General features: G+C 43.1%; 2 protein-coding genes across 3 annotated transcripts in view; one reads left to right on the top strand and one right to left on the bottom strand.

Moving 5' to 3' along the window:
* Positions 1-7,904, bottom strand: part of LOC112249141 (synaptotagmin-4) — a 13,521-nt gene extending 5,617 nt beyond the window's left edge. Inside the window, exon 1 of the mRNA XM_024418810.2 lies at positions 7,707-7,904. Within this exon, the coding sequence (XP_024274578.2) occupies positions 7,707-7,728 (22 nt within the window). The 5' untranslated portion in view covers positions 7,729-7,904. The remainder of the gene's footprint in view (positions 1-7,706) is intronic.
* Positions 7,905-18,257: 10,353 nt separating this feature from the next.
* LOC112249140 (semaphorin-7A) lies at positions 18,258-52,790 on the top strand. 2 transcript variants are annotated; one of them, XM_024418808.2, is made up of 15 exons: positions 18,258-18,389; positions 19,301-19,525; positions 41,373-41,515; positions 42,795-42,842; positions 42,949-43,050; positions 43,143-43,236; positions 43,326-43,433; positions 43,547-43,689; positions 44,096-44,274; positions 44,437-44,545; positions 44,683-44,854; positions 45,774-45,889; positions 50,692-50,837; positions 51,450-51,526; positions 51,657-52,790. In XM_024418808.2, exons 1-15 carry the CDS (start codon positions 18,278-18,280, stop codon positions 52,013-52,015), a joined length of 2,133 nt encoding a protein of 710 aa, XP_024274576.2. In that variant the 5' UTR covers positions 18,258-18,277; the 3' UTR covers positions 52,016-52,790. The 2 variants fall into 2 exon arrangements, with proteins under 2 accessions (XP_024274576.2, XP_024274577.2); XM_024418809.2 differs by lacking the exons at positions 18,258-18,389; positions 19,301-19,525 and adding an exon at positions 31,163-31,586 and having other exon boundaries at positions 51,657-52,788.
* Positions 52,791-53,146: the final 356 nt, after the last annotated feature.

The following is a 53,146-nucleotide window of genomic DNA, read 5'->3' as shown; positions in this document are numbered from 1 at the left end:
CTTCAAGCTGGTGTTATTAGACATTACAGGGTCAGGGATGATGTTGTTTAGCCAGTAGACATACATCTCTAAAGTGAAGACTCTTATAAAGAACTGATACAGCTAATTCCTATGCTAATATGACTACAAGGAAATATGTTGGTCTCTATGAATTCTAAAACAGAGACCAACAGATTTCCTGTCTCTTTGCATTACATGGGCTGCTAAACCACTACATATCAAAAAGAGACAGAAAATGCCCAAATAAAATCAATACTATTTAATACATTATTTTATATAGCAACATGTATGTATATGTATATAAACTACACTAGATCATTTCCACTAGTCATTTGTAGCTTACACAATCGAACTGATTTGAAATGGTTTTGTTAAACCATGATTTAAAATGGTCTTGTTCATTCTTAAATGAAATCCATTAAAAGGTTTACCACATCGTTACTGTCCTGTCCATCGTTACTGTCCTGTAACATCTCTCTGGTAAGAAGACGGGCGGGGCGTATGCCTTATGGCCAACGTGACATGGTGTGATGAAGGAAACATACAGGAACTCAAATCCTTCTGTTCACCTGATTTAGAATTCCTCACAATCAAATGTAGACCGCATTATCTACCAAGAGAATTCTCTTCGATTATAATCACAGCCGTATATATCCCCCCAAGCAGACACATCGATGGCTCTGAACGAACTTTATTTAACTCTCTGCAAACTGGAAACGATTTATCCGGAGGCTGCATTCATTGTAGCTGGGGATTTTAACAAGGCTAATCTGAAAACAAGACTCCTAAATTTTATCAGCATATTGATTGCGCAACCAGGGGTGGAAAGACCCTGGATCATTGTTACTCTAACTTCCGCGACGCATATAAGGCCCTGCCCCGCCCCCCTTTCGGAAAAGCTGACCACGACTCAATTTTGTTGATCCCTGCCTACAGACAGAAACTAAAACAAGAAGCTCCCACGCTGAGGTCTGTCCAACGCTGGTCCGACCAAGCTGACTCCACACTCCAAGACTGCTTCCATCACGTGGACTGGGAGATGTTTCGTATTGCGTCAGACAACAACATTGACGAATACGCTGATACGGTGTGCGAGTTCATTAGAACGTGCGTTGAAGATGTCGTTCCCATAGCAACGATTAAAACATTCCCTAACCAGAAACCGTGGATTGATGGCAGCATTCGTGTGAAACTGAAGGCACGAACCACTGCTTTTAATCAGGGCAAGGTGTCTGGTAACATGACTGAATACAAACAGTGCAGCTATTCCCTCCGCAAGGCTATCAAACAAGCTAAGCGCCAGTACAGAGACAAAGTAGAATCTCAATTCAACGGCTCAGACACAAGAGGTATGTGGCAGGGTCTACAGTCAATCACGGACTACAGGAAGAAACCCAGCCCAGTCACGGACCAGGATGTCTTGCTCCCAGGCAGACTAAATAACTTTTTGCCCGCTTTGAGGACAATACAGTGCCACTGACACGGCCTGCAACGGAATCATGCGGTCTCTCCTTCACTGCAGCCGAAGTGAGTAAGACATTTAAACGTGTTAACCCTCGCAAGGCTGCAGGCCCAGATGGCATCCCCAGCCGCGCCCTCAGAGCATGCGCAGACCAGCTGGCCGGTGTGTTTACGGACATATTCAACCAATCCCTATACCAGTCTGCTGTTCCCACATGCTTCAAGAGGGCCACCATTGTTCCTGTTCCCAAGAAAGCTAAGGTAACTGAGCTAAACGACTACCGCCCGTAGCACTCACATCCGTCATCATGAAGTGCTTTGAGAGACTAGTCAAGGACCATATCACCTCCACCCTACCTGACACCCTTGACCCACTCCAATTTGCTTACCGCCCAAATAGGTCCACAGACGATGCAATCTCAACCACACTGCACACTGCCCTAACCCATCTGGACAAGAGGAATACCTATGTGAGAATGCTGTTCATCGACTACAGCTCGGCATTCAACACCATAGTACCCTCCAAGCTCGTCATCAAGCTCGAGACCCTGGGTCTCGACCCCGCCCTGTGCAACTGGGTACTGGACTTCCTGACGGGCCGCCCCCAGGTGGTGAGGGTAGGCAACAACATCTCCTCCCCGCTGATCCTCAACACTGGGGCCCCACAAGGGTGCGTTCTGAGCCCCCTCCTGTACTCCCTGTTCACCCACGACTGCGTGGCCATGCACGCCTCCAACTCAATCATCAAGTTTGCGGACGACACAACAGTGGTAGGCTTGATTACCAACAACGACGAGACGGCCTACAGGGAGGAGGTGAGGGCCCTCGGAGTGTGGTGTCAGGAAAATAACCTCACACTCAACGTCAACAAAACTAAGGAGATGATTGTGGACTTCAGGAAACAGCAGAGGGAACACCCCCATCCACATCGATGGAACAGTAGTGGAGAGGGTAGCAAGTTTTAAGTTCCTCGGCATACACATCACAGACAAACTGAATTGGTCCACTCACACAGACAGCATCGTGAGGAAGGCGCAGCAGCGCCTCTTCAACCTCAGGAGGCTGAAGAAATTCGGCTTGTCACCAAAAGCACTCACAAACTTCTACAGATGCACAATCGAGAGCATCCTGGCGGGCTGTATCACCGCCTGGTATGGCAACTGCACCGCCCTCAACCGTAAGGCTCTCCAGAGGGTAGTGAGGTCTGCACAACGCATCACCGGGGGCAAACTACCTGCCCTCCAGGACACCTACACCACCCGATGCTACAGGAAGGCCATAAAGATCATCAAGGACATCAACCACCCGAGCCACTGCCTGTTCACCCCGCTGTCATCCAGAAGGCGAGGTCAGTACAGGTGCATCAAAGCTGGGACCGAGAGACTGAAAACAGCTTCTATCTCAAGGCCATCAGACTGTTAAACAGCCACCACTAACATTGAGTGGCTACTGCCAACACACTGTCAATGACACTGTGTCACACCCTGGTCAAAGTATTTTGTGTTTATTTTTATGTATTTGGTCAGGCCAGGGTGTGGCATGGGGTTTTTGAAATTGTGGTGTGTTTGTCTTGGGGTTTTGGTGGTGGTATTGGGATTGTAGCTTAATGGGTTGTCTAGCAAGGTCTATGGCTGTCTGGAGTGGTTCTCAATCAGAGGCAGGTGCTTATCGTTGTCTCTGATTGGGAACCATATTTAGGCAGCCATATTCTTTGAGTTTGTCATGGGTGATTGTCCTTAGTGTCCTATGTGTACTCGTTGTTAGTTTGCACCAGATAGGCTGTTTCGGTTTCGTTTATTGTTTTTTTGTAAGTTCGTGTTTTCTTTGGTATATTAAACATGGATCGCAATCGACACGCTGCAGTTTGGTCCGACTCTCTTTCATCACCACTAGAAAACCGTTACAGAATCACCCACCACCAACGGACCAAGCGGCGTGTCAACAGGCAGGAGCAGCCGAAAAAGGAGATGCTCACCAAGGATTTCTGGTCATGGGAGGAGATCTTCGACGGGAGAGGACCCTGGGCTAAACCAGGGAGTGTAGCCGCCCAAAGGAGCAACAGGAGAAGAGGCAACAGAGGCAGCAGCAGCAGGAGCAGCAGCAGCTACAGTGGGAGAGGTTGCACCACCTGGAGTTATGGACATGGGAGGAGGAATTGGACGGTAAAGGACCCTGGAATGAGCCTGGAGATTATTGTCGCCCCAAAGCCGAGCTGGAGGCAGCAAAAGCAGAGAGGCGGCATTATGAGGAGCTAGCACGGCAGAGCGGATGGAAGCCCGAGAGTCAGCCCCAAAATTTCTTGGGGGGCTTACAGGGAGTATGGCTATGCCAGGTAGGAGACCTGCGCAAACTCCCTGTGCTTACCGGGGGCTGGAGAGACCGGGCAGGCACCGTGTTATGCTGTGGAGCGCACGGTGTCTCCAGTGCGGGTGCACAGCCCGGTTCGGTATATTCCAGCTCCGCGTATCGGCCGGGCTAGATTGAGCGTCGAGCCAAATGCCATGAAGCCGGCTCTACGCATCTGGTCCCCAGTGCGTCTCCTTGGGCCGGCTTACATGGTACCAGCCTTGCGCTCGGTGTCTCCGGTTCGCCTGCATAGCCCAGTGCAGGCTATTCCACCTCGCCGCACTGGCAGGGCAACCGGGAGCATTCAACCAGGTAAGGTTGGGCAGGCTCGGTGCTCAAGAGCCCCAGTGCGCCTGCACGGTCCGGTCTATCCAGTACCACCTCCACACCCCAGCCCTCCGGTAGCAGCTCCCCGCACCAGGCTTCCTGTGCGTGTCCTCGATCCAGTACCACCAGTTCCAGCACCACGCACCAGGCCTTCAGTGTGCCTCGCCTGTTCAGCGCAGCCAGCGCTTTTCTCCTCTCCTGCGCTGCTGGAGTCTCCCGCCTGTTTAGCGCAGCCAGAGCCTTCCTCCTCTACAGCGCTGCCGGAGCCTCCCGCCTGTTTAGCGCAGCCAGAGCCTTTCTCCTCTCCTGCGCTGCCGGAGTCTCCCGCCTGTTTAGCGCAGCCAGAGCCTTCCTCCGACACAGCGCTGCAGGAGTCTCCCGCCTGTTCAGCGCAGCCAGAGCTGCCAGTCTGCATGAAGCAGCCAGAGCTGTCAGTCTGCATGGAGCAGTCAGAGCTGTCAGTCTGCATGGAGCAGCCAGAGCTGTCAGTCTGCATGAAGCAGCCAGTCTACATGGAGCAGCCAGAGCTGTCAGTCTACATGAAGCAGCCCGAGCTGCCAGTCTGCATGAAGCAGCCAGTCTACATGGAGCAGCCAGAGCTGTCAGTCCGCATGGAGCAGCCAGAGCTGTCAGTCCGCATGGAGCAGCCAGAGCTGTCAGTCTGCATGGAGCAGCCAGAGCTGTCAGTCCGCATGGAGCAGCCAGAGCTGTCAGTCTACATGAAGCAGCCCGAGCTGCCAGTCTGCATGAAGCAGCCAGTCTACATAGAGCAGCCAGAGCTGCCAGTCTGCATGAAGCAGCCAGAGCTGTCAGTCTGCATGGAGCAGTCAGAGCTGTCAGTCTGCATGGAGGAGCCAGAGCTGTCAGTCTACAGGAAGCAGCCCGAGCTGCCAGTCTGCATGAAGCAGTCAGTCTACATGGAGCAGCCAGAGCTGTCAGTCCGCATGGAGCAGCCAGAGCTGTCAGTCTACATGAAGCAGCCCGAGCTGCCAGTCTGCATGAAGCAGCCAGTCTACATGGAGCAGCCAGAGCTGTCAGTCTGCATGAAGCAGCCAGAGCTGTCAGTCTGCATGGAGCAGCCAGTCTGCATGGAGCAGCCAGTCTGCACGGAGCTGTCAGTCTGCACGGAGCTGTCAGTCTGCACGGAGCTGTCAGTCTGTAAGGAGCTGCCAGTCTGCAAGGAGCTGCCAGTCAGCACGGAGCCGCCAGAGCGGTCAGTCTGTAAGAAGCCGCCAGAGCTGTCAGCCTATATGGAGCAGCTAGTGCCGCCAGTCTGCCCAGCGCCGCCAGTGCCCCCAGTCTGCCCAGCATCGCCAGTCTGCCCAGCATCGCCATCAGTCTGCCCAGCATCGCCAGTCTGCCCAGCATCGCCAGTCTGCCCAGCATCGCCAGTCTGCCCAGCATCGCCAGTCTGCCCAGCACCGCCAGTCTGCCCAGCGTCGTCAGTCTGCCCAGCGTCGTCAGTCTGCCCAGCACCGCCAGTCTGCCCAGCACCGCCAGTCTGCCCAGCGTCGCCAGTCTGCCCGGCGCCGCCAGTCTGCCCGGGCGCCGCCAGTCTGCCCGGCGCCGCCGGTCTGCCCAGCATCGCCAGTCTGCCAGACTCTTCCAGATCTGCCAGTCAGCCAGACTCTTCCAGATCTGCCAGTCAGCCAGACTCTTCCAGATCTGCCAGTCAACCAGACTCTTCCAGATCTGCCAGTCAACCAGACTCTTCCAGATCTGCCAGTCAACCAGACTCTTCCAGATCTGCCAGTCAACCAGACTCTTCCAGATCTGCCAGTCAACCAGACTCTTCCAGATCTGCCAGTCAGCCAGGATCTGCCAGTCAGCCAGGATCTGCTGAAACCACCAGCCAGCCAGGAGCTGGTAGAGATATCTACCTGCCTGAGCTTCCTCTCACTCCTGAGCTTCCTCTCACTCCTGAGCTTCCTCTCACTCCTGAGCTTCCTCTCACTCCTGAGCTTCCTCTCACTCCTGAGCTTCCTCTCACTCCTGAGCTTCCTCTCACTCCTGAGCTTTCTCTCACTCCTGAGCTTTCTCTCACTCCTGAGCTTTCTCTCACTCCCGAGCTTCCCCTCAGTCCCGAGCTGCCTCGGTCCCGAGCTGTCCTTCAGTCCCGATCTGTTCCTCAGTCCAGTGGGGTTCTGGGTGAGGACTACTAGGCCATGGTCGGCGGCGAGGGTGGACTATCCAGGGACGAAGGGAGAGGGGACTAAGACATTAAAGGAGTGGGGTCCACGTCCCGCGCCGGAGCCGCCACCATGGACAGACGCCCACCCGGACCCTCCCTATTGTTTTGAGGTGCGTTCGGGAGTCCGCACCTTAGGGGGTTCTGTCACGCCCTGGTCAAAGTATTTTGTGTTTATTTTTATGTATTTGGTCAGGCCAGGGTGTGGCATGGGGTTTTTGAAATTGTGGTGTGTTTGTCTTGGGGTTTTGGTGGTGGTATTGGGATTGTAGCTTAATGGGTTGTCTAGCAAGGTCTATGGCTGTCTGGAGTGGTTCTCAATCAGAGGCAGGTGCTTATCGTTGTCTCTGATTGGGAACCATATTTAGGCAGCCATATTCTTTGAGTTTGTCGTGGGTGATTGTCCTTAGTGTCCTATGTGTACTCGTTGTTAGTTTGCACCAGATAGGCTGTTTCGGTTTCGTTTATTGTTTTTTTGTAAGTTCGTGTTTTCTTTGGTATATTAAACATGGATCGCAATCGACACGCTGCAGTTTGGTCCGACTCTCTTTCATCACCACTAGAAAACCGTTACACACTGACTCTACTCCAGCCACTTTAATCATGGGAATTGATGGGAAATGATGTAAATATATCACTAGCCACTTTAAACAATGCTACCTTATATAATGTTACTTACCCTACATTGTTCATCTCATATGCATACGTTGATACTGTACTCTATATCATCGACTGCATCCTTATGTAATACATGTATCACTAGCCACTTTAACTATGCCACTTGGTTTACATACTTATCTCATATGTATATACTGTACTCGATATCATCTACTGTATCTTGCCTATGCTGCTCTGTACCATCACTCATTCATATATCCTTATGTACATATTCTTTATCCCCTTACACTGTGTATAAGACAGTAGTTTTTTTTGGAATTGTTAGTTAGATTACTTGCTCGTTATTACTGCATTGTCGGAACTAGAAGCACAAGCATTTCGCTACACTCGCATTAACATCTGCTAACCATGTGTATGTGACAAATAAAATTTGATTTGATTTGATTTGATTTGTATTAGACGTTATCTTCATGCTGTAGGTATTTCCTGCTGTTTGTAACCTGTTGGTCCTCGATGTCTTCATCAAATAATATTTACATTGCCACGTAGAAATGTGTACCCATTAGTATGCAAACTATGCACCACATTAACAGAAGTTTAATTTAAAATAATAAATTAAGATCTGGTTTTCATAAAGTATTAAGCTTGTCATTTTTTTACCTTGAGATGAAGACAAGCAAATTCACAATAAGACATAGCTCATACCAACTTAACTTTCATTTCAAAGTGCAACAGAACTGACCAAAATTATGATAACGTTTCTTACCTCCTAGAGCATATTGCGTCATTTTTCAGATGTTATTTTTATATTCCACCGACATCAATGTGAACGAAGGTTTGTGCGTGAGATCCATTCTCGCTTTATCCTGCACGCGCACTGGGAATTTCCTTTGCACAGTGGGTCTCTGCATTGACGTGACAGACCGGCCGTTTAAGCCAATCAGAGGGATCGGTGGAAGGATATGCTGAACTAAAAAGTAAAACATTGCTGCTAATTAGCATCGTATTTCTTATTGACAATATGACCTAATAAAAAAGTAGCTTGATACAAATGAAGTCAGATAAAGTTATTAATTCAGCAACATCTAACATTTTAAGACCTCAATTCAATAATCATGAAATAGTGTAACCTAATAAGAGAATACAAACACATACAAACATACACACACTCTGTGTATGACTCACAGTGAAAGACCAAAGGCTGCACCAAGAAATCTGTCTTTCCTCAGATCTCACTTACCGTTGACTAAATGGTACAGGCATTTTGCCCACATGGTACCCATTACTTAGAAATGGGCACCTCCCATTATCTGCAACTACCTCTTCCTTCCTCTGTCCTGTGTCAACCCACTCCCCATTTCCCTCTCACATTCGACATGGACACACACACACACACACACACACACACACAACCACACCCACACCCACACACACACACACACACACACACACACACACACACACACACACACACACACACACACACACACACACACACACACACACACACACACACACACACACACACACACACACACACATGCAGTATGATCCCATTTCTAATGTTTCTCCCCTTATATAGGGAAAGACAGTGAGGAATATCTATTTAGAGTATGCAGGCTCTTCGCTTTGGGCAGAAAATGCATCCTACTCCTCTTTGTGAAGAAGCTTCCCTGCCTCTTTGAGATGTGGATGAGTAATCATTGTAACTCTCTGTTTGTGTGTGCATGCTTGCGTGTGCTGTCAGTCCCTCTCAGATCTCTTTGTTTCTCCAAATAAGACACAGCAAATCCAATTAGTTATCACGTACAGTTGAAGTCGGAAGAATACATACACATAGGTTGGAGTTATTACAACTCGTTTTCAACCACTCCACATATTTCTTGTTAACAAACTATAGTTTTGGCAAGTCGGTTAGGACATCTACTTTGTGCATGACACACGCAAATTTTCCTACAATTGTTTACAGACAGATTATTTCACTTATAATTCACTGTATCACAATTCCAGTGGATCAGAAGTTTACATACAGTAAGTTGACTGTGCCTTTAAACAGCTTGGAAAATTCCAGGAAATGATGTCATGGCTTTAGAAGCTTCCGATAGGCTAATTGACATAATTTGAGTCAATTGGAGGTGTACCTGTGGATGTATTTCAATGCCTACTTAGTGCCTCTTTGTTTGATATCATGGGAAAATAAAAAGAAATCAGCCAAGACCTCAGAAAAATAATTGTAGACCTCCACAAGTCTGGTTCATCTTTGGGAGCAATTTCCTGAAGGTCTGAAGGTACCACGTTCATCTGTACAAACAATAGTACACAAGTATAAACACCATGGGACCATAAATAAATCATTCTTTCTACTTTTATTCAGACATTTCACATTCTTAAAATAATTGCGAAAAACTGAGCTTTAATGTATTTGGCTAAGGTGTATGTAAACCTCCGACTTCAACTGTATTTACATAAAGACACTCCATCATGTCATCTTCATATGCCATCACCACTGCCCAGCCTTCTAGACTGCAGTTGCCCAAGCAACTACTGTACAGTTGTTATAATTTCGTAAGAAGATGCCTTCCAACTACATCCACTTTCATGCTCTGTAAACCTTTATGAGGATGAATAGGTCAATATTTCCTTATCTCTAATGACCTCAGTGGAAAGAATGCACAAGCCTGCCTGCTGATGGCAGCACACATCATACGGTTTAAAGTTAGTTTGATTGTCTATGAAGCATGTGTGTTGTGCTATGGATTTAATCGCTTGAGTATGATCACGGCCGTATAGTAAAAACATTAAATCAGTATAGATCAACAGAACAGCATTGCCTTGCATAAAGTATTTTGTGAACATTTTGAAGTGTTTGCGTGGGAGCCAGATAATCTGTTCAGTGAGTACAGATGAATAGGCAGGCATAAATCTAATTATAACCATTTTAGCTCAGTTTAACAGTGTGAGTAAAATGTTTGTTCTTATTGCATAATCAGCAGAGCTACCAAACAAGCAGTCACTGTTGTGTGAAAGGTACATCATGCACATTAAAGCAATATCAACAATATTTCAGGTGTTATAAATATCCCGGAACCTAGTTAACACTCATACTACAAACTGGGGTCATTTTGATCCCAAATTCTTCAAAGTTTTCATGAGTTTGTCAATCAACTTGTTATTAATACATCTAAATCATTGTTTAGTGTTTCTGAATCAAAATATGCACCCCTCAAAAAATAAAATCCTTTGGGGTCATTTTGACACCAGCCAAAAACACAGAATTCTGCCTAATCTAATAGATAGTAACTTTATTTGAATCTACAGTTAACTGACAAAATAAAGGAAACACTGATATAAAGTTTCTTAATATGGCATTGGGCCACCATAAGCCACCAGAACAACTTCAATGCGCCTTGGCATAGATTCATGATTCCGGGACTCTATTGGAGTGATTCGACACGATTCTTCCACCAGCAATTCCATCATTTTGAGTTTTGCTGATGGTGGTGCAAAACGTTGTTCCAGCCTAGCTCAGTGCTTTCTGTGGTGGTGGGGCAGCCAGAGGAAAATACGGAGCGTAAGGGTTAGTAATATTCTCTAGTTGCGCTGTGATTGGCCCAGTGTTCTGTCATTGATTGGGACATTACGTCACCACAAATTCTATGGGGAGAGCTCGAAAATTAAAGCCCCTTGGGTGCTGCCATAGAGTTACATTAGAAGTGCCCACCCAAGAAGGCTCAAGGTCATTGGCCACAGATCAAATTACGTCAAATCACGTTATACCATAGATTTGATTTGACTGATCATGTCAACATCATACTTTCAAAATCTTAGCTAGCAAGCTAGTAGTCATCATCATGAATCAAGTCAACAATCTACTGACAAATCATTTTTAATTCTTGTCATATGAAGAGAAATTATAGATAAAACGAATAGGTGCTCATCGGCCATTGGACATAAACATTACACAGGTTGGAAATTGCAAATTCATCAATGAGTGGTGTGGAAGGAATCAGTGGGTAACTGCAGGCATTGCAAAGCAATCCCTAACCTGCTATTCAGTGGAGTGGGTGTGTGGACCAAGTTTTGGTTTAAGGGTCTTTTTTCCAAGCTTTAAAGAATAAACATTCAACATTGGCCATGCTGTCAATCCTGCATGACTTCTATCGGGTTCAAGACAACTGGAAACTCGGAACAGGGAAATCTCAGACTTCAGTGAGTTCAAGACAACTGGGAAAAACAAGCTCCAACTGGGAAAATATGTTTTGAAAGGTCCTCCAACTCGCAATTCCAAGTCGGGACCTCTATGTAACAGTTTTCGTCTGGTGAAGGAGAAGAGGACCAACGTGCAGCCTGATAAGTGTTCATATTAATAAACAAAATAAACTGAACACTGAAATGACAAAAATAATAAAGAGCGAGAACGAAAACGAAACAGTTCTGTAAGGAATACGCACAAAACAGAAAACAATCACCCACAACCAAAATGGGGAAAACAGGCTACCTAAGCATGATTCTCAATCAGAGACAACGATCAACAGCTGCCTCTGATTGAGAACCATACCTGGCCAAACACACAGAAATACAACATAGAAAAAAGAACATAGACTACCCACCCCAACTCACGCCCTGACCAAACTAACACAAAGACATAATAAAGGAACTAAGGTCAGAATGTGACATTTGGTGTAACGGCATTCCTCCTCCTCTTCTGAGGAGGAGGAGCGAGAAGGATCGGAGGACCAATGCGCAGCGTGGTAAGTGTCCATAATGTTTTTTTTAAAGACATAAACTGAACACTACAAAACACTAAACGTGAACATGAACGAAAACCGAAACAGTAGCGTGTGGCAACAAACATACACACGGAAAGCAAAACAAACACCCAAACACCCACAACTCAAAAGTGAAACCCTGATGATTTTCAATCAGAGACAACTAACGACACCTGCCTCTGATTGAGAACCATACTAGGCTGAACTCAAAACCCCAACATAAAAAAAACACACATAGACTGCCCACCCCAACTCACGCCCTGACCATACTAAATAAAGACAAAACAAAGGAAATAAAGGTCAGAACGTGACACTCGGGCCTCTTTCTAGAGCTCCGACCTGAAGATCATGATTCGACTTTGTTTTTTTTTCAGAGTTCCCAGGTGTCTTGAAAGCACCATAAATCCAGAGAATGCTAGACTTTGATGACGAAGTTTGATGACAAAATTTGCCCACGAAGGACCGCCGCACCACCTTCCTGTTCAAGTGAGCACAGCACAACAAGGTGAGACCAAAAATGTCTTGTATGCTGCTGTATAAATTGTGTAATATGCCAGGTAGATATGTATACTGTAGCTAAGAAACAAATACTAAGTGTATGTTGTGTAGTAAGCTGTTAGTAGCCCATGTGCCTCACGCTAATAACTTGGTCTATTTTCATGTCTTGCTTTCGCATACTGTTCTGACTTGGTGGTGCACATGTAGCCTATAACCTGTTTTAGAGAAATGTCATCATCGAATATTGTAAGAACTTTCATTGCCTGCTTATATTCCTCCTTTATTTATCCTACAGTTCTGACTTGGTGTACAGGGAAAATACAGTAAGAACGGCCCATGTTCTGAATTCTGTTGCTGTACATTTCAAAAGTGCTGAACAAATGGTTATATTGACTACATCCATCCTAGCTCGCTCATTAATATCTTGGTCGAAATTACAGATTGCCTCTTATCCGCTCATCGTCCACTTATGCCATAGTTTGTACATCTCAATTGTCAGTAGAAACCACATTTGTTTAAGCAAATATCAGCCATATTAGCTATGTTAGTTTTAAAGGCAATAAATGAGGCTGAATTAACTGTTTCACTGCCAGACAAGGCTCCTCTGATAGCCAGGTGTAGCAGTGGTAAGGAGAGTTGGGACTGCTGGTGATCCTCCACCAAATTTCACAGTGGGTGCGAGACCTGGAGAGGCCTACAAGCCACAGTGTCTCGCACACACTGTGAAACGTGGTGGAGGATCGGTGATGATCTGGGGGTCCTTCAGCAAGGCTGGAATCGGGCAGATTTGTTTTTGTGAAGGACTCATGAATCAAGCCAGGTACAAGGTTATCCTGGAAGAAAACTTGCTTCCTTCTGCTCTCACAATGTTCCCCAACTCTGAGGATTGGTTTTTCCAGCAGGACAATGCTTCATGCCACACATCCAGGTCAATCAAGGTGTGGATGGAGGACCACCAGATCAAGACCCTGTCATGGCAAGCCCAATCTCCAGACCTGAACCCCATTGAAAACCTCTGGAATGTGATCAAGAGGAATATGAATGGTCAAAAGCCATCAAACAAAGCTGAGCTGCTTGAATTTTTTGCGCCAGGAGTGGTATAAAGTCACCCAACATCAATATGAAAGACTGGTGGAGAGCATGACAAGAAGCATGAAAGCTGTGATTGAAAATCAGGGTTATTCCACCAAATATTAATTTCTGAACACCTCCTAAGTTAAAACATTAGTATTGTGTTGTTTAAAAATGAATATGAACTTATTTTCTTCACGTTATTCGAGGTCTGACAACACTGCATTTTTTTTGTTATTTTGACCCGTTGTCAATTTCTGCGAATAAATGCTCTAAATGACAATATTTGTATTTGGAAATTGGGGAGAAATGTTGTCAGTAGTTTATAGAATAAAATAAAATAAAAAATTTGCTCAAACACAAACCTATAAATAGTAAAACCAGAAGAAACTGATCATTTTGTAGTGGTCTCTTAATTTTTTCCAAAGCTGTATATACAGTATGAATAGTGACATAACGAATAAATACACAGTGAACAACAAACAACAATAACGCGTAAAAATAACATGGCTATATACAGGGAGCACCAGCACCGAATTGATGTGCAGGGGCACGAGGCAATTGAGATAGCTATGTACTGTACATATAGGATGTACAACGTGTGTGTGTGTGTGTGTGTGTGTGTGTGTGTGTGTGTGTGTGTGTGTGTGTGTGTGTGTGTGTGTGTGTGTGTGTGTGTGTGTGTGTGTGTGTGTGTGTGTGTGTGTGTGTGTGTGTGTGTGTGTGTGTTGGGGTGTCAGTGTAAGTACTGTATGTGTGAGTGAGTGTGTGTGTAGAGTCCAGTGGGTGTGCATAGAGTCAGTGCAAGAGAGTATGTTCAGAAAAGGGTCAATGCAGGTAGTCCAGGTAACTTGTTTAGCAGTCTTTTGGCTTGATTGTAGAGGCTGTTCAGGGTCTTGTTGGTTCCAAACTTAGTGCACTGGTAACGCTTGCTGTGCGGTAGCAAAGAGAACAGTCTATGGCTTGGGTGGCTGGAGTCTTTGACATTTTTTGGGGCCTTCCTCTCACACCGCCTGGTATAGAGGTCCTGGATGGCAGGGGGCTCGGCCCCAGTGATGTACTAGGCCATACTCACCACCTTCTGTAGCGCCTTGCGGTTGGGTGCCTTGCAGTTGCCGTACCAAGCGGTGATGCAGCCAGTCAAGATGCTCCCAATGGTGCAGCTGTATAACTTTTTGAGGTTCTGAGGGCCCATGCCAAATCTTTTCAGCCTCCTGAGGAGATTTGAGAGCATTACACCTTTAGTATATCAAAAAATACTTGATATACCTCAATCGGTATGCCTTCAAAGCCTGGGGCTTTTCCAGACTGAAAGGATTTAATAGCCTCAAAAAGTTCTTCGTCTGATATTTGGCCTTTGCACTGATCTTTCTGTACATGTGTTAATTTTCCATTTTTTATAATATTTGGAAAGAATCCCTTACCATAATCTTTATTCAGTGGGAAAGGATGAGACGGAAAAGAGAACATCTGCCTAAAATAATTAGCTTCCTCTTTTAAAATATCATTCGGAGAATCATAGATGACTCTTTCTTCAGTAACGAGTTTCTGCAAATTCGTTTTATTAGCGTTCCTATATTGGAGATTCAGGAAGAATTTGGGGCATTTTTCTCCATATTCCATCCAGTTTGCTTTATTTTTGTAATAGATTACATTTGATCGTTCTTCAATAAGTTCCTCAAGTTCTTTTTGTTTTTCCTCTAACTTATTTTGTGTCTCTGTAGTATCGTTTTAATTGCTATCTACCTGTACTATTAGTTCATGGATTTCCCTTGTTAGTCTTGTCTCTTTAGCCAGAAACTACTTTTTTATTATTGATGAATATTGAATTAAATGACCCCTGAAGGTACATTTAAAGGTATCCCAAACAATACGGGTATTTGCTGAACCCATATTATACTGGAAAAATTCAGTTATTAATTATTTTGTCTTAGTTAAAAATAAGTTGTCCTCCAGTAAACTTTGATTAAATTTCCAATATCCAAATCCACGTGGAAAATCTATAAGAGTTATGTGAATGCCAATTAGATGATGATCTGATCGCATTCTGTCTCCTATTACAACTTTTTTAACCTTTGATGCAAGAGAGAAAGAGACAAGAAAGTAGTCAAGATGACTAGCTTGATTAAATCTCTATGTATCTCTCACTAGGTCGGGGTTTTTTAGTCTCCAGATATCCACTATTTCTAATGTGTCCATAATATTTGTGATTTTCTTAAGGGCACGGTGATGATAGTTTGTAGAGTGATTATGTCACGCCCTGACGTAGAGAGCTTTATATGTCTCTATTTTGGTTTGGTCAGGGTGTGATTTGGGTGGGCATTCTATGTCCCTTTTTCTATGATTTGTATTTCTGTGTGTTTGGCCAGGTGTGGTTCTCAATCAGAGGCAGCTGTCTATCGTTGTCTCTGATTGAGAACCATACTTAGGTAGCCTTATTCCCACCTGTATTTGTGGTAGTTGTCCATTTATAGTTGCATGTGAGCACTACGGTGGCGTCATGGTTTCGGTTTGTCGGTTTGATCTTATAATAAGGAAGTATGTACACTCACCATGCTGCGCTTTAGTCCGCTGTTTCCACTTTAGACGATCGTGACATATTACCTTTACGGTCCTTTGAGGTACTTAATACTGTGTTAAAGTCTCCTACCAAAATGATTAGATCATTTGTTGCCTGTAAGTTCAATAAATTGGTATAAATGTTTACAAAGATTTGTGGATCATCCTGATTTGGACCGTATAGATTAATGAGCCAAATCTCTTTTTCGTCCACTTTCAAATTCAAAAGGATCCACCTTCCTTGTGAATCATTCCTGACTATTTGCGCATTCAGATTGACATTTTTGTTAATTAATATCATCACTCCCTTTGAGTTCCTTTGTCCATAACAGAAAATAATTTCACCATCCCATTCCTTTTTCCACGCAACTTCAACTAAGGATGTAGAGTGAGTTTCCTGTGAACAGTATACATTATATTCCCTTTCTTTTAGCCATCTAAAGACTGATCTTTTTTTATAATCTGCTAAACCGTTACAATTATAACTGGCTATACTTATTTCACCGCTTACCATAACTAGATACTATTCTCAGTCTAAATTGACCATAATTAGTGCTTGTAAAGTTACTGCCATCAGAGGTATTATGAAGGTCAAAACTAGAGCTTTCAAATGTCTGATATTTAGCAATATTTGTTTTATTCCCTTGCCTGTGAACCAATGCCACAGATGTTGGAAAATTGAGACAAGATATTATGTGTGTAGCAAATCTGAGTAGGTTGATGTGTATGATATTGGATGTGATTTTGTGAGAGTGTGTACGATGTCTGTTTAAGAGTAAGACTATAATGTGTGATGTCCAAATAAATACTAACTCTGACGATTTGCATGGTTGTGTGTCTATGTGTGTGTAACATGTAGTCTGTATAGCCTTAAAATCATGATAATTGTAATCCATATCGTATCACCATCATAGTTGCATCATAATTACCTTTAACATAATTGAAAAACACATCCCAGCATTTCCATAGTAATTGACGTTTCACATGATCATGAAGAGACCTTGCATTACTCTAGAGATGGCTTCACTACAGTACAAATGTATTCCATACAATGTTACTTTCCCCAATGCCCCTATTCTGATATCTTCCCCTTGCTTGTTGGAAACATATATAAACTTGTAGACAAATACATAAAAAAGATAGACAAACAAACTAATTAAATTATAAAACAGTTCTTGACAATAGAGAGAGGGAGAGAAGAGAAAAGAGAGAAAGAGAGTGAGAGAAGAGAGCGAGATGAGGTGTGTGTGTATGTATAAGTCCGTATGTTTAAGCAAGAATGCAATTGAGTACGTGTGTGTTCATATCCACTTCATAATGTTCAGATATTTTTTACAGTTCCCATAACTTCTTTTTTTTCATAACCTGAAGTCCCTGTGGAATTTAGTACAGCCACGTTGTTATGGAGCTGTCTCGGAATAGCTGTCCATCTATAAAGAGTTTGTCCACAACGAGAAAGGCACGCCTACCATCCTTCCTTTGTGTTCATTGTACCAGATACAGTCTCTTACGACGTTAGTTTATCTCCCTTGGAAATTGGACATTGAGACCGAATTTAGTCCCTTTAAAGCTCTCTTCCCCTCCTTTTGATCAGCTCCTTTTGTTGGTAGTGTTCAAATTTTGCGATGATCGGTTGGGGACCCTTGGTCTTGTCGCTCCGAGCTCCAAGTCTGTGTACTCGGTGGAAAGCCACCTTGTTTACAGTCTCTATAGGAAGTTTCAAGGCGGATTGCATGAATTCTCTGATCGCGCACTCTGGATTATTGGATGCGTCCTCAGGAATCCCATAAAAATAAAATATTTCCACGCATGCTATGATTAATCTGTTTTTCTTTTTTTTGTCGGGTTAAAGTTATTTTGTGAGGTGGTCGGATCTTTCCATGATGGACTATGTTGTTCCTCCATAGCGTAAAGCTGTTTGTACTCGTCGATTTCCCTCAGGATCTCCTTAGTATCCAGATGGGCTCTTTACTGCAAACAGTTGTTTTACAAAAAGATAACAATGAGTCTTTCACACGACGACAGGTGTCTGTAGTACAGCCAGCTAGCACTCGCAGAATCCACGCAAAAAAAGGAACACAAACTTGCAGTCCCAGCCGTAAAGGCTAACCGCGTCGTGGAATCCTTAGCAACAAATCTTTAGTTTGGATTAAAATCAATTTAATTTAATATATGTATATAAACAACAAACCGAATGTAGACAGTACAATGTCCTGTTGCGCGTTCTGATGACGTCAGAATTAGCAAAGTAACAAAGGTAATTAAGATGTCTTATCTGCATAATATGCTTATATGATTTAACTGTTGAAAGCTTGTCATTAGAATGCCTCCTTTCGGACTCTGTGGTTGGCAGCTGCACTTCCTCCCTTATATGGGCCTCAGTCACCTGGGGTCCAGAGACGGGAGAAGTCAGGCTTGTCTATCACATATCACTGTTGCTATGCAGAATATCAGCAAGGAGCAGAGACAGATGGCTGCTATCCACTGTAGCTCCATCTTAAATTTGGAGGAACTGCAGAGCAAGAATGTCGGGTTGCCAGCCACAATGATAGGTAAGGTAAGGATTTAATGTCAATTGGAAAATGTATGTACATATTATCTAAATTGTAAATCTCATCGTGCTCATTCCTTTATTAACTTGTGTAAATGAGGATAGCCTCTTTGTCTGCAAGAACCTTGATTTACAGATCTGCTATCTTAATTTGACCAGTTTCTCAGGAAAATAATCCGGCAGCAACAGGAAATGTGAATTATTATGTGGATTATAATTTTTCAGTGACATTTTTGTCGGGGTTGTTAGCAGTTGATGTTACTCTTCAATAACACAGACCCCAAAGCAAATCAGGAGGAGGAAAATAGGTTAATTCAAAGTGTACAAATTATTCTTGGAAGTAGATGGTAGATGTTCATGCTTCCCTGTCCTCCGTGATTCTCTCCTGTGGTTCTCTCCACATTACAAAGGAAACAGGATATAATTTATAACCCCCCACCCTAGCCCGTGGCTGACCAATTAGAAGTCATTGCAGTACAACTGGGCCAATGGCCAAATATCCTGCTCCAGACTCAGACCAATGAAAACATAGCATACGTAGCTATGAGTTCAGGACTAACATTCCTAACAGATTCTAAACAGATTTTGAACTGAAAACCAACTATATCCATTGATAATTCCCTATTACAGAAAAAAAACACTATTTCCATTGATCGTTATTACTCTATTGACTTCTCGTCCTTTGGGTTGTGTATTTATCTTCGACATATTCTTACAGGGTTGATACATTTTCAGTTAAGGTAAATTACGTCTGACATTTTTAAGTGAAATTACAAACTTTATAAGCCTTTTTCAACCAAGTTTGTATTTCTTGCTGTGCCAATTAAGATAATACATCAGTACATGGGATCAGTGTCTATATGAATGAGTATTATAGTAACCTACTATTATAACAATATAAATTATCAACAGTGAACCATCAGATGGGAGAGGGAGTCAGTACCTTCCAGGTTCTTGGTGAACAGGACCTGTATGAGCAGCCAGATGAAGAGGAGGACCACAACACCCTCGATCATCCCTTTGCAGCAGAAGAAGAGTACAGACTGCCATACAGGCTGGTTGAGGTCCTCTTCCTCCAGGTGATAAGGCATGGTGACACCTGTCAGGGAGCCAGCTCTGGAAGCTCTGTAACACTGTGTAAGTCTTCTGTAGGCCCCTTCCTCTTCTTCAGCAAGTTGAGCTCTGATCATTTCTGTCAGACACTTACAGTATAAGCTCCAGCCTCTCACTCCTGTAGTCACCCTTTTCCCCTTTTAGCTTGGAGGAGCTGGAGGGTATTCAAGGATTTTCTCATATAAGTTCCGAGCTAAAATTACAAAAATAATAATTAAAAGAGCAAAAAGTGATGCAGAGGTTGTGATACAGAATGATCCAATGATCCTCACATTATGCTCTGACAAGCGTCAACAAAAAATGACAAACTTGGTCTTCGCTTCAAAGTCCACAAAGCAGTTAGTTCGGCTGACCCATGCTGAGTTGCTCCATTCCACAGCTGAAACGATCACTCATTCAGTGAAGTGGCAGGTGCTCCGGGCCATTATGGTGATGTGGATATCCCGATGACTTCTCAACAATACCCTCGTTCTATTCTGTAATCTCTCCAGGACAGTAACCCCTTCTCCCTTGCAGAGAGGGGGAGGCTGGTGGGGTGGTGTAGGCACAATACTTTTGAGCCAAGTGTCAGTGAAGGGAGGTTTGTTCGTCCTGCAGTTTTTATCTCTGGCCAGATTTCTCTCATAACTGCAGTCGTGTCCCAGCTACCAACTCTCCCCACTCCATGCCAAATACACAAACACTGTCAGCACAATTCCCCATCCCTTTCTTTTGTGACCTGCAAGCTGTCACTTCCATTAGCAAGTTCTGGTCTGCAGACTGCAGAGATGCTCACTCTGTTGCAAACTGCCTGCACACACACTTTCTCACTGCCAGAGAAGCAGTGAACTCTTCACTGGCCCATGGCCAGCATTTAGATTGCATTCAGTGTTCACCTCAATTACTGTAATGGAATGCAATTTGTGTGTGTGTGTAAAAAAGACAGGGGGGTTGCATTTCAATGTCTTCTGTATTGTCCACATATAGGAATGTGATAACATGAGCCAGAATATCAAGTCTTTCATATCTTGTAGGACTACTTTATGCTGACTGGTGTTCCATTCCACTCCACATTATATCCAGATCCAAATGACACTATATTTAAAATGGAGGTACACTGAGTGATATATTCTAATGATTGTGTCCATAGTCAGTTTTAAAAAAAACATGTTTGCAGGTGGGGAAAACCCTCAAACCTATATCATGTTATCCATGTACAATAACGTCAAACAACTGAGAGATACAGGGTTATCACTAAGCTGGGAAAATGCTGCTATCTATTGATCATCAGTAAAAAACACTATTTTACCCCCCAAACAAAAACAAATAAAAACATGGACGTTTCCCTCTGAGGAAATACTGGTTCACTTACTCCTTTGACCCACTAAAAGGCTCATTGTTGTTTAAAGGGGAATGGAAACACTTTAGGAAGTAAAGCTAAGCAAAGAGATGTATTCAATCCACTAATACTAAACATGTGCATTTAACATAGAAACATCTCTATTTTTTCTTGAACAATATTTATTAGAGGTATGAGTAGCGGAGTAGCGCCATCTTAAATTGTCATAGTAACGACTGACACCAATGTGACATTGGTAGGAATGAGCAAATTGTGTGTTTTGGAGACTGAATAGACTAGTGGCAAGTCCGCATTGATGTTCATGTACCCCTACCCGAAGTATAACAAAGCACAACCATGTTTATCCATATCTCTAAGGTCTCCCATATATGAAATGGATGGTTGTGTAAAAACATTCTACTGCAAAAGTGGTTCAATTAAATAGATATTGTGACACAACCCCTTTAGTCAAACAGCATTTTTGATGTAATTGTTTTCAATGATAACTGTACAAAATAAAATGCTCATATTGACAATTTGAAGAGCATTTATCATTAGGTAGCCGGCTAGTGATGTCTATTTAACAGTCTGATGGCCTTGAGATAGAAGCTGTTTTTCATTCTCTCTATCCCAGCTTTTATGCAACTGTACTGACCTCGCCTTCTGGATGATAGCAGGGTGAACAGGCAGTGGCTCAGGTGATTGATGCATTTGATGATATTTTTGGCCTTCCTGTGACATCGGGTGCTGTAGGTGTCCTGGAGGGCAGGCAGTGTGCCCCCGGTGATGCGTTGGGCAGACTGCACCTCCCTCTGGAGAGCCCTGCGGTTGTGGGCTGTGCAGTTGCCATACCAGGCGGTGACCAGCCCGACAGCATGGTCTCAATTGTGCATCTGTAAAGATTTCTGAAAGTTTTAGGGGTCAAGCCAAATTTCTTCAGCTTCCTGATGTTGAAGAGGTGCTGTTGCGCCTTCTTCACAACACTGTCTGTGTGGGTGGACCATTTCAGTTATATGTACGCCAAAGAACTTGAAGCTTTTCACCTTCTCCACTGCGGTCTCGTCGATGTGGATAGGGGCGTGCTCCCGCTGATGTCTCCTGAAGTCCATGATCAGCTCCTTTGTTTTGTTGAGGGAGAGGTTATTTTCCTGGCAGGGCCCTCACCTCCTCCCTGTAGGCTATCTCGTCATTGTTGTTTATCATGCCTACTACTGTTATGTTGTCTGCAACTTGATGATTGAGTTGGAGGTGTGCGCGGCCATGCAGTCATGGGTGAACAGGGAGTACAGGAGGGGGCTGAGCACGCACCCTTGTGGGGCCCCAGTGTTGAGAATCAGTGTAGTGGAGATTGCTGTTTCCTACCTTCACCACCTGGGGGTGGCCCGTCAGGAAGTCTAGGACCCAGGGTGGGGTTCAGACCCAGGGCCCCGAGCTTAATGATGAATTGGAGGGTATTATGGTGTTAAAGGCTGAGCAATAGTCAAATAAACAGCATTCTTACATAGGTATTCCTCTTGTCCAGATGGGATAGCGCAGTGTGCAGTGTGGATCTATGCAAATCTCTCAGACACCCAGCACATCCACAAGGGACCCCAACCTTTGTCACAGTTGTTCATGAATTCATTGCAGCTGAGAAGAAGCGAAACAATAAATTGGTGAATTTAGTGGAAACATGCCCATTTGTAGCAATCATGGTAACAAGCATTTATTGTTACACATCTGTAAGTACCGAGCGCAATTACTATCAGGTACATGTTGTTATTACACTGTAACTAGTTGTTACACTTAACTACAATACTTGATACAGAGTAATTACACTGTATTAAGGACTGCTTCAAAGGTAGTGTTACCAAATGGATGGTTTTGACCGCTTGGAACTTTTGGAAATTAAGCTTCTCCTCCCGCCCGTGCCTTTTTCCTCCTAAAATGATTACTAACTTTATCCTCAATATGTAAACAATGAAATGATGATTGGGTAAACTAAACTCAACAAAAAAAAGAAATGTCCTCTCACTGTCAACTGCGTTTCAACAAACTTAACATGTGTAAATATTTGTATGAACTGAGACATAAACTGAACAAGTTCCACAGACATGGAATATAAATGGAATAACGTGTCCCTGAACAAAGGAGGGGTCAAAATCAAAAGTAACAGTCAGTATCTGGTGTGGCCACCAGCTGATTAAGTACTGCAGTGCATCTCCTCCTCATGGACTGCACCAGATGTGTCAGTTCTTGCTGTGAGATGTTATCCCACTCTTCCACCAAGGCACCTGCAATTTCCCTGACATTTCTGGGGGGAATGGCCCTAGCCCTCACTCTCCGATCCAACAGGTCCCAGACACGGACATCCCTGTCTTGTAGGAACTCACGAACAGAACGAGCAGTATGGCTGGTGGCATTGTCATGCTGGAGGGTCATGTCAGGATGAGCCTGCCGGAAGGGTACCACATGAGGGAGGAGGATGTCGTCCCTGTAATGCAAAGCATTGAGATTGCCTGCAATGACAACAAGCTCAGTCCGATGATGCTGTGACACAACACCCAGACCATGACGGACCCTCCACCTCCAAATCAATCCCACTCCAGAGTACAGACCTTGGTGTAAAGCTCATTCCTTCAACGATAAACGCAAATCCGACCATCACCCATGGTGAGACAAAACCGCGACTCGTCAGAGAAGAGCACTTTTTGCCAGTCCTGTCTGTTCCAGCGACGGTGGGTTTGTGCCCATAGGCGACGTTGTTGTCGGTGATGTCTGGTGAGGACCTGCCATATAACAGGCCTACAAGCCCTTAGTCCAGCCTCTCTCAGCCTATTGCGGACAGTCTGAGCACTGATGGAAGGATTGTGTGTTCCTGGTGTAACTCGGGCAGTTGTTGTTGTCATCCTGTACATGTCCTGCAGGTGGGATGTTCGGATGTACCGATCCTGTGCAGGTGTTGTTACACATGGTCTGCCACTGCAACGACGATCAGCTGTACGTTCTGTCTCCCTGTAGCGCTGTCTTAGGCGTCTCGCAGTACGGACATTGCAATTTATTGCCCTGGCCATATCTGTGGTCCTCATGCCTCATGCAGCATGCCTAAGGCTTGTTCACGCAGATAAACAGGGACCCTGGGCATCTTTCTTTCAGTGTTTTTCAGAGTCAGTAGAAAGGCCTCTTTAGTGTCCTAAGTTTCCATAACTCTGACCTTATTTGCCTAAGCTGTTAGTGTCTTAACGACCGTTCCACAGGTGCATGTTCATTAATTGTTTATGGTTCATTGAACAAGCATGGGAAACAGTGTTTAAACCCTTTACAATGAAGATCTGTGAAGTTATTTGGACTTTTTACGAATTATCTTTGAAAGACAGGGTCCTGAAAAAGGGTTTATATCGACTCCTAAAATGTATGTATTAAAATACACTGCTCAAAAAAATAAAGGGAACACTAAAATAACACATCCTAGATCTGAATGAATGAAATATTCTCAATAAATACTTTTTTCTTTACATAGTTGAATGTGACAACAAAATCACACAAAAAATATCAATGGAAATCAAATGTATCAACCCATGGAGGTCTGGATTTGGAGTCACACTCAAAATTAAAGTGGAAAACCACACTACAGGCTGATCCAACTTTGATGTAATGTCCTTAAAACAAGTCCAAATGGGGCTCAGTAGTGTGTGTGGCCTCCACGTGCCTGTATGACCTCCCTACAACGCCTGGGCATGCTCCTGATGAGGCGGCGGATAGTCTCCTGAGGGATCTCCTCCCAGACCTGGACTAAAGCATCCGCCAACTCCTGGACAGTCTGTGGTGCAACGTGGCGTTGGTGGATGGAGCGAGACATGATGTCCCAGATGTGCTCAATTGGATTCAGGTCTGGGGAATGGGCGGGCCAGTCCATAGCATCAATGCCTTCCTCTTGCAGGAACTGCTGACACACTTCAGCCACATGAGGTCTAGCATTGTCTTGCATTAGGAGGAACCCAGGGCCAACCGCACCAGCATATGGTCTCACAAGGGGTCTGAGGATCTCATCTCGGTACCTAATGGCAGTCAGGCTACCTCTGGCGAGCACATGGAGGGCTGTGCGGCCCCCCCAAAGAAATGCCACCCCACACCATGACTGACCCACCGCCAAACCGGTCATGCTGGAGGATGTTGCAGGCAGCAGAACGTTCTCCACGGCGTCTCCAGACTCTGTCACGTCTGTCACATGTGCTCAGTGTGAACCGGCTTTCATCTGTGAAGAGCACAGGGCGCCAGTGGCGAATTTGCCAATCTTGGTGTTCTCTGGCAAATGCAAACGTCCTGCACGGTGTTGGGCTGTAAGCACAACCCCCAACTGTGGAAGTCGGGCCCTCATACCACCCTCATGGAGTCTGTTTCTGACCGTTTGAGCAGGCACATGCACATTTGTGGCCTGCTGGAGGTAATTTTGCAGGGCTCTGGCAGTGCTCCTCCTGCTCCTCCTTGCACAAAGGCGGAGGTAGCGGTCTTGCTGCTGGGTTGTTGCCCTCCTACGGCCTCCTCCACGTCTCCTGATGTACTGGCCTGTCTCCTGGTAGCGCCTCCATGCTCTGGACACTACGCTGACAGACACAGCAAACCTTCTTGCCACAGCTCGCATTGATGTGCCACCCTGGATGAGCTGCACTACCTGAGCTACTTGTGTGGGTTGTAGACTCCGTCTCATGCTACCACTAGAGTGAAAGCAACGCCAGCATTCAAAAGTGACCAAAACATCAGCCAGGAAGCATAGGAACTGAGAAGTGGTCTGTGGTCACCACCTGCAGAACCCCTCCTTTATTGGGGGTGTCTTGCCAATTGCCTATAATTTCCACCTGTTGTCTATTCCATTTGCACAACAGCATGTGAAATTTATTGTCAATCAGTGTTGCTTCCTAAGTGGACAGTTTGATTTCACAGAAGTGTGATTGACTTGGAGTTACATTGTGTTGTAAGTGTTCCCTTTATTTTTTTGAGCAGTGTATATGACGATTATTGTTTTAGTTCATGGTTATTATCCATAATTTTTCCAGAGTTGTCTATTACACGATTATATGATTATTGTACCAGCCCTATGCACAAATTCACACCACTAGTTTGAGTAAGGCTGTGCCTCCAAGAAAACATCTGTGTCATGAAAGCACATCAATCTGCTCTTATTCATCTTGTCATGTGCCTTTGGAAAGATATGATGATCAACAGTGTCCATCTGTGATTCTTCTCTATAACAAGCTGAGACCCACATAACTTTTACATCTATAGTTCAGTGTGCTGCATCTGCAAATTTTTGGCAGTGTGATATGGTCTGAGCTGTTGAAATGTAGCCTATTTACATGATTACTACTGTATATGACACAGAATATTTGATGGATAACCAATAATTTTTTCCCCTGGGTATAATCTGCCAAAAAAGGATGTGATTCTGAGAGTTGTGATGATAACATAGGCTAGTTATGTCTGCTTTTCCCTATTTCAGGAGCCATCCATTGCACCACTTATGGCAAATACAAAAGCAGGACTTTATTATACTGAATGAAATTATAAACGCAACATGTAAAGTGTTGGTCCCCTGTTTCATGAGCTGAAATAAAAGATCACAGAAGTTTTACATACGCACAAAAAGATTATTTGATGCAAAAATGTGTTTACGTTCCTGTTAGTGAACATTTCTCCTTTGCCAAGATAATCCATCTACCTGACAGGTGAGGCATATCAAGAAACCGATTAAACAGCACGATCATTACACAGGTGCACCTTGTGCTGGGTACAATAAAATGCCACTCAAAATCCCTTTTGTGGGGAAAAACTCATTCTGATTGGCTTTGCCCCTGCCCAGTCATGTTAAATCCATAGATTAGGGCCTAATATATTTTTTTAATTGACTGTGAGAATGCTATTCATTGACTACAGCTCAGCGTTTAACACCAAAGTGCCCTCAAAGCTCATCAATAAACTAAGGACCCTGGGACTAAACACCTCCCTCTGCAACTGGATCCGGGACTTCCTGATGGGCCGCCCCCAGGTGGTAAGGGTAGGAAACAAAATATCCGCCACGCTGATCCTCAACGCAGGGGCCCCTCAGGGGTGCGTACTCCCTGTTCACACATAACTGCACTGCCAGGCATGACTCCAACACCATCATTAAGTTTGCCAATAACACAACAGTGGTAAGCCTGATCACCGACAACAATGAGACATCCTATAGGGAGGAGGTCAGAGACCTGGCCATGTGGTGCCAGGACAACAACCTCTCGCTCAACGTGATCAAGACAAAGGAGATGATTGTGGACTACAGGAAAAGGAGGACCGAGCAAGCCCCCATTCTCATCGACGGGGCTGTAGTGGAGCAGATTGAGAGCTTCAAGTTCCTTGGTGTCCACATCACCAACAAACTAACATGGTCCAAGCACACCAAGACAGTCGTGAAGAGGGCACGACAAAACCTATTCCCCCCCAGGAGACTGAAAAGATTTGGCATGGGTCCTGAGATCCTCAAAAGGTTCTACAGCTGCAACATCGAGAGCATCCTGACTGGCTGCATCACTGCCTGGTACGGGAATTGCTCAGCCTCCGACTGCAAGGCACTACAGAGGGTTGTGTGTACGGCCCAATACATCACTAGGGCCAAGCTTCCTGCCATCCAGGACCTCTATACCAGGCGGTGTCAGAGGAAGGCCCTAAAAATTGTCAAAGACTCCAGCAACCCTAGTCATAGACTGTTCACTTTGCTACCGCATAGCAAGCGGTACTGGAGTGCTAAGTCTAGGTCCAAGTTGCTTCTAAACAGCTTCTACCCCCAAGCCGTGAGACTCCTGAACATCTAATCAAATGGCTACCCAGAATACATGCATTGACCCCCTCCCCCCTTCTTTTACTCTGGTGCTACCCTCTGTTATTATCTATGCATAGTCACTTTAATAACTCTACCTACAGTTATAACTAACCGGTGCCCCCGCACATTGACTCTACCAGTACCCCCTGTATATAGCTCTGCTATTGTTATTTTACTGCTGATCTTTAATAATTGGTTACTTTTATTTTTACTTATTCTTTTTTTTCTATAATTTTTCTAGTTTTTTTAAACTGCATTGTTGGTTAGGGCTTGTAAGTAAGCATTTCACTCTTAAGGTCTACACCTGTTGTATTCATCGCATGTGACAAATACAATTTGTTTTGTTTTCCTTCTATGAACTGTAACTCAGTAATCTCTTTGAAATTGTTGCATGGTGTGTTTATATTTTTGTTTAGTATAGTTTATTACACCTACCTGTATATTGCACTAAAAGGACAAATGGCTCATCATGATCCTGTGCTATGAATGTAGCCCAAAACCACTTGGCTTTCGATGACAGCTCAGCTAATTTTTCCAGTTTAACCTCTACATGTTCGGTGGATTCCCCGCAGGACAGTTGAGCTAACGTAGGGTAATGTGATTAGCATTAGGTTGTAAGTAACAAGAACATTTCCCAGGACATAGACATATCTGACATTGTCAGAAAGCTTAAATGCGTGTTAATCTAACTGCACTGTCCAATTTACAGTAGCTATTACAGTGAAAGAATGCCATGCTATTGTTTGAGGAGAGTGCACAGTTATGAACTTGAAAATGTATTACAGTTTTTCTCAATTGCTAAAACACCATTTCTGAAACCTTGCTCCATTTCCTGAAAACATTAAACACAAAACCTCATCTTCAGGCACTATTTACATAACCTCTGACTCCTCTCGCAAAATGAAACATTCGCCTCAAAACAGTTTTACCTGTGTTCAAAATCAAACACTGCTCTCAAATCATAAACAAAGTGATCAAAATGATTTACACTCTCAAGCAGTCAGTAAACAATACACCGAAAAATAGAAAACACATTGTTCAAAACATACAATTCTCAGGGAGAAGTACATTTTGAATCAAAAAAAATATTCATTTTTCCGTCATTGTCTTTTCAATGAACGAAAACATGTTCTATCATAGTAGCTCAAAATTGATCAGAAATTACTACTCTGCTTTGCTCTTTGCAATTTTGTTTTTTGTTCTTCCTCCTCCTTGTACCCCTATTTTTACAGTACTGTACCCTGCATCTCACAAACTTGTCCTTTGTCTCTGTGATACTGTAATTCTTGTTCTTTGTTGATATGAACCTGCAACCAGTCAAAATCTATTGAGCAGTCAGTACTGTTAATAAATGGAAAGCACAATGTTCAGGGCCATACAATTTGTCCATTGTACAGTAAACAGCCTACAATGCACTGTACTACAGTATACAATACTAAAAGGGACAAAAAAGGTGTAAACATGTGATCAATGTGCTTCTTCTTGTCTTTGGGCTGGGTCAAGCCAGAGCACTTTGTCGACATCACAAGCAAAATTGGCCCTCCTGAGGTAACGGGGGAAGAAGCCTCTTGTGTGCCGTATCCAGCCCTGACATGATTCCTCACCTATATCACCACAGGCTACATCCATGGCTTGCAGCAAATTTTACTCTGGTATAGGGTTGTCTATCATACACTTTCCATCTCCAAGAGGAGAAAAACTCCTCAATCGGATTCAGGAAAGGCGAGTATGGAGGGAGGTACAAGTTCATAAACTGCCCATTGATGTTAAACCATTCCCTTACCTGAGCAGCTCGGTGGAAACGGACATTGTCCCACACTATCACATAGGTGGGAATGGGATTCTCATTTAGCTCTTGACCCTGCTGCTCTTGAACCTGCTGCTCAAATGAAATATCTCTTAGATTGGCAATAAATCTTAGAAGGTGCCTGGTGTTATATGGCCCGAGTGTAACATGGTGATGTAGAACACCATGGTTGCTGATAGCAGCATAGATTGTGACATTGCCACCTCGTTGACCAGGGACTTCAACAATGGCCCGCTGTCCAATCATGTTTCGGCCTCTCCTTCTCCTCTTTGTTAGATTGAAGCCTGCTTCATGGGACAAAGATGAACGGCCAATTGTGGAAATGCTCACACTGTCAATTCCCTGGAAGTGTGTGTTGTCTTGTATCACTCGTTCCTAGATTTCTCTGAGTCGTATTGTATTATCTTGAAGGACCATGCCAACTATAACGGCCTCTTGCTCCCAAGTGAATATAGCTGTCTTTCCACCTGCATGTGGCAGCCTTGCAATTCTACAAAAAGTAGTTGTGCAGTTACAAAACATATTAATGTAGTATAATACATAGAGTGATTAACTTTACAAATGTCTATTGAAACAGCTGCATATAGTGTAGTACAGTAAATTTGCAATTTCAAAAATACAGTAGTATCCTGTAACTCTTCTCTGAATGTCCGTACTATGGTGGACATAGAAAATCAGCTCAAATTGGGTTGCACTCTAAGTCCTGCTTCCCTCATTGTCAGTCCATGGACAAGAACATGGTCTATAACTGTTGCTCGAATTTCATCAGATATTTCCACTCTTTGTCTTCCTCTTCCTCTTCGTCCTCCTCTTCCTCTTTCTTGCCCTCCTCCTCTTCCCCCTCGTCGCCCACCTCGCATACGCACTCGTCCTCTCACATTGTTTCTTCTATCCATTCTCAGACTTTCTCCTTTCCACCTTCAACAACCTGTTTGCTCTCTGAACTGGCTTATATTGGTTGTGTCGCAACATTTGAAACAGGTTAAATCAATTTTGAGTGGTTGTGTTCAATCAATAACATGTCTTCTCTATTTGTATTTGATTGTTGCCACTTGTATTTACCAGTATGGATGACATGTGCATTAGAGTGCAGAATGTGTTTTGAGAATGAGAATGTGTTTAGAGTTTTGCTGAAAAGTCTAAGTGAGATCTGCAAATTGTGTTTTACCATGTGAAATGGTTTAAGGTATTGACAACAGACTGCATAATTAGCTAAATGAGTCCAGGCAAGTGAGAACTTTGTTCAGCCAATGGGTTTGAGTGTTTTAGCAATTGAGAAAACTGTAATAAACCAATTAGGCACTTTGGGCAGTCTTGACACAATATTTTGAACAGAAATACGATGGTTCATTGGATCAGCCTATAACTTTGCGCATACACTGCTACCATCTAGTGGCCAAAATATAAATTGCGCCTGGGCTGGAATAATACATTATGGCCTTTCTCTTGCATTTCAAAGATGATGGTACAAAAAAATACAAAAAAACACATGTTTTTTTCTTTGTATTATCTTTTACCAGATATAATGTTTTATATTCTCCAACATTAATTTAGCATTTCCACAAACTTCAAAGTGTTTCCTTTCAAATGGTATCAAGAATATGCATATCCGTGCTACAGGTAGTTAGATTTGGGTATGTCATTTTAGGATTTTCAAAAGGGGCGGATCCTTTTAAAACTTGATTAAGATTCGATCCGATTAAATTAATGTTTTAAACCTGGGTCGGAATAGAGAGGCTACTGTTCAGTCTAGACTAGTCTCGCCTTCTCTGAATTTAGACTACATACATGCTTTGCGTGACGGAAGAGACAAATCAAGTGCGTGGTCTATCCAAAAATATTACTGAGTGGAGTCTGTCTCACTACCTAACAATTAAGCTACTTTTAGGCTACTGTACTTGATTGAAGATTGAAGACAAGACTAAATGGAAGACCAGACTGTATAGACCTCACCCTCGTGTTATATGCTAAAATAACGCTACTACAGTTTCAAGTAATTAATTGCCGAGAACCAAGACTCAGAAAAGCATGAGTCTGCTCGCGCTCTTTGCAGTCTTTTTAGGACTATTTTTTCCGGTGAACGCTTCGGACGTTTCCCACAAACCTAGAGTGACATTGACAGACAAAGGTAAGTTAAGCTTTTCATTTTAAATCAATAGTACAATTGTTGAAAGATTAGGCCTATTAGGAGTCGATTTATATTCAATACTAAAATATCTGGAGGAAAAGTGTATTGAGTCCACAATAGCCAAAAGGACCCGACTCTCTTTGAGTACTCTTTCTCTCATGATTTTTGAACTGTGCTATCAAAGACCAGACTATTATCATAGACCAGACGTAACACATTAAAAGTAAATCCCAGACATTCAAATTAGTACGTTATATATGTTTGGTATGTTTACACAAGACCAGTGGCGATTTTAGCAGTGGCCTAAAGTACTTTAAGAATAAAATCGTTTTTTGGGGAATGTGTACTTTCCTTTACTATTTATATTTTTTTACCAAATTTTCTTCACTGCATTCCTAAAGAAATTGTGGTACTTTTTACTCTATAAATTTTCCCTGACACCCAAAAGTACTCGTTACATTTTGATTGCTTAGTCAAATTCACACACTTATCAAGAGAACATCCCTGGTCATCCCTACTGCCTCTGATCTGGCGGACTCACTAAACACAATTGCTTTGTAAACAATATCTGAGTGTTGGTTTAGTGACCCTGGCTATCTGTAAATAAAAATAAATGTAAAAAATTGTGCCGTCTAGTTTGCTTAATATAAGTTTTTTTTAATTATTCAAACTTTTCCTTTTGATAGTTAAGTATATTTGAGCAACTACAGTTACTTTTGATACGTAAGTACAGTACCAGTCAAATGTTTGGATACACCTATTCAGTCCAGGGTTTTTCTTTATTTTCACTATTTTCTACATTTTAGAATAATAGTGAAGACATCAAAACTATGAAATAGCACATAAGGAATCATGTAGTAACCAAAAATTGTTAAACAAATCAAAATATTTTTGAGATTTGACATTCTTCCAAGTAGCCACCCTTTGCTTTGATGACAGCTTTGCAGACTCTTGGCATTCTCTCAACCAACTTCATGAGTTAGTCACCTGGAATGCATTTCAATTAACAGGTGGCCTTGTTAAAAAATTGCGGAATTTCTTTCCATAATGTGTTTCAGCCAATCCGTGTTGTGACAAGGTAGGGTTTGGTATAGAGAAGATGTCCATATTATGGCAAGAACAGCTCAAATAAGCAAAGACAAATGACAGTCCATCATTACATTAAGATATGAAGGTCAGTCAATCCGGAAAATTTCAATAACTTTTGAAGTTACTTCAAGTGCAGTTGAAAAAACCATCAAGCGCTATGATGAAACTGTCTTTCATGAGGACCGCCACAGGAAATGAAGACCCAGAGTTACCTGCAGAGAATAGGTTAGAGTTAACTGCACCTCAGATTGCAGCCCACATAAATGCTTCACAGAGTTCAAGTAACAGACACATCTCAACATCGACTGTTCAGAGGAGACTGCGTGAATCAGGCCTTCATGGTCAAATTGCTGCAAAGAAACCACGATTAAAAGACACCAATAAGAAGAAGAGACTTACTTGAGCCAAGAAACACGAACAATTAATATTTGAGCGGTGGAAATCTGTCTGTTGAGTCCACATGTGAGATTTTTGATTCCAACTTCCGTGTCTTTGTGAGACGGATGATCTCCGCATGTGTGGTTCCCACCGTGAAGCATGGAGGAGGAGGTGTGATGGTGTGGGGGTGCTTTACTGGTGACACTGTCTGTGATTTATTTGGAATTCAAGGCACACTTGACCAGCATGGCTACCACAGCCTTCTGCAGCGATACAACATCCCATCTGCAGAGTGAAGGAAAAGCAGCCAGCAAGTGCTCAGCATATGTGGGAACTCCTTCAAAACTGTTGGAAAATCATTATATAACTATGAAATAACACATGGAATCATGTAGTAACCAAAAAAAAGTGTTAAACAAATCTAAATATATTTGAGATTTGAGATTCTTCAAAGTAGCCACCCTTCACTATTATTCACTATTATTCTACAATGGAGAAAATATAAAAAAATAAAGAAAAACCCTTGAATGAGTAGGTGTGTCCAAACTTTTGACTGGTACTGTATATTTAAAACCAAATACTTTCAGACTTTAACTCAAGTAGTTTTTACTGGATGACTTTCACTCTTACTGCAGTCATTTTCTATTAAGGTATCTTTACTTTTACTCAAGTATGCCAAAAAATTTTTTTACCACCACCGGATTTTAGCATGTACATCTTGGTAGGGCAAAAAACAAAAAAGATTGGGTGGATGAATGCCAGCAATGCCACTACGCAACACAACACTAAACAATACATTATTGCACTATAACGGTGACAAATGGTGCCCACAAACTGTTAGGGCCTACATAAAGCTGTCCCAACAGCAGAGTCCCAACAGCAGTCCAAACACCTTCCCACTGCTACACCTGGCTATCAGGGAAACCTTGTCTGGCAGCGAAACAATTTCTAATTTACTGATTTACTGCCTCATTTACTGCCTTTTAAAAAACCTAGCTGATATGGCTGACTTGCTTAAACAAATGTGATTTTTACTGACAATTGAGATTTACAAACAATGGCATAAGGCATCCGGAATTTCGATTAATGAGCGAGCTAGGACGGGCGTAGTCAATATAACTATTTGTTCAGCACTTTTGAAATGTACAGCGACAGAATTCAGAACATGGGCCATTCTTAAAGTGTACTCCCTGTACACCAAGTCAGGGTCATATGATAAATAAAGGGTGCATGTTAGCAGACAATGAGAGCTCTTACAACATTCAATAATTACATTTCTCTGAAACAGGTTATAGGCTACATGTGCACCACCAAATCAGAACAGTAGGCAAAATTAAGAGGTGAAAATAGACCAAGTTATTAGTGTGAGGCACATGGGCTACTAACAGCTTACTACACAAAATACACTAAGTATTAGTTTTGTAGCTGCAGTATACATACAGTTGAAGTCGGAAGTTTACATACACCTTAGCCAAATACATTTAAACTCAGTTTTTCACAATTTCTGACATTTAATCATAGTAACAATTCCCTGTCTTAGGTCAGTTAGGATCCCCACTTTATTTTAAGAATGTGAAATGTCAGAATAATAGCAGAGAGAATTATTTATTTCAGCTTTTATTTCTTTCATCACATTCCCAGTGGGTCAGAAGTGTACATACACTCAATTAGTATTTGGTAGCATTGACTTTAAATTATTTAACTTGGGCCAAACGTTCCGTGTAGCCTTCCACAAGCTTCCCACAATAAGTTGGGTTAATCTTTGGCCCATTCCTCCTGACAGAGCTGGTGTAACTGAGTCAGGTTGATAGGCCTCCTTGCTCGCACACGCTATTTCAGTTCTGCCCACAAATTATCTTTGGGATTGATGTCAGGGCTTTGTGATGGCCACTCCAATACCTTGACTTTGTTGTCCTTAAGCCATATTGCCACAACTTTGGAAGTATACTTGGGGTCATTATACATTTGGAAGACCCATTTGTGACCAAGCTTGAGATGTTGCTTCAATATATCCACATAATTTTCCTCCCTCGTAATGCCATCTATTTTGTGAAGTGCACCAGTCTCTCCTGCAGCAAAGCACTCCCACAACATGATACTGCCACCCTGTGCTTCACTGTTGGGAGGGTGTTCTTTGGCTTGCAAGCCTCCCCCTTTTTCCTTCAAACATAACGATTGTCATTATGGCCAAACAGTTTTATCTTTGTTTCATCAGACCAGAGGGCATTTCTCCAAAAAGTACGATCTTTGTCCCCATGTGCAGTTGCTAACCGGAGTCTGGCTTTTTTATGGCAGTTTTGGAGCAGCGGCTTCTTCCTTGCTGATCGGCCTTTCAGGTTATGTTGATATAGTATTAGTTTTACTATGGATATAGATACTTATACTCATATAGATACTCAAAACTTATTTTCCCAGTCGGAGCTTGTTTTTTCCCAGTTGTCTTGAACTCACTGAAGTCAGATTTCCCAGTTCTGAGTTAACAGTTGTTTTGAGCGCTCCAGAAATCATGTTGAAAAGAGAACCTTAAACTGAGAATTGGAACCATACATCCACACATTGGGACCACACATCCACACATCCAGTGATTGCTTTGCAATGCTTGCAGTTAGCCACTGATTCCTTCCAAACCACTCAGTGTTGACTTTGCGATTTCCAACTTCTTGTGGAATGTAATGTATATGTAATGCTGGTCATGGGTGCACCTCAGCCACGCTCAAGGTCCTAAACGATATCTTAACCGCCATCGATAAGAAACAATACTGTGCAGCCATATTCATTGATCTGGCCAAGGCTTTCGGCTCTGTCAATCACCACATCCTCATCGGCAGACTCGACAGCCTTGGTTTCTCAAATGATTGCCTCGCCTGGTTCACCAACTACTTCTCTGATAGAGTTCAGTGTGCCAAATCGGAGGGTCTGCTGTCCGGACCTCTGGCAGTCTCTATGGGGGTGCCACAGGGTTCAATTCTTGGACTGACTCTCTTCTCTGTATACATTTGATTTATTTTACCTTTATTTAACTAGGTAAGTCAGTTAAGAACAAATTCTTATTTTCAATGACGGCCTAGGAACAGTGGGTTAACTGCCTGCTCAGGGACAGAACGACAGATTTGTACCTTGTCAGCGCGGAGGTTTAAACTTGCAACCTTCTGGTTACTAGTTACTAGACCAACGCTCTAACCACTAGGCTACCCTGCCGCCCACATCAATGATGTCGCTCTTGCTGCTGGTGAGTCTCTGATCCACCTCTACGCAGACGACACCATTCTGTATACTTCTGGTCCTTCTTTGGATACTGTGTTAACAACCCTCCAGGCAGGCTTCAATGCCATACAACTCTCCTTCCGTGGCCTCCAATTGCTCTTAAATACAAGTAAAACTAAATGCATGCTCTTCAACCGATCGCTGCCTGTACCTGCCCGCCTGTCCAACATCACTACTCTGCACGGCTCTGACTTAGAATACGTGGACAACTACAAATACCTAGGTGTCTGGTTAGACTGTAAACTCTCCTTCCTGACCCACATCAAACATCTCCAATCCAAAGTTAAATCTAGAATTGGCTTCCTATTTCGCAACAAAGCATCCTTCACTCATGCTGCCAAACATACCCTTGTAAAACTGACCATCCTACCAATCCTCGACTTCGACGATGTAATTTACAAAATAACCTCCAATACCCTACTCAACAAATTGGATGCAATCTATCACAGTGCCATCCGTTTTGTCACCAAAGCTCCATATACCACCCACCATTGCGACCTGTACGTTCTCATTGGCTGGCCCTCGCTTCATACTCATTGCCAAACCCACTGGCTCCATGTCATCTACAAGACCCTGCTAGGTAAAGTCCCCCCTTATCTCAGCTCGCTGGTCCCCATAGCATCACCCACCTGTAGCACGCGCTCCAGCAGGTATACCTACCTGGTCACCCCCAAAACCAATTCTTTCTTTGGCCACCTCTCCTTCCAGTTCTCTGCTACCAATGACTGGAACGAACTACAAATATCTCTGAAACTGGAAACACTAATCTCCCTCACTAGTTTTAAGCACCAGCTGTCAGAGCAGCTCACAGATTACTGCACCTGTACATAGCCCACCTATAATTTAGCCCAAACAACTACCTCTTTCCCTACTGTATTTATTTTATTTTATTTATTTATATATTTTGCTCCTTTGCACCCCATTATTTTTATTTCTATTTTGCACATTCATCCACTGCAAATCTACCATTCCAGTGTTTTACTTGCTATATTGTATTTACTTTGCCACCATGGCCTTTTTTTGCCTTTACCTCCCTTATCTCACCTCATTTGCTCACATCGTATATAGACTTGTTTCTACTGTATTATTGACTGTATGTTTGTTTTACTCCATGTGTAACTCTGTGTCGTTGTATGTGTCGAACTGCTTTGCTTTATCTTGTCCAGGTCACTATTGTAAATGAGAACTTGTGCTCAACTTGCCTACCTGGTTAAATAAAGGTGAAATAAAAAATAAAAAAATATGTCCAATGGCCGATGAGCACCGATACATTTTATCTATAATTTCTCTCCATTATTTATCTTCATATGACAAGGATTAAAAAGGATTTACTAGTAGGTTGTCAATTTGATTCATGATGATGACTGCTAGCTAAGATTTTGAAAGTATGATGTTGACATGATCAGTCCAATCAAAGTTAATGTATATATAAAGTAATATGATGTAATTGTATCTGTGGCCAATAACCTTGAACCTTCTTGGATGGGCACTTCTAATGTAACTCTATTGCAGTACCCAAGGGGCTTGTATTTTAGAGCTCTACCCTTAGATTTGGCAGTGACCTAGTGTCCCCATGAGTGGCAGAACACTGAGCCAATCACGGCGCAATTAGAGACCATTACCAACGCTCCGTATTTAACGGAGCGTTGGTAATGGGCTGAAACACCTGCATTTTGGAGCTGCCTTACGCAAGAAAGCAGAAAAGAGACCATGTTTGTATGGAGGCTTTATTGACTTAAAGATTTAATATAAATAAATAATACTGTGCCCCACCTGCCCTGAATGACGACCCTCCACTGCATAAGACGGAAGGTTACTCAAGGCAGAAACAAAATGAGGGTGGGTGGATGTATAGCACGAATATCTAGCAACCCAAAGGTTGCATCTTCTAATCTCCTCACATACAACTTTAGCGTTTTAGCAACTTTAGCATTTTAGCAACTTTAGCTAACCTAACCTAACTACTAAACCTAACCTTAACCCCTAGCCTAGCTAACGTAAGCCAGCTAGCAAGCATTAGCTTAGCTACCTAGCCATCCCTAGCTAACATTAGCCACTACAAATTGGAATTTGTAACATATCATACATTTAGAAATTCGTAAGAAGTTGTACATTTTGCAAATTCGTAACATTTTGGACGAATTGCAGTTTGTAACATATTGTACAATTGCAATTTGTAATGTAGCATATGAAAATTAATACATACCATACGAAATGTAACATATACTAAATGGAGTGTCTCGGATTTACGTACAGAATAATACGAAATGCTCTGAGACCAGGTTGCAAAGACAGTATAGTACCAAGATAGACCACTGACCGTTGTTTCAATTGGGAACAAATGAGTCATAGTGGGCAGAACAAGCATGGAGGTGGGCAGAGCAAAGCACGAACTAGCGAGATCCTATCGGCGTGTTCTAGCATGCATGTTCGTATTTCCATTAGGGAACGCCTACTCTGTGAAGTGTAACTCAATTTGCCTTTGCACTCCCTTTAAAAACAACACATTTTTTTTCAACTTTGGCAAAGAGTAAAGTATAATTTGGGCTCCCGAGTGGCGCAGCAGTCTAAGGCACTACATCTCAATGCTTGAGGCGTCACTATAGACACCTTGGTTCGATTCCAGGCTGTATCACAACCAGCCATGATTGGGAGTCCCATAGGGCAGTGCACAATTGGCCCAGCGTCGTCCAGGTTTGGCCGGTGTAGGCCATTTTGTAAATAAGAATTTGTTCTTAACTGACTTGCCTAGTTAAATAAAGGTCAAATAAAAAAAATACAAAACTTTGTCCACTCTGTGCCAAAATTAATCTCGTTCCATCTTCCCACACTGCAGGCAACTGGGCTTCCTCTGACTACCAGTTGAAACTCCAAGCGGATGCTTCACATTTATACATCCAGTGAAATATCTGTCTCATTGTTCTATCTGTGACAGTACTTTCTGAAGATAGGCAGGAACTGCTTCTCAAATAGAAACCCCCGATCACACTTGTAGGCGACGTTGGCTAGCTAAGCTCATGCGTAGAAACACATCATTGGGTCTAAAGGTCATGTGCAGGCCATCAAATCAAAGGCACTCCTTCGATATGAAGTTGTTTTAAACGGAAATTAAAAATGTGTAATTTTGTCACTTTCAGAAGGTTGGAATTATAACATATTAAACTACTTAAAGACATTTCACTTCTCTCATTTACTTCTCAAACCCCAAACCCAGGCCTGGTCTGTTTCGCAAGCATTCCCAGAAGTCTCACAATGTTGCGTATCTGGGTTTAGAAACTCTGTGGTGCTTTGCCGGAATGTGGAAACATACCTCAATCCAGGGATGGAATATGTCGTTGTACTCATAATCATCCCGAAACAAGAATATTTATATACTGCTTGTTTTGAATTCAACTGCAGTTTTCGTCAGCATGCTAGGCTCGCTAATTGCAATAACAACATTACACATCAAAACAGGGACATTCCTGTGAATACAATGAAAGATATGTAATAACAATGCAACGCCTAGAGTTGGCGTGAGTAGCTACCGGAAGTGTTGTTGAATCCAATAGGTTGCTTTAGCATTACCTCACCTAGCATGCTGATGATAATGGCAGTTTAATTAATAACAAACAGTATTTCAATCTTCTCGATTCACCTTTCATCATTTCGCGATGATTAGATGTACAATGATGCATGCTATACCTGGATGGAGGTATACCGTGCCGGGCTCTGGCTGTCCACATTATGGCGTAGCACCGTTCCGAGAGAAATTAAAGAGAGTGGGATCCTTTTTGCGCTTCTCCAAAAGTACAAGAACATGGACCATATTTCACACCTTTGTCATTAGCCAACTCTGGTAAGGAACACAAACTATTTATACTCATACAAGCCTACGTTCATTGCACACAGAGTCAGGGTATATGCAACAGTTTGGGCCGCCTGGCTCGTTGTGAACTAATTTGCCAGAATTTTACGTAATTATGACATAACATTGAAGGTTGTGCAATGTAACAGGAATATTTAGACTTATGGATGCCACACATTAGATAAAATACGGAACGGTTTCGTATTTCACTGAAAGAATAAACGTTTTATTTTTTAAATTATAGTTTCCGGATTTGACCATATTAATGACCTAAGGCTCATGTTTCTGTGTGTTATAAAGTTATAATTAAGTCTATGATTTGATATTTGATAGAGCAGTCTGACTGAGCGGTGGTAGGCAGCAGCAGGCTCGTAAGCATTCATTCAAACTGCACTTTCGTGCGTTTGTCAGCAGCTCTTCGCAATGCTTCAAGCATTGCATTGTTTATGACTTCAAGCCTATCAACTCCCGAGATTAGGCTGGTGTAACCGAAGTGAAATGGCTAGCTAGTTAGCAAAATAGTCCTATAATCCCTATAATAACCTCAACCTAAAACTTTTTACCTGGGAATATTGAAGACTCATGTGAAAAGGAACCACCAGCTTTCATATGTTCTCATGTTCTGAGCAAGGAACTTAAACGTTAACTTTTTTACATGGCACATATTGCACTTTTACTTTCTTCTCCAACACTTTGTTTTTGCATTATTTAAACCAAATTGAACATGTTTCATTATTTATTTGAGGCTAAATTGATTTGATTGATGTATTATATTAAGTGTTCATTCAGTATTGTTGTAATTGTCATTATTACAGTAATCGGTATCGGCGTTGAAAAATCATAATCGGTCGACCTCTAGCCTATACCCACATTATGGAAATATGCTCTGCTACGGTAAAGTTAGAAGGATAAACTTATCTGGCACAATGTGAAATATTAACCCTATTCAGATTTGGTCACTGGGTACCTTCTTTTATTTAACTCTGACAATACACTGTGTGTACAAAACCTTAGGAACACCTGCTCTTTCCATGACATAGACTGACCAGGTGAAAGCTAGGATCCCTTATTAATGGGATCAATCATGGTTTCCAAGAAGTTAAACCTAGTTCCAGAAGTTCCAGAGTGTAATGTCAATGAGCACATTTTTGCATGAACACATGTCCAGTCATATGTTTTCTTAATTATTTATATCTCTGTGTCCTCAGATGTGAGCTTCCTAAGAATCCACCTGTCTGGGAATAACAGCCGTATAGAGCTCTTGCATGGCCCTCATGACAACATAGTATATGCTACAGGCAGCATAAACCTGTTCCAGACAAACTTCAACAGTTCTAAGACCTCTACAATGGTAGTATGACTGAGTTACATACCCTTACTGCAAACCTTACGTGTGTATTGTTTTGCTTTGTATTGATTTAGCTCTATTCAGGTTGTGCTCTAAGTAGGATTGTCCAATACAGTTGCTGTAATGTAATTGATGGGAATAACAGAGGGAGGGTTATTGGTATTTTTACAGTAAATATTTAGCTAAACAGTCCTTCCCCTCTTACATGCTGTAGACTAGATTACGTTGAAATGGATGTATTGAACATTGTACTGATGGGTCTGGATTTCTGAGCTTTAACTATTATTAATCATTAGTCCTAATAGAGACATGACGGGTGCCTTAGCCCAGAGTTTACACCAGGAGGAGATGTCTGTAGGAGGAAATGTTATGGTGGGTGTAATTAAGCTTGGGAGTGGCCGAGTGCAGGGAAAACAGTCACATGTGGCAGTACTGATAAGGGGAGAGTGACGTGGATCTGCACTCAATACCATCTACTGTATCTTGCCTATGCTGCTCTGTACCATCACTCACTCATATATCTTTATGTACATATTCTTTATCCCCTTACACTTGTGTCTATAAGGTAGTAGTTTTGGAATTGTTAGCTAGATTACCTGTTGGTTATTACTGCATTGTCGGAACTAGAAGCACAAGCATTTCGCTACACTCGCATTAACATCTGCTAACCATGTGTATGTGACAAATTTGATTTGATTTGGATAAGGGGATCAAGGTCAGGTCACCAAGGTCAGGTCACGTTATGGGAAAAGGAACCGTTTATTGCCAATATTACTTAGTTTCCTGCCTAGCAATGAAGATGCGATGTTTAGCGAGAAGGAGGAGACTCAACCCAAAGTGGGGTACATATGCTACCACTATTGTAACCTTGTCTTTGTCGATTCAGCTGTTTGATCCTTTGGGAAGAATTAAGTTGGTTTAAGCTTTCGTAGTGTCCGGCGAGTTCTTACTCTGATAATTAGAACCTATAGTACTCTACATGTACAGATGTAGGATCTTACTTTTATCACTATGTCGTTGCTGCACAGCAGGAAATGCAAACTTGTTGTATATTCAAGGTTTAAAAAGGCTTTTAAAGTTTGTAATTTCCACTTTAAAATGTCACTTGATTTACCCTAAAGAAAAATGTATCAACGCCTACAAAAAATGTCCATTAATTATTATCCACATAATAATTCACATGTCCTGTTGCTGCATGAGTATTTTCCTGCTCTATTAAACTGGCTCAAATGAAGATCCTACATCTGTACCTGTACAATGTTTTTAATGCTTGCCTTTGCAGGGTCCTGTGTTTGGAGAGGGTTGTAGAAGTAATGATCCCACATCACCAGTGAGTATCATGTAAAGATGAGAGGATGTTGGTTTTATAGTACAGGTCATTACTAAAGTTACACATAGAATATTTTGTATACAACCAGTTCTGTTTTGTCCTTCAGGACTGTCACTATAACATCACTGTTTTATGCAAGACTAAAGATCCAAACCAACTGTTCCTGTGTGGAACCAATGGACAACAACACACATTGTGCTGTTACATGGTATGGGACATACTTTCATTATATAAGTATAGATTACTTTTCATGGTACCATTTTGCCATTGGCGTGTTAACACAAAACGATTCCACTGTAGAACCCATCAGACGACCCGTTTATCTGCACTCCATCCAAGGACATCCAAGACATTAAACAACACATAAATGAAAGAGAGCCATCGCTCCTCATTGGTGAGGAAAATGTCTAAATGGAAAACATTACCCTATAATATGACCTAATGTTCATGAGTGGTTATTGAGCTAATGTGTTGTGTCTCCAGGTTCTCCTGAGGTAGAGCAGTTCTACACCACTCACTCAGGCACAGAGCGTTCCGTGGGGATCAACATGTTCGGGAAGAAGAAGCTATGGACAGAAAACAGTGGAACAGGTATGGCACGGGGGCGAGAGAACAAGACATGGCCTGACATTGTTTTGCGTAGTACTGTATATCTGATCAGACTGTCCATGGACTGTCATTATTTCTCCTGTTCTTTCCCTTAGAACAGAGATATGTGAGTTTGGTGGCTAGCGGGCAGAGAGAGGATCGTCTGCAGGACAGACTATATGCTTTCTACATAGAGAAGAACCGAGGCCCGTGTTTGGGCTGTGATCTCTGGGTTCCCTGGGTTGCTCAAGTCTGCATGGTAAGCACCACAGGAGGTTGGTGGCACCTTAATTGGGGAGGACGGGCTCGTGGTAATAACTGCAGTGGAATCAGTGGAATGCTATTAAATATATCAAACACATGGTTTCCAGGTGTTTTAATGCCATTCCATTTGCTCCGTTCCGGCCATTATTATGAGCCGTTCTCCCCAGCAGCCTCCACTGGTAAGCCCTACATACTGTAGAACATGAATCATGCTTGCACTGTATGTAATCACCAGTGTTGCAGTTCAGAAAATATTTGTAGATCTTTCATATGTGGTACCACTCCATTTCTGTCCATTTAAGCCCTTAATTAAGACTAATTCCATCGTGGTCTCCTTGAGTGGTGTGTGCACTGCCCACTGTGATTATCTTAGCATGTCTGTGGTTGCATGTGTGTTCCAGGCTGATCTTGGAGGGCCCAAGTCTTATCTGCAGTTCAGGTGGACCTCCAAGCTGAGTGCCAGGCTCTTCTGTGGAGACCATGACAGCAGGCTGTACTTCACCCAGCTAGTGGACGTGAACACTGTTCTGGCAGAGAGGTGGCAGGATACCAGGGTCTATGCACTCTTCAGGAATGGCTGGTAGGACGACATACTGTAGATAGTTCAGAATGGACCTTAGTAACACACACAAATCAGCAATAACAATGCAACAGGAGCTGGTAGCAGGGACTCATAGTACAGTTTATGACATGAAGTTGCAGTGGATAGTTGAAACTTGCTGAGCTCTGTGTCTATCCCTAGGGGAATGAGTGCTGTATGTGTCTACACCATAGAAGATATTGACCACATCTTTAAAACCTCCAACTTCGCTGGGCACACGGGGTCCATTCCAAGCCCACGACCTGGGGAGGTATGCTAAACAATATACTCAACAATATGACTTTCTAGTCAGCGCTACTCCTTTACTCTGTATGTCTACAATATTGGACTATATTCTGTGTATGTCTTCGTATGTTGAAGTATACATACGTGTCCATCCTCTTGTAGTGTGTTAAAGACAGTACTAAACTCCCCATGGAAGTCCTGAAGATGGTGGACAAGGTTTCAGAGATGAAGGAGGGGGTCACCAGTGGGCCTCTCCTGGTCACTCACCAGTATTACCACCACATCTGCGTGGACAGAGTCCAAGGCAAAGGGAATGTCCTGTTTCTGTCTTTAGGTGAGAAGTTTTGATCTCTAGACGATGAATCATAAATGATCAGTCTGAAAGGAATGACGGGAAACCTTATGTTTGGAGACCTTTAACATAGACCCCTTATGACCCTGCAGCAAGTGATGATAAGGAGCCATATTGTGTATATGTACAGTATATTTATAGGAATGTGGATGAGATGAGAAAGTTTCCATCTTATACTCACCCCAGTTTCAAGAGACAGAGGCTTTCAGAAGGTTGAAATACTATTGACCATATATGGTACTACAAGGTGTAAAGTGACACTTTATTTTCACGGTGTAAGGTGTAGTAAAAGCCTGTCAACAGTTTATTTTGAAGTTTAAAAAAGAGAGCTAAGGGGAAGTATACTCTTATCACACTGTGCTGGGAGTCTTTGCCAAGCCACAGTTCATTTCCCTTCATGGCACACATAGACTTATGCAATCAACCCTAACTTGAGATGAATGCTTGCAAAACAGTTTGTAGGGTGTGTCAGAGACGTACAACCCGGACATGAGACTGATGAATGTAATTGAAGTACAGTATCGGATGCATTACTGTAGCAATAGTCATAGATACTCATAAATATGGCCCAGCATGCATCTGCATCTGTACTGTGAGTGGTGTAATCTGACTAGAGGATGTCTCAACATTATGATGAAACATTAACTATTGTGTGTGTGTTATGCTTAAATGACTGTGTTGACATTTCTTACACACGTATTTTTGTAATGTTTGACTCTCACTCATATCCTCAATGATGATGAATGACTGCTGTGTGTGTGTGTGTGTGTGTGTGTGTGTGTGTGTGTGTGTGTGTGTGTGTGTGTGTGTGTGTGTGTGTGTGTGTGTGTGTGTGTGTGTGTGTGTGTGTGTGTGTGTGTGTGTGTGTGTGTGTGTGTGTGTGTGTGTGTGTGTACACTAGAGAATGGAGGGATTCATAAGGTTCTGGAGAGGGATGGTCAAGTCTTCGTCATCGCTGAGTTACAACCTTTTAACTACAGCGCACACATCCTCAGTATGATGTTGCACTCATCCACGGTGAGTCAAGGAACACAGCCCACACCGAAACCTCCCCGTTGAGATCCAACAATGGTAGCAATGTAGTAATGAGACATGGAGTGGAATAGACAGAGTCAAAGAGATCCTTTTCAAACCATGTTTTAACATGTGTATCAGTTACTTGATCACGGCTGAACATTTGATGTTTGAACTGTAGATGTTGCTGTCCTTAAAATGCATTCCATCTGCGTATCATTTGATGGCATTGTGGATTTAGTTGGATAATAAGTATTGGCCACAGGTTTGAAATCACATGCCTTATTCAAATACATGTTGTAGGCTGTTGCTAACGTCATATCCATCTCCAATGCGCCCACATTGGAAGGTGGTTTCCTAAATCCGAACACAATACGCCCCAGAGGTCTGAACGGGATGGGAGGGACACTAGACAGCAATCCAAGATGGCGTAGCAGTCAGACGTCTTTGTCCTGTTGTGTCCCTTGTATACATCTTTTTACATCTTTTTCTTCGCATATCTTTTAAAAATATTTTCCTAAACCTCAACTTCTAAATACTCTCCTGCAACCCGCCTCACCCAAGGTGGCGTGGATCTGCTTTTTTTCTCTAAAGTATTTCTATTTACTTCGGATCTGGAATCCCTCAACTGAAGCTAGCCAGCTAACTAGTTACCAGCTATCAGTCAGCAAACCATTGCTAGCGGTCATCAGCTAACCTTTAGCTCGGGAAAGCTCTCGCCAGTTCGAACAACGTGACTCAAACCAGAGCATAACGGACCTATTTTATTTTGTATTTTTTTCTCTCTTCATATCCCCGGATTCCTACCGCAAACTCGGAACATTTTCACCTGGATAGCTAACCGCAATCCCGGGTCACTACTCCTGGCTAGCGTTTCCATCCAAGCAACAATTAGCCTGAAGCTAGCCCGGCTAGGGCTCCTGTGCTACCACCGAAGCCCACTCCTGGGCTACAATATCCGGACCCCTTCTACTCCCCTTCTACTGCCTGTTGGAACCCCGCCGATCCTCTACTTCTAGAATACCGACATAATCTGCCCGAGGATTCCAACAGGCCCCTAAGGTGCGACGTCCGCTGAAGGCCCATTCTGCTAACCGCGGCCTGCTAGCTACCTAGAGCTACTTGGAACCCTACTAATCCACAACTGGTCTATCGACGTCACCGCACGAAGATGCAAAAACAGACTTACATCCATCGCGACGTCCCCCAAAGGTCCCCCAAAAGCCCTTCTGCTAACTTGCTAGCCCCAGTCTGCTAACTGCTAGCTTGCTTGCCCCGGTCTGCTAACTGCTAGCTTGCTAGCCCGGTGTGCTAACTGCTAGCTTGCTTGCCCAGGTCTGCTAACTGCTTGCTTGCTAGCCCTGGTCTGCTAACTGCTAGCGTGTTTAGCCAGTTCGTGTAGCCTTTAGCCGTACACTTATCCTACTTCTCTGTTCCTCTGGTGATGTAGACGTTAATCCAGGTCCTACAGTGCCTAGCTCCACTCTCACTCCCCAGGTACTCTAATTTGTTGACTTCTGTAACTGTAAAAGCCTTGGTTTCATGCATGTTAACATTAGAAGCCTACTCCCTAAGTTTGTTTTACTCACTGCTTTAGCACACTCTGCCAACCCGGATGTCTTAGCCGTGTCTGAATCCTGGTTTAGGAAAACCACCAAAAACCCTGAAATCCCCAACCCTAACTCGTAACATTTTCCGCCAAGATAGAATGCCAAAGGGGGCGGTGTTGCAATCTACAGCAAAGATAGCCTGCAGAGTTCTCTATTACTATCCAAGCCTGTACCCAAACAGTTCAAGCTTCTACTTCTAAAAATTCACCTTTCCAGAAACAAGTCTTTCAATGTTGCCGCTTGCTATAGACAACCCTCTGCCCCCAGCTGTGCCCTCGACACCATATGTGAATTGATTGTCCCCCATCTATCTTCTGAGCTCGTGCTACTAGGTGACCTAAACTGGGACATGCTTAACACCCCGGCCATCCTACAATCTAAGCTTGATGCCCTCAATCTCACACAAATGATCAATGAACCTACCAGGTACAACCCCAAATCCGTAAACATGGGCATCCTCGTAGATATCATCCTAACTAACTCGCCCTCCAAATACACCTCTGCAGTTTTCAATCAAGATCTCAGCGATCACTGCCTCATTGCCTGCATCCGTAATGGGTCTGTGACCAAACGACCACCCCTCATCACTGTCAAACGCTCCCTAAAACACTTCTGTGAGCAGGCCTTTCTAATCAACCTGGCTGGGGTATCCTGGAATGACATTGACCTCATCCCGTCAGTAGATGATGCCTGGTTATTCTTTAAAAGTGCCTTCCTCACCATCTTAAATAAGCATGCCCCATTCAAAAAATGTAGAACTAGGAATAGATAGTCCTTGGTTCACTCCAGACCTGTCTGCCCTTGACCAGCACAAAAAGATCCTGTGGCGTTCTGCATTAGCATCGAATAGCCCCCGTGATATGCAACTTTTCAGGGAAGTTAGGAACAAATATACACAAGCAGTTAGGAAAGCTAAGGCTAGCTTTTTCAAACAGAAATTTGCATCCTGTAGTACAAACTCGAAAAAGTTCTGGGACACTGTAAAGTCCATGGAGAATAAGAGCACCTCCTCCCAGCTGCCCACAGCTCTGAGGCTAGGAAACACTGTTACCACCGATAAATCCACTATAATTGAGAATTTCAATAAGCATTTCTCTACGGCTGGTCATGCTTTCCATCTGGCTACCCCTACCCCGATCAACTGCCCGGCACCCTCCACAGCAACCCGCCAAAGCCCCCACCATTTCTCCTTCACTCAAATCCAGATAGCTGATGTTCTGACAGAGCTGCAAAATCTGGACCCCTACAAATCAGCCGGGCTAGACAATCTGGACCCTCTCTTTCTAAAATTATCTGCTGAAATTGTTGCAACCCCTATTACTAGCCTGTTCAACCTCTCTTTCGTATCGTCTGAGATTCCCAAAGAAAGCTGCCGCGGTCATCCCCCTCTTCATAGGGGGTGACACTCTAGACCCAAACTGCTACAGACCTATATCTATTCTACCCTGCCTTTCTAAGGTCTTCGAAAGCCAAGTTAACAAACAGATTACCGACCATTTTGAATCCCACCGTACCTTCTCCGCTATGCAATCTGGTTTCAGAGTTGGTCATGGGTGCACCTCAGCCACAATCAAGGTCCTAAACGACATCTTAACCTTCATCGACCTGGCCAAGGCTTTCGACTCTGTCAATCACCACATTCTTATTGGCAGACTCGACAGCCTTGGTTTCTCAAATGATTGCCTCGCCTGGTTTACCAACTACATCTCTGATAGAGTACAGTGTGTCAAATCGGAGGGCCTGTTGTTTGGACCTCGGACCTCTCTCCAACTGCTCTTAAATGCAAGTAAAACTAATGCATGCTATTCAATCGATCACTGCCCGCACCTGCCCGTCCGTCCAGCATCACTACTCTGGATGGCTCCAACTTAGAATACGTGGACAACTACAAATACCTAGGTGTCTGGCTAGACTGTAAACTCTCCTTCCAGACTCACATTAAGCATCTCCAATCCAAAATTAAATCTAGAAATGGCTTCCTATATTGCGACAAAGCATCCTTCACTCATGCTGCCAAACGTAAAACTGACCATCCTATCCTCGACTTCGGCGATGTCATCTATAAAATAGCCTCCAACACTCTACTCAACAAATTGGATACAGTCTATCACAGTGCCATCCGTTTTGTCACCAAAGCCCCATACACTACCCACCACTGTACGCTCTCGTTAGTTGGCCCTCGTTTCATTCTCGTCGCCAAACCCACTGGCTACAGGTTATCTACAAGTCTCTGCTAGGTAAAGCCCCGCCTTATCTCAGCTCACTGCTCACCATAGCAGCACCCACTCGTAGCACGAGCTCCAGCAGGTATATCTCATTGGTCACCCCCAAAGCCAATTCCTCCTTTGGTCACCTTTCCTTCCAGTTCTCTGCTGCCAATGATTGGAACGAACTACAAAAATCACTGAAGCTGGAGACTCACATCTCCTTCACTAGCTTTAAGCACCAGCTGTCAGAGCAGCTCACAGATCACTGCACCTGTACATAGCCCATTTGTAAACAGCCCATCTATCTACCTCATCCCCATACTGTATTTATTTATCTTGCTCCTTTGCACCCCAGTATCTCTACTTGCCCATTAATCTTCTGCACATCTACCATTCCAGTGTTTTATTGCTATATTGTAATTACTTCGCCACCATGGCCTATTTATTTCCTTAACTTACCTCATTTGCACTCACTCTATATAGACGTTTTGTTTTCTTTTGTTCTACTGTATTATTGACTGTATGTTTTGTTTATTCCATGTGTAACTCTGTGTTATTGTATGTGTCGAATTGCTATGCTTTATCTTGGCCTGGTCACAATTGCAAATGACAACATGTTCTCAACTAGCCTACCTGGTTAAATAATGGTGAAATAAAAAATATAAAAAGACAGGGACAAATTCAACCATAACTATATTTATATCTCTATAATAATATTGTAGAAGAAGTGGTGTTCTAATTGTAAGCCACTAACTTTCTTTTGCAGTCAAGTTATTGTTCCAGTATTTCCTACAATGTACCCTTTTTGGTTCCAGGTAGAACTCTTTTGGGTTCCATGTAGAACTCTCTGTAAAGTGTTCTACCTGGAATCAAAAAGGGTTCTTCGATGGGGACAATGGAAGAACCCTTTTAGGTTCTAGGTAGAACCCTTTTAGGTTCTAGGTAGAACCCTTTTGAGTACTAATGTTTTTGTGGTGTTGTGTTCAAGGGGAAGCTGTATCTGGCCTCCAGCAGAGAGCTGGTTCAGATTGACCTGGGCAGCTGTGAGCAGTATGGAGCCCAGTGTGAAGACTGTGTCCTGGCCAGAGACCCTTACTGCGGCTGGGACGGCATTCATTGCACCGCAGCTACAAAGTGAGACCAAGCACAGCCTGCTTTCAGATTATAGCATCTGCTGTATAGATATTTAATGGTGATTTGAAAATAGATTTCTCAATAATGGTTGCCGACATATTGCTTTCCTCTCTGTGTTTTCCTGTGAGCCTGTGAACCTTATTTTCCATCAGTTCAGCTCAACATGGCCAGAAACAGTTTTTCCAGAATGATGTTAACACACATGGCCCTTGTTCAAACTAATGTGGTGTCAGATGAGCCCACGAAAACAAACAAAATATAGTTCAAACAAATGTGATGTCAGATGAGGCATGAAAACAAACACAATATGAAACGTAACATACAAGTCTGTCTGCAGTGTGTCTCAGTGGGAAATGTTAGTTCTCACTCTGATCCCCACCTGCTGTTAAAAGTATACTACACTTCCTCTCGTGTAGTCAAACGCTCTATGCACTGTGGTTTCAGTTCAGCTCTGCAGTTTTAAATAACTATCACTCTGCCCACCACAAGGTAGACACCCTACTATACCATAGACCGGAATGAGGAACCTCTGAGAGAAAAGAGACATTCACTATTTTCTGGTTGAGTTGCTTGTTGAGACTCCTTAACTCATATGTGCTTGTCTTTTTACAGTAAGACAATTCAGGATGTGGAGAACGGGAACCATCAGGTATGCAGCAACATCTCCAGAGGAGTTACTGCAAGTAAAGGTGTGTAGTGTGTTACAGCCACCCTCGTATAAATACAAAACCATTTAATATGACCATGTACTAAAGTAAAGGATGGAAACCACCCACAATGGTTAGCTATGGAAGTCTTAAAGCAATGTTTTGCTCTTAGTTTCCTTTCCAAGGTCACTAGTTGGCGCTGCAGATGGAATCAGAATTCCTCTATCTTCAAAGTACTTCCTCAGTTGCCCAACCTTGTCCAGCCATGCTGAGTACAGCTGGAGGCACCATGGCAACACCACAGCAACACCGTGCATCTCCACAGGGTCAGAGCACCAGTGTCTCCTGCTAATAGAGAGCATGGGCCCTGAGCAGCAGGGAACATACAGCTGTGTGTCTGAGGAGAGGGGCTACCACAGGACCCTGGTGCAATACAAGTTACAGCTAGACAGTGGGGCCACAGGCCTGGCCTCTCCCTGCTTGGCTTGTCTGGGTCTGGTACTAACACTGGTCCTGACTTTGCTCTGCTAGAATCAGCTCTGTGGGTTCTCACCCCAGCCCTTTGACCTAGCGGACTTGACTTGGACATGTCTGCACTTGTACTTTGGTCTTGCTTACACCCACGCTACCTCAAGAATAGTACATGACAGTCAACAGTCAAGTGACTGAGCCATTTCCTTTGTTTCTTTCACGATCAATTGGTCAAAAAACAGAACGCTGTAGAAGTTGAAGGAACTGCACTTGTGCTAAGTTAACGATTTATCTGGAGGAATTGGCCTTTATATATTTTATAATCATGCTCTGTTTTCCAATATGGAACTTTGCAGATGTTTCAAATATTTTATGTGACAATCTGAATGTATAGTATATTGCTAAAACACTTAAGTTTTAGAAATTGTAGAAATATATATATATTTTCTTAACTTTTAAGTTTCATGCTAACAGCATGATAGTTGTAAATATATACAGTACCAGTTAAAAATGTGGACATTACAGGGTTTTTTATTTATTTGTACTATTTTCTACATTGTAGAATTATAGTGAAGATATCAAAACTATGAAATAACACATATGGAATCAAAAAATGAAACTAATTTGGGCCAAGAAACATGCAATGGACATTAGACTGGTGGAAATCTGTCCTTTGGCCTGATGAGTCAACATTTTGGGTTCCAACTACCGTGTCTTTGTGAGACGCAAAGTAGGTGACCGCATGATCTCCACATGTGTGGTTCCCACCGTGAAGCATGGAGGAGGAGTTGTGATGGTGCGGGGGTGCTTTGCTGTTCAAGGCACCCTTAACCAGCATGGCTACCACAGCATTCTGCAACGATACGCCATCCCGTCTGGTTTGCTCTTAGTGGGACTATCATTTGTTTTTCAACAGGACAATGACCCAACACACCTCCAGGCTGTGTGAGGGCTATTTGACCAAGAAGGAGAGTGATGGAGTGCTTCATCAGATGACCTGACCTCCACAATCACCCGACCTCAACCCAATTGAGATTGTTTGGGATGAGTTAGACCGCAGAGTGGAGGAAAAGTCCTTGAAGACTGAAAAGCATTCTAGGTGAAGCTGGTTGAGAGAATGCCAAGAGTGTGCAAAGCTGTCATCAAGGCAAAGGGTGGCTACTTTGAAGAATCTCAAATATCAAATATATT

Source organism: Oncorhynchus tshawytscha, linkage group LG04 (genome assembly GCF_018296145.1).
Source record: "Oncorhynchus tshawytscha isolate Ot180627B linkage group LG04, Otsh_v2.0, whole genome shotgun sequence".
NCBI lineage: Eukaryota > Metazoa > Chordata > Actinopteri > Salmoniformes > Salmonidae > Oncorhynchus > Oncorhynchus tshawytscha.
The sequence above is the reverse complement of the archived record's forward strand: the minus strand, read 5'-3'. Positions and strand labels throughout refer to the sequence as shown.

Coding starts and splice junctions, on each gene's coding strand:
- LOC112249140 (XM_024418808.2), top strand. CDS start 18,278: ATGCAGAATATCAGCAAGGAGCAGAGACAGATGGCTGCTATCCACTGT. Junction 18,390..19,300: donor GTTGCCAGCCACAATGATAG/GTAAGGTAAGGA, acceptor AATTATCAACAG/TGAACCATCAGATGGGAGAG. Junction 42,843..42,948: donor GTAATGATCCCACATCACCA/GTGAGTATCATG, acceptor TTTGTCCTTCAG/GACTGTCACTATAACATCAC.